Source organism: Schistocerca americana, chromosome 5, assembly GCF_021461395.2.
Source record: "Schistocerca americana isolate TAMUIC-IGC-003095 chromosome 5, iqSchAmer2.1, whole genome shotgun sequence".
Taxonomy (NCBI): Eukaryota; Metazoa; Arthropoda; class Insecta; order Orthoptera; family Acrididae; genus Schistocerca; species Schistocerca americana.
Window position 1 is genome coordinate 372,871,521 of NC_060123.1, and position 72,089 is coordinate 372,943,609.

A 72,089-nucleotide genomic window follows, 5' to 3' on the forward strand; every position below is an offset into this window, starting at 1 on the left:
TGTAAGCCTACGTGTTGGTCAGTTCTGTTTACTCAGTTATGTTCCCAACGGTTTCCCCTATGCCACTGGAACACTTGTGCTGCAACGTGTAGGGCTGCTTATCGTCAGTCGTTTCTACTTCGGGATTGCTATTGCCAGACGTACATTTGACTTTCTCCATCAGATGTGAAAGGCTGTACCATCATCGTCGTCGTCGTCGTCGTGGTCGTCGTCACTGGAACATCCTGTAGAATGAATCGATTGGTATACAAGGTTTGTGGATGTCTTCTCCTTTATCCCACATTTTGATAATTTTTCTGAGTAACATTTGTTATTATTATTATTGCTATTATTATTATTATTGCTATTCTTATTATTCAACACGAGTTTTATCAGTCCTGCTCGTAAATTGTAATTCAGATTACGGTTTTGATTTTTAGACAATCACCTTCAGGTCTACAAAGAAGGGTAAATTCCTATTTGTAATTTGTCCTGAATACACATATTATACAAAATATAATACTATCAAAAAGTGATAATCCCATGAAAACTTGAGTGTAATAGCTAGGACATCTTAAGCGGCGTATAAACACGTTATGTTACTTGCTAACTGATGATACGTCAACATTATCTTTGAAAGAATGTAGTCAATCACACACCAGCCGGTGCAGTTACTTGATTAGTCATATAGTAAAGTTATGCGTCTGGCAGAAGAACGAACGGTGAAAAGCTAACTTAAGGTTAAGAAACAAATCAAGATTTGTATAACTGAAAAGTAAGAGAAGGGTGTCAGGGAAAGTGGATGGGATATAAGATCATTCAAATGATCAGGCTCACAAATATGATAATTAAAACAGCATACAATTGAAAGCATAAATCTGTAAAAATACAAACAATAGTGAAATACAGAACCTACAAAAATATGAAATGTAAAAAGAGAGAAAAGCAAGAAAAGCGAACGTCTTCCGGACTTCAGAGAACACAGCGTCAACGTGGGCTGTGGTATCTACTTCTTTCTGGCTCTCTTGGTCGAACTGAGCGACCTGGGTTTCAGATGACTGTGTATTGCGGAATACATGTTGATTACTGCAGAGGAGATTTTCGGACTCAGCTGCACTTATAATACTTTAGTGGCAGAGGAAATACGTAATCGACCGTGCTCGTGTTGGATAACAAAAGTGAAGTAGGCGGCGAGATGATTTTGGAGCATGCAAGAATCTAATTATAGGGATTGTGCTGGAAAATTTAAAACAATATCGAAATTTTATGAGAGTGACAGTGATGGAGATGGAAGAAATACTCTATGCAATTGGCACCAAAATTGCCATTCTACATATTATTGTGCGTAAATCGATTAGTGTTAAAGACAGACTGCGACACTAATATTTCTAGTTTCAGCTACGTCTTTTCTCTGTGATATTTGATAAAACAACGATTAAGATGAAATAAAGTTACACCAATTTCATCTCGATACCAATAGACGTACAAAAGCTAAATAGGGTGGATATCTGATAATCGAAGCGTTTCCTGACATACGTTTTACTTGTACTGACTTAAAGAACCGTTCGTAAATTCCTGAAGGTTGTTCTTGAGCACCCATTATAATAATATAATCCATAAATAACACGTCAAAAATTATAGGTGTAACTGTATTACTTGAAGTTAAATGGCAGTTTTCCGAGCTCCAAAATTGTGACTTTTAAAGATAACTTCACGTGTTACTCTATGTTGGTCAACCTATGTAATAAAACTATTTGAATTGTGAGTATTCTGGTACGTAAATTTCTTCTGTGGACGTGTTAAAAACTGTAGCCATTTCAGCCAACAAACTTACTTCGTGTCTCTGTTACATGACGTAATGCTGGCCTTCGGTCTTACAAACTAATTAAATACACAACTTCGTCCTGAGTCCAGTTCCTTGCAGCATTCCTCCTCACATTTTTCGCCGACACGTCGCTGACATTCATTCACAGTGCGTGTCGATCGCAACAGTAGTCTCAACTGTCCTGACAATGTCGCTACAAGTTTATAGAGCAGCTTGTTGCAGCGTTGATGCGGCGTAGTGGGTAGTCCGCTACTGTTTCGTTCGTATTTTCATATGAACGTGGGATCGGGTCTCTTCACTGAAATTTCTTTTACTTTCGTTTGTTAATTCTATATAATATGTCTATGATGTTTTGTATGTTATTTTCTGCGTAGCACTGTTTAAGTTTAGAACTTTCGATGGAAGCTGTATGCTCGCGTTGTTCGTTTAGGAAGTAAAACAGGCGATTTATTCATTCACAAACATGCCATGACAGTGTATTCTGGCTCAAAACACGCAGTTTCGTAGGTAGTTTTATTTCATGTTTGCGTGAGTACAGAAAAATATGTTACGGAGATGTGATAGTGTACAAACTGTGAATTTAGGTACAAATATGGGATGCAATATGACCGCTCAGTATTCTCCGATTACGCTCAGCTCTCCCTACAATGCTGGTATAGTTTTTCTTGTCTGAGAGCAATGGCGAGCAGCACTCGAGAGATGTAGGTTGCCATCTACACGAGAGGTCGGACACAGCCGTCGAGGTGAATGTCGGCGCGATTTACACGAGGCGTATTACTCTCAAAATCTCTCTGTGAGTGAAAAAGTTTCACATGCATAATTAGCCTAAAACGCGTTCCGAAATGACACAACGTACTGACGTCAGCTATATAGGCCTATAGCTTTGTGGATTGATTCGACGACGCTGTAAACAGAGCTCTTCAGGATAGTGAAATCTTACAAGAGTAACGCCGATGCTCTTCACAGTGACTGTTGCTACGGCTGTCTGAGGTTGGTGATCCAGCCCGTACTTCACCTTACCTGCTCTTTTACTCCTCTTCCCTCCTCTCGCATCGTCTTTTGTCCCTCCGTCCTTCTGTTGCCCTGTCCTTGCTGCCGGTCTTGGGTGGAGTACCTCTGGTAAGTGGCGGGGACTGGGGGATGTATATCCACGCATTGCACTCTGCTTTCGGTGGCTTCTGGCTGCTTCCTAGATGGGGTACCTTGCCTCCGTTTCCTCCTCAGTCTCCCTTTCTTCTTTTTGTCTCTTATCTCAGCTTTGTTGACCTTTGGTAGACCTTGAGATTTTCTTCACCTGGGTTTTGCGCGATAAGCTATCTCTGATCTACAGTGATGCAGACCTGTCTGTTCGAGAAAAAAGGGACTGATGACATAGTAGTTTTGTCCCTTTAATCATTCAACCAACCAAACGTGACCGTTGTTTGCAGAGTTTACCGCATTGTGCTTTTCCGTCGTTGAATCGCTGCAATCACTAGCAGGCGAATGCGGCGTTTCGGTGGAGAAGGAGCGGTATGAACCTGTGTACGTAAGTGAGATGGGCGCCGCTCGCCGCGCTAAGTGAAGACAGCGACGTCAGGTGGCGGCCGCGATAACCGGCAGCACACTCTCACACACCGCAAACTGCGCCGCGTCACGCAGCCGAGTCCGGCGCCAGGCGGCAGGAGCGAGGCGCGGGGCGCCGGCCGCCCCCGCAATTAGCATGTGGGGGCTGCCGTACCACGGCGGGAGCTCGCCGCCGCCTTCCTCCTCTGAGCGCCAGTCTGAAGACTCGCCCTGACAGCCGCCGTATCGCCGGCAACTGCGGATTCCCATTCCGTAACGGGGCCAGATCACGATATTCTCGTTTTAACGTCCACTCGGCCTTCGATGAGATTATCATTCGCTTTTACAGCTGATACCTGCGTTTTATGCAAAGTGCTAAGCTCACGGGAGCATGAAGGAGAACAGCAGCTCTCGACTGCCGCTCCACCGAGTTGCGGTCTCAAGCTAGCCAACAGAACGCCTGCAGATAGCAACGAGGAAGCGACATAATGGAACGCAGCTCAGATGCTCCCTTTACATTTAGCTGCTCCATTTTATAGGATTTGTGTGTGTGTGTTAGCAATGCGCGGTACACGAAATCGCTGTTACATTCCAACCACGTCTCGCGCCAGTCGCAATTAAATGGCTGCACTTCGACTGGGCTTATACCGGGTCCTTGATTGGATTTCGTGTGTTTATTTTTTTTCTTGCTTTACAGTACATTTTTTTATTTTGAAAAATAGCTCTGATAAATTATCGAAATTTCGTAAAACTCTGAAACTACCATGGAGTTGTATGTGCTTTTGGTACTTAGGTCGTTAGACAAGCTGATGCGTCTCTAAATAATCACTTTGCTCCTTCACAAACCATCGCCCAAAGCAAATGATCAGGATTAGTAAAGAACGTCGGATGCTTCCTTGCCTGTGGTGGACCAAGCAGCAGAGCTCACCTTCTAATCCTGGAGAACCTTCTGGCAGGCACACCCAGTCCACAGAATCAGGCAACTTCTACTATGTAAATTGAAGATGTGGGGGGGGGGGGGGGGGGAGAAGAAAGGGGAGCAAAGGGATGGAACTACTGTATCGAGTCTTTATGCGGAATCAACGGCGATTAGTGAAAATGTGTGACGAAACGGAATTCAAATGGGGGCACTCCTGCTTATGAGACAGTTGCATTAACCACTGCGCCACCCGGACACACTGTTTATCGCACTTGCGCAGACTCTCTCCGCACGCCTCCCGGCCGATCAACATTTCCACCTAGTACCACCTATCCGCAACTCCCGTCCATTTCCCCAATGCTCGCTCCTTTGAGATTCCTGCAGGAGATCGAATATAATTGTGCATCGTCACTTAAGGTGATGGATCTATTGCCCATGGAGGCGAATCAATTATATGAATGTCTTGCATCTTTTCTTTCGGACATCAAGTATATGAATGGGTGGCGTCTGTTCTTTCTGACATCAATTATATGAATGTGTGGTGTCTGTTCTTATGAACGTGTAGAGACAAGACATGACAAGAGCGATGTTACTTACTCCAGGTCGGTGGAGACAATCGTCCCAGTTGCTAATATTTTATCCAGTTTCTGCGAAACCTGATTACCAGACCTTTAAGTCAATTCCAGTTTAGATTTTTCCGTTTTTGAAAATGGTTTCAAGCGACTTAATGGTTCGTCCCTAACGATGATGATGTTCGTAAGGAAAATGGTTCAAATGGCTCTGAGCACTGTGGGACTTAAACATCTGAGGTCATCAGTCCCCTAGAACTTAGAACTACTTAACCTAACTAACCTAAGGACACCACACACATCCATGCCCGAGGCAGGATTCGAACCTGCGGTCGTAGCGGTCGCGCGGTTCCAGACTGAAGCGCCCAGAACCGCTCGGCCACAGCGGCCGGTGATGTTCGCAAGTTTTTAAACTTGGTTTCCCGACAGGGTATTCAGAGCTGCCAACACTTCTATACTTACAGCACATAATGTCAGCAATGCACAGTAATACGGCGCAGAAATGTGGTGATGTTTGTATTGTCTTGTATAATGCCATGAAAGACGACTTCTTCCACGAAGCATGTCGGAGAAGATTACTGTTCCAAAGTTATTGCCAGTATTACAACCAATGAAGGAGGTAGATTACACAAAAGCTTGTACGAGAAGCAAAGAAACAGAAATGGCTATAAAAGGAAATGCTTATAGAATAACAATATGTTTCAATGTTGACGTCATATTTGTTGAAGGTTCGTACATCGAGCTGTTTTCCTGTCTGTAACATTTTGAATGCCCACCGCTTTGCCACTGAAAGTGGATGGTTTTCGCCCAGTGTGATATGTCGAAATGAAGTCTTTATTATAGTTTAGTAAGATATTGTTACAAGAAAAATACAAGGTTAAGTTCCTTCCCTTCCTTTCAGAGAAGTACCTCGCTGCTGCAGAACAAGAAACTAAACTAAATTACAATCGACAAATGTTTAAAACTGGGGGCTTAGTAGAATCGCACATAAAATAATAGGTAAACCACACACAAATTGACTTCAGTGGTAGAAAATGGAAAAATAATTATTTAAATTAGGAAAAAGTTGTGTTGATTATAGGCTAATATGTCTTTATTTTATTGCTGTGATGGGTTTACATCCAGGATCTTGCTTCCGAAGCTGGACCGTAGATTGACGCGTTCGGTTGCAATGTCAACTCATAATCGATGACTTATAATTGGCTTTGATTTTGTGTGTTGTGTGACTTCATGACCATTGTTAAATTAAGCATCAAAAATTTGTAATAACTAACATACAGAGAAATTTAGATAACTACTGACTGGAGAGAAAGGAGAAAAGACACGTTCAGAATAAAATATAAGCAATCCTTTCGTTGCTGAGAAGGAAGTGTTCCTCCGTCAGTTATCATATTTGCTATATGCCGAAGTTTAAAACAATTACCACCATTAACCGTCAGACGATGATTACCATCAGGTGAGAATCCATTATGTAGTTGTGCCTTTGGAAACTAAGCGATAAATTTGTCAGTAAACATTTAGTGTCATAATAATAATAGTAATAATAATAATAATAATAATACGAGGCAGCACGGAACTATCTCGAGTACGACTGATGTATTGTGAGCATCTTTGCGCGTTATCGCCGGCCAACAGGCGTTGCAGCGTCCGCTAGGCAGCGTGGCGGTGGCGCTACGAAGATTTTATGATTTCGTTCCCCGGTGGGAGGGATTTCTTGGAGTTTCGGCCGGAAGCGAGACACCTGCCTACGCCCCAGTGACCTCAGTCAGTTATTCAATGGTCAACATGTGTTAGACGGTGCCCTAGTAACACTGTATGTCTACAAGTTGCGTGGCTGGAGTTACCACAGATATGTCAGATCTGATAAAAGTTCTGTTGACTACTACCTTCAGAAGGTTAATCGTTTCTAACTACTCATACAATATAGATCCGTGTCTCCCCAATCATTGACGGCTTATGAGGTGCTGCTGTGGCCTATTGTAGCAAATAAAGTTTCGTTCGGCCCAATGCGTATCCCACTCTGTGTACCGCGATCTGTCGCGACTTACAGTCTGCTGTATGTTGGCCTTTGAAGTTGGCCACAGGTTGCAAGTTAATCAAAGTTGTTCCGACCTATTTTGTATGTGTATCGATATTTATATGTCAGTTTGTAGTGTTGCTTATGTAGAGTGTTGTATCTGTCATGGAAATTCTTTCACTATTTATATATATTTGAGTTATGTGGATTTAAATAAATACCGGAACGATTGTTATATAATGTACTGTAAATGACTCGATCCATAGTTAGGGAACGTAGGGTGGAAAGTAAAAGATGTGGGGAAGCCCTGCAGCTACGGAAGTAGCCTGGCGGAGTGGAAAAGGTGTGGCTGGCGCGCAAGTGGAAACTCGTCCTATGCGACGGGTAAGGAGTCCGGGCTGAGCAGTGCTGTGCTTACCATCTCGATAGCGGTAGCGGATCGTTATGGCTCATATTCTTGGAGTTTTGAGGCCAGGGGAGCTCAAGAGCAGTATTTATGGGCCTCGGATGTTGTATTTGGTGATACTATTATCATGGCATGGTTTTTGGCCCTGTAAAAACATAATTCCGACGCCAAGAAGATCTGTAGTAGAGTGAAGCCAAGAGTACTGCCATGGCTGCATCGCCGCCCATATTAACAGCCATAGCAAATTACGCCACCAGTGCCACCAGCCTTCCACTAAATTGTTTATATTCGACACTCTATAAACGGACCAGGTACTTGTGAAATTTGGTTGATTTTAATAATAATCGTGGTGTTGCTACAAACTCTATCTTACATCCGTGATTTTACCAAATCACGAACATGGACATGAATCCTTTCCTAGTGAATTTAAATCCGAGTGTCCTAAGTTATTATGGAAAGACTTATCCGGCAGTTGTAAAAATAGTTGTGATTGCTTTCTAATGTTTGGAGTTATAGTGTTTGAAGTTCAGTTCATAGTTTGAGAAATACTTCACTTCCAGTGCATTTTTAAATCAATCTGCGGTCATTTTATTAAATAATTTGTCTTACTTGAAATGCTGTCTGGAAACAGTAAAGTTGTTAGTTTAAAGAACAATAATATTGATTTGAAGTGAAGAAGATTATTAATTGTTGCATTTATGCACTTTGATTAGAATTGCAAGATTTTATTGGTGTTCAGTAGAAATTGCTTGAACTTGAATTTAATGTTGTGCTGGCATTTGCACAGCCAACTATATTTTGAGTAGGTTAAAATATTGCTTATCAAAGCACATTCGTTATTTAAGGAGTTATAATTTGTTGAGCTTATTAATTAATAATTATTGATGAGAATAGTTACCATTTCTCATACATACTTGTGTAGTTTTGTTAATGAGCATGGTTCTTTAAAACATGAAACTTTAAGGGCCCTCATGTGTTAAGCTAGTTATTTAATGAAGCAAAGCAAAGGCTCCTTGAGAGTCAGTGTAGTTAGATTTGCATTCTGTTTAGCTGCTTCAAATTGAGCTTAAGAAACAAATTTTATTGTGTTAGTTATTCTATTGCAAGTTGGTCAATGCACAGGCATAGGGACCCTGTACTGAGCAATGAAGTTATAGAGTATGGTCATTAATAGACCCCTGATTTAAGTCACAATCATTTCATGCTCTTCTCTGTTTTGTATTGTCATTAGTTTCATGTGTGCCAGTGATTGGTTCTATAAACTGCTGCACGTAGTCCATTTAAGGTGCGTGTTGTTGAGAGGTATATGTTACTGTTCGCTATCTCATTGGCCCTCTGTTTGTCTGATTTCCAATTTAGTAGAACATTTGTCAGCGAGGTTAGGTTACTGTGTTGTAGTGTGAACAGATGTAAAGAAAGAGTTTTGTGTGTGTGTGTCAAGGAAGGTTAGGTTAGCCTTAGCACTGCCCTCTGCTTTATGATATTGCTTGACACAAGAATGCCTAATTAGGCTGGCGACCGATATTAATACGGAATGTTACAACTTGATTCTGTGCTGGAGAACGTCTGACCGTGACCCACCTGTTTACTGTCAGTGATACTCTGCCGGAGTGTTTCGGAAACGAATCCCAGTCTGATTGTTCTGTTCACATTAGGTTATATCACGGTCACAACTTTCTCAAAAATTCCTCGCAGAGGTTGGTTAGCAACGATTGCAGTTTAAGGTGGTCGGTGTTACCGTTAAAAAGTCACTCGCCTGTATTCGTAAAGCTGAACGTCGCATACGTTGGATGCATTGGCGTGTGATGGTGTATTTAAAGGATGATACTTTGCCGACCCAGATTATACTACATAATTTGTTTTAAGTCCTTTGTTTTAAAAGAGAGGTGTTGTTTTTCTTTAGAATCAGCATACTGTCATAAGTTTTGTACAAATGGTTTATAGGAATTACAACTTGTAGTCATCAGCTTTTATACTATCTATTCTTCTACATCTACACCTACGTCATTATTCTGCAATTCACAGTTACGTGTCTGACAGAAGGTTCATCGAATCACCTTCAAGCTACTTCTACACCGTTCCACTCTCGAACAGTGCGGGGGATAAACGAACACTTAAATCCTACTTTCCGTTTTATTATGATGATCATTTCTCCCTATGTAGGTGGGTGCCAACAAAATATTTTCACATTCTGAGAAGAAAGTAGGTGATTGAAATTTCATGAGGAGGTCCTGCCGCGATATTACAAAACGAGCTGCCCTTCTTTGAACTTTTCGTTGTCCTCTGTCAATCCTATCAGTTGCGGACTCCAAACCGCACTGCAGTAATCCAAAAGAGGGCGGACAAGCGTAGTGTAAGCAGCCTCATTAGTGGGCGTGTTACATTTTTTAGGAGTTCTCCCAATAAATCAGTCAGTGTTTGCTTTCCCCACGACATTATCTATGTGATCATTCTCATCTATGTCATTCGTAATCTTAATGTCTAAGTGTTTAGCTGAGTTTACATCCTTGTGATTTATCGTGAAACCGAGATTTATCGCATTCCTTTCAGTGCTGGTGCAGATAACTTCACACTTTTCATTATTTAGACTGAATTCCCACCTCTTGCGTCATACAGGTATCTTGTCTAAATCATTTTGCAATGTTTTTGATCGTCTGATGACTTTACATGACGGGAAATGACAATGTCATCAGCATAGACTCTAAGAGGGCTGCTCGGATTGTCCCCTAAATCGTTTATACAGGTCAGGAAAACATAGGGGCTACAACACTTCCTTGGAGAACGCTAGATATTAAGGTTGTGCTTCATAAAACAGTATTCTGGGCTTAGCTAACATTTAATGTTTCTGATACTGAATTATTGTACGATCCCAGCCTTTTACGCTGCCTATTGTTCTTTATGAAATTGTTCTTTGTGCTCAGATGTCACTTAGTTTTTATTAGTTCTATTGTAAATGCCTCTACCGTTGTCGCTACTGAACTAGAATGTTTTTAATATCCTATTTTTCTGATAGTCAAATCTTGATCAGAGCAATTACATTCAATGAAATCATATTTATGTTTGGAAAATTACTGTTTTCTGCTGGTGGAGTGAGAGTGATGATACTTTTGATCCATGTTCGCTTCCTATAAGTAGGTTGTATTTGCGACACTTTTACTGTGGAATCTTTCCTCCATTTTAGTTCTATTATTTAACAGTTGTGCCCATGACAGGAGGTGAACACTTGGCTGGCTTGCGGGCGGCTATGATGAAATTAGTAAAACTAATATTACATCAGTATTGAACTTAACATCTTTCCTGTTATGTTTACTGTGTCAAGTTTTCAAGACAAATTTGCCAAGCTGGTTCAATATGTGTAAATGTTTAACTATTTTGGAGTTGTAAAGCTTTTTAATTAAAATTTGAAATAAAGATTTGACAAATTTCATTTAAATTAACATTTTCTTGGTGGGATATTACCTTCTGCTCACCCAAATTATCGCTAGCAGTTTCAATCGCACGTATAATATAGCTACTTATGCACTGTGACGTTCGGACACTGAGAGCCCCAAGCAAGTATTCGTGAGCACTTCAGACATTGACAATTTCCATGGATTACCTGAGCCCTTCAGATGAATTCCGGGGCGTCTGATTAAGCAGGGGCTCTTTTGTTCCTCTTTCCGACGACATCCTACGGAGCTAACGCTCTGTTTCTAGCTTTCCGCCTGTCGACGGACAGTTATAAAAACAGAAAAAGGAACTAACAAGGCGAGCGTTGTGCGATATAATCTCTGCCACTTGCAAGGCTTCCTTCACAGCAGTCTGTGGTTCCACGTTCCGTAAAGTGCCCCTGCTACTTACAAAGCGAGATAACGCTTGCGGATTGCAGGCGCAACAATCGGAGTGAGACGGTGCAGCCGTAAGATTGGCGAGGCGCCTGGCACCTACTTAATATCAGAACATCCTGGTTCCTGTGGGGTCAGTTCGTTGATGGCTAGTTCGCTGTCACAGTTTAGATAAGCACAGTCGACATAAAATTAGTCACCCTCAGGAGACGTCACGTAACGCTACCTCTAAATTTGGACGTAGCCTCAGTTCGGCGAGGAAGAACATCCACTAGTTTCTTCAGGTGTACCGTATCCGGCTCGATCCGGTCATTGATGATGAGATTCCGTAGAGTTACCGGCGCTAAGTTGGGGAGCTGTTGATTCCTGCATTTCAACTGCTGTTCCAAGGAGTCCCAGACATTTTCTATGGAATTAAGACTGCTGATGTAGTGGGGTACTGGAGGTGCGCTAGGGTGCCGTAGTATCATCAAGCCACAAAAATACAGTGTAGCCGTGTTAACATTGTTTTGTTAAATGACATAGTCATCGCGAATTATTTATTTATTTGCTACAATTAGCCCACTATCTATATAACAGTTTATGAGTGGTATTATTACTAATACAGTTCTACTAATACAATTACTACCGCGACAGCGTGTTAACAATTGGTTTAGTTCTTTGTTAATATAAACACAAGTCATAAAATAAAATAAAAAGATTGGAAAATAAATGTTATGTAAAAGAAAGGACACCGTTTGGATTCGAGAATATTGAAACAAACATTGTGGCTCCTTTTCACGGTAACCTTAATGACTTGACCCAAGTCATGGTATGAAAAAAACATCCACCACATCACTGAACCACCTCCGCCTGAACTGCAACTACCACACAGTGAGGGTTAAACGCCTCATAGAGCTGTCGGCATACTTAACATCTTGCGTCGTTGGAAAACACATAACACTCCTTCAGTGTGCCACCATCCAGACTCTGTGTTTGGCTGCTGAATACGCTCAGTTTTGCGTGCCGCTGTGAGCAATGGACGTCTGCTAGGCTCACGACTCCAGATATTCAGTGCATGAAGTTCCCTTAGCAGTCTTCGCTCGCGAACTGGTTGAGATCGATCTGCATTCACCGACAGCGGCAGTTCCTGTCGGCTATGAAACCAACTGCCATTGACGATGCGTGATACTCATCTGCAGTAGCAATCGGTTATGTTCTCCTTACGAACACTGCTTTCACACCGTTTTACGTGGCAGCGAGTGATGTACCGTTCGTTGTAGACATGTCGGACAGTCCACAGTGACACCAGCAAATCGGGCAACTTCTTTCACTGTGTGGTCATAGCCACGTCCTAACACTACAGCTCCTGTACAGGTGCTGTGGCATTCTGTCATCTGTCCACGTCTAACTAATTTACAGCGTTGACTCCATACAACCGTCTGGCATATCCACACCGCTCGACTGCTATGATTTAAAAAGTTTTCGATGGTGCTGAGCCACAGTCATTCAGTACAATGTTCTCAGGCCATTGACGTCATTTTGCTGTGTACTGTGCCAAGTGATAAACACAATTCAACAAATTTGCTTAACATTGATATAAATGGTTCAAAATTAACGGTTAGTAGGAATGCAGCACATTATTCTACAAGCACGTCATATCTGGTAAAGTTAGCCCAAAGCAGGTAGACACAATAATCGTCTTTAGCAGTTACGACATGCTTGTACAATAATGTGCTGCACTGCTATAAGACTTTAATGTTGTACCATTTATAATCAGTGTCAAACAAATGTATTGAACTGACTATTTGTCATTCTGAATAGCACGCAGCAACACTGTGCTCGACAACGCCGCGAAAGTCGAAATCTAGATTGTGCAGAAGAAAAATACAGTAATATACAGTCAAATATCGGTGTATGCTTTCAAAAAATGCTTTGACTTGGCCTGTGCAGGAGGGTGGCATGACCGCGTGCTACCAGTTTCTGTTACAGTTCCAAAGTAACAGTAGTTCTCGTTTAAGTGGCTGACTAATATTTCGCGTGGTGACTTATTTGGTTACGTTTTGTTGTCCTTACTGAAATAATAGTTCGGAGGTGCGTCATTGCTTCCTGTTAATTGTTGATTAATTGATGTGCAATTGTGAGAATGTAGAGGTAAGATCGTGTGCCAGGCTGTTCCATTTCCTTCCGGAGGCTTTTGAAGGGAGTGACCCAACAGAAAACCTGATCCATTACAGCGTCGTAAGTTCTCTCTTGGTGACAGGGAGAAGAATTTTAGCTAGTAAAATGACGCACAAAGTTGATATATATGTGTGCTATTCTTGCCCTATTTTTCTGCTCTGAGATTCTGGTGAATAAAATTTCCACATCGATGAGTGTTTTAGCAGACTACCTCCGCCTTGTCTGTCATAGTGTAGTCGCTAGTTTGTCACTTTTGTTACCATACCGAAAGCTTGGAATATAAAACGGGACACATCAGAAGTCCCGAAGGATCGTCGTATATTTTACATCGTATCTTTGACGGCCATAATGTTCCTGTTTGGAGACTACTCTGGTTGTCTTCGTCGTGGGGTACAGCATTCTTGTTGACTGAACTATTTCTTTTAGTTACATGATTTAGCGCTATGATGGTTTTCCTACATATTCAACATTGTTACCCATACTTACTTCAGTGGTTTACCTGTTTTGGGTTTTTACCTTTCTAAAGTTGGAGGAAGCAACAGTGTGGTTAACTGTAGAGAGGTTCATAGCCCTGTCTGGCGAACTTGGTATCGCTGTTTCGTATTTTCTCTCAATAACTTCAGTCTGGATGGCATCTCCTCGTCGTCACTGACGACGGGGCATTAATTTTTCTACTTGGTCGGGGCACACAAGAAATATGGGACCCAGAAAGAACTTGTGGCTTCACACTTGCCCGCCGTGCATCGAATGTTCTGGTCCTTGCAGGGCCCACGGGAAATCAGTATGTTAGTGGAAATGTACTCACTAAAGGATTTAACTTTGTCGTATTAAGAATTACTAAACTCATCTTAACTAGTTACTCCTCCCCCCCGCTGGAGATGGCCGCGAACGTAACGCTTTTTTGACGATTCTGACGCTCTCTTTAAAGAGGAGCATACTGATGATAGCCACTAAGCACAATATTCTATATTCTCCTCGACGACAGATACCACCCGCAGTGGTGGTTCGCATGTTTCATCGGACAATATAACACGAGCTGGTTCGCGGTAAGCAGTGCGGCCTTTGCGAGAAACCAGACACGGCCGTTATCTGGAGTGGCGCTGATAAGCATCGTCGACTGTTGTAATTGCATCGCAGCCACTCGAAAGCTGTATGCCGTCCAATTAGCGGCGAGCTGCTTCTGGCTTCTTGAATTGTTCGTATCGCTACAGCCGCTGCTGCTACTTCCTCCGCTTCGATCCTTGCCTGCCCGCTCAAGCCGATTAAAAAAATGGTTCAAATGGCTCTGAGCACTATGGGACTCAACTGCTGAGGTCATAAGTCCCCTAGAACTTAGAACTACTTAAACCTAACTAACCTAAGGACATCACACACATCCATGCCCGAGGCAGGATTCGAACCTGCGACCGAAGCGGTCGCGCGGTTCCGGACTGTACCGCCTAGAACCGCTTGGCCACTCCGGCAGGCTCAAAATGGTTCAAATGGCTCTGAGCACTATGGGACTCAACTGCTGAGGTCATTAGTCCCTTAGAACTTAGAACTAGTTAAACCTAACTAACCTAAGGACATCACAAACATCGATGCCCGAGGCAGGATTCGGACCTGCGACCGTAGCGGACTTGCGGTTCCAGACTGCAGCGCCTTTAACCGCACGGCCACTTCGGCCGGCCCCGGGCCGGCTCAAGCCGATTATTCCTGCAAAATAATGTCCTGTTCTAGAGACAGAGTATAGCATGCGAAATTAATTTTAGAATGATCGTCAGTTGTCGATATATTAGCGACATTTATTCCTGAGTCGTGGTCCGGATAGGCTGCCAATGCCAAAGTCATCGCCTACACGGCACCACAAGTTACAAATTTTTTCGTTATTTTACTGTCGATCGTTTTCTGTACAGAGCCATTTCTGGAAAACGAAGACATTATTCGTCAGCGTATTTTTTTATGTCTGCAATGGAATCCGTTGTTATTTAAAAAAAGCCTGTGAACTTGATAGTACGTCGCCGCCAGTACTACATGGTTTAAATCTATTTGTGACTGGTTTCTTACGTTCAATATTTTCTTTGCTTGAAAACGAAGCGAAAAACTCGATGAACATCTAGCTGTTACGGAATACTACATTCTTTTTCGAGAAGAGGAAAGTTCAAAGGTTAATGTGCAGCTAACGTTGTATCAGCAGCGACGGAGTATTATTCCGAATTATTCAAGGAAGAATAGCGGCCATATTTAATTAACATTCCCCTGCATTTTCGCGAAGACACTAATGCAATACACATGAGACACAACTTAGAATACCCGACGGGCATTTAAAGACCAGTTCTCACAAATACCAATCCAATGTGTCAACCACAGAACCGTATCGCAAGCATTACTTCCAAAAATGCGATAGTTGGTTCTTCTTCGAATACCTGTGACTTTGTAACTGCACACAATTTTAATTTTAGAGTCAAGTTTACCGCTTGTGCCCCACACCGTTACAGACCTTCCACCAGCTCTAACAGTCTCCTGGTGACATGCAGGGTCCATGGATTTATGAAGTTGTCTCCATACCTGTTCACGTCCATCCACTCGATACAATTTGAAAGGAGACTCGTCCGACCAGGTAACATGTTTCCGGTCTTCGACAGTCCAATGTCGGTGTTGACGCACCTGGGCGAGGCGTAAAGCTTTGTGTCGTGCACTCAACAAGGGTTCACGAGTAGACCTTCGGCTCCGAAACCCATATCGATGACGCTTCGTTGAAAGCTTCGCACGCAGACACTTGCTGATGGCCCAGCACTGAAATCTGCAGCGATTTGTGGAAGGGTTGCACTTCTGTCACGTTGAATGATTCTCTTCAGTCGTAGTTGGTCCCGCTCTTGCAGGCTCTTTTTCCGGCCGCAGCGACGTCGGAGATTTGATGTTTTACCGGGTTCCTGATATTCACGGTCCACTCGTGAAATGGTCGTACGCGAAAATCCCCACTTCATCACTACCTTGGAGATGCTGCGTCCCATCGCTCGTGAGCCGACTACAACACCACCTTTAAAAGTCACTTAAATCTTGATAACCTGCCATTGTAGCAACAGTAACCGATCTAACAACCGCTCCAGACACTTGCTGTTTTATATAGACGCTACCGACGGCAGCGCCGTATTCTGCCTTTTGCATATCGCTGTATTTGAATATGCCGGCCGCGGTGGTCTAGCGGTTCTAGGCGCTCAGTCCGGAACCGCGCGACTGCTACGGTCGCAGGTTCGAATCCTGCCTCGGGCATGGATGTGTGTGATGTCCTTAGGTTAGTTAGGTTTAAGTAGTTCTTAGTTCTAGGGGACTGAAGACCACAGATGTTAAGTCCCATAGTGCTCAGAGCCATTTTTTGTATTTCAATATCCAGTTTCTTTGGCGCTTTAACGTAGTTTGCGTATAGCGAGCGAGAGAATATGAAAATCTTGAGCGTGTATTTGAAAGTGTTGCATGTTGCGTAAAACCCATTGGTAGGGGCAGCTGAATCATCCCACATAAAGCTGAACTGTTAAGGCATATAGTGATGCAAGAGTCAGTTGAGATTAACTCTGATTAAATTTTTTAAATTTTACCAGTACATTGATGGATGCAGCAATAATTCTTTCATAGTTTGAGAAAATAGTTCGGATCATTCGCATTTAGAGTGTTGGTCAGATTAAAACTGATGTGTATAGAAAGTACAACCTTCCATCTTCAGACCCAAGCCATCCCCTGCTTTACGTCTCAACATCATAAATGTGTTCAGCCGATTATTCTGCCGAGTGCATCTGTTCATGACTGCGTCACAGTCTTACATGTCTGGTTTGATGATGTCGTAATGTCTGAAGAAACTGAAAAATAATCATTCATTTCTATTTTTCTCCTCAATAAACAAGCATAAACTTTTAGACGAAGAATGGAGTGGTATTCAAATACACGTGAACTCGTCGTCATTTCTGTGGACTTTCCCACTTGAAATTTAGATACGCTTTAATGTCATGAAAGTTTCAGTGAAATTCTCTACCTTCAGCTTTGCGATTTGAAGCGTGAAAATAATTACGCGTGAAGTAAAATATGTCTGTGAATGATTAACAAACTCGGATTGCAAATGTGCTCCACCTGCACACAGCCAAACTTCATCATATCACACCGTCGAGCCCCAAACGCCGAAACGCGCTACCAGACGCCAAAACAAGATTTCACGCGAGGCTCGCCAAAACTGTTGTGTCTCTTCAAATACGCTACGCAGGCTACGCTGTATGGCTGGTCGGGACCTGATTGGCACACTAAATCGGAATTCTGAGAGTTTTTGTTAAACACCTTACAGACTGTACCGAAGACAGACTGTTGGTAGCAATCGATAAGTAGATACAGAAACGTTTCTTTGCAGAAAATCTGCGGTGAATAACAGGCGAAATAACTGAATAGTGAAATTTGTAAACGTAGTCAGCAAATTTGAACCTTCCGGTTGTTCTTCACGCGCAGACTGCACGCGGACTAGCTCATTATCAGCGGGCGCCGGCTCCCATGGCTGGGCTGTCGGAGCGCCCGCAGGTAGAGGCGACACGAGCCGGTTGACCGGCCGCATCTCGCGTCCCACCCCCGCACCGCGCTCCGCCCAGGACCGCTGTTGAAATTATCGGCTGTGCCCGGCTGGGCGCGAGCAGAAGAGGGGGACACGCCCCTCCCGACGAGATCGGAACCCCCGATGCGGGCCCGGCCACACGGAATTACTTTTTTTTACGCTTTCGCCTCGCCGACCGGCGCTATCTTAGGTCCATAAAAAAAGGAAAGTTTCTAGCGCCCCCTGCCCCACTCTGTGGGCGCGCTATCAGATGGAGCTCGGCCATTTGTAAGGCGCGCGTTATAATATAGAAAGTGTGTCATTAAGTGAGTGCGAGTCGGGGGTAATTAGCGAGATAAGGGCGCTGTCCACCCCGCTAATGCGCGGTCGTCCCGCCAGATAGTGCAGCATCCCACACGACGGAGGGTTGGAGGGGGGTAGGGGCGGGCGCTCGCTTGTCGGCGGCGCGCCTGGGCCGCGGGTCGCCGGCTGTCGTCTCGTCAGTCACGGGCGTGCAGAGCGACGCGTCGCCACTCCTCTAAACGGCGCCGTGGCAAGGAAATTTAGTATTTGTCCTCCCGTCGAAATCGACTTCATTAGAGACTGGGTTAGTATGGTGGGAGGAAATGATTGCGACCCGTTGTCGGAAGAAGCATTCTGACTGCCGCATGAAGTAGTTTATGGTAAATTGTGGAAAACGTAAATTTGAACCCTGTACCGCCTTCCCCCTCTCTCTCCCTCTTTCCTCTTTCCCCCTCGACTATGTCGTAACAGCCTCTGCCAGTATGCTGCGGTAAACTTGACTGTAATAATTAAAATTGTGTGTTTGCGTGGGACTCGATCCTGGGACCTTCGCCTTTCGCGGGTAGGTGGTTTACTAGCTAAGCTATGTAAGCACGCACTTGTCCCATTTTGTATCCCCAAAGAGAAAAAGAAAAAAGATACAAAGGGATAAACAGGAAAAGGTACTCGAAAGCGCTGCTGGAAAGTAAAAGAATTGTACTGCAAGAGAGACTGACATACTATGAAGTAACCCCTATTTAAAGGGGAGGACGGGAGTAGTAAAGAAAATCGTGATTACAGTCGCTGTAAGAAAATACTCATAAAGTGGTGAAACACAATAATTTTTAAGCAGTTGCACTATCTGTTGCATGATCTTGTCCAGACCCACAGAAACTTAGAATGCTCCTCTTCTTTACCATCGGCAATGGCACTGCTTCAATGCATTATATTTATTGATGTGATCTAACTGGCGTCTAGCAATAACCGTATCACGATATCCTGCACGTTACCGTCGTAGAAAGAGAAGAATGAAATGTTAATGTGTACAAAAATCATTTTTCAGATCCAAAAGCATCCCGGATAATGAAGTTACATTGTTCTATAGTCTGTATTTTCTCAGGAAGGAAGCAAGTTTAAAGTTTAACGCCCCATCGACAGCGCGGTCTTCCGAGAAGGAGCACAAGCTTGAATTACGAAAGGATGGAGGAAGGAAATGAGTTGGAATCTTTTCAAAGGAACCATCCCGGCTTTTGCATGGAGAAATTTAGGGCAATCATGGAATTATGATAACCGGGCGGTAATCTGAACGGTCGTCCTACCTAATGCTGGTCCAGTGTACTAACCACTGCGCTACAGCTTCGTTACATACAAGGTTTCTCTAAGGTGTCGTCAGATGCATTTTCTCTGGTGTTTCGGCAACCTCGAGCGCGTAAAATACCGGTTTATAAATCGTCTTGTTTATAATGGGGAACAAATGGACCCTTTCCGCCGACACAGTGGGTCGTATGAAAAACGTCATGAGCAGTATTTGTTTCGGCTGATTCTAGCTACACGTTGCGAAAACTAAATTGCAAATATCTGCAGAAACACATTGGGTCCAACGACCCATACGAGAGACAGCAGGTAAACCTTCTGAGCTATTATCTATGAAATTTGTTTCGAGCGAGAGAAGACTATACGACATGATACATTGGACTGTACGACGAAGTGTGAAAATACTTGCTAAATAACGTAGTTAAAGCGGACAGGTCCTAAATGGACGTTGCCGCGCAACAAGAGTTTCCCGCTTCGCAGCCGGGGTTTCAGACAGCGGCGCCTGCCGTAGCGCAGTAGACCACCCGGCAGACGCCGTCACTCCGGGAGAAGACGGATGGCTGCGACTCCTAACTGCGAGCATCGCCGAATATTTTGTAAACAAATCATGAAAAAATTAAATCACGGAAGGACAAAGTTAGGCATGGGTAAGTAGGGCGTACCGTACTAGAGTATTAAATGACAGATGATAGGTGCACGCCAACAATATTCTTTTTGGCAATTTCCAAGAATGATTGCATATCGAAGTCGCTGGGTCCAAACGATACATATGGAAAGTGCGTTCGGAAAGCGAGCATGCGACCCTAGTGGCGGGCTTTATGAGTATGTTTACGTTGGTCACTACAGCAACGACAAAAGAAAAGCGTTACAAAAATACTTGTAATTGCAAAGGAGACGACTTACCTTACTCATCGTCGGTGTTGTCGTCATGTGAAAGTCCATTACGGTGGTCTGGACGGATAATTTGGAAGAGTCGAACCATGTATTCTTCCTGGTACTCCTTCCTTTTCCGCACTGTCCGCAACGAAATTGTAACGGTATTTCAGCATCGAAATTGTTCTTACCAAGTTTTACACACTTTGCACCACCAAAGTCTACATAGTCCTTTCTTTCCTCTTCCGGTAGTACTCTATATTTGCGATTAAAAGTCGAACAATTTTCTACGATGGATAAAACTGGAATTAGATTCTTCCATGTGAGAGAATCCCCCGAAGAAACGTCAAGAACACGAGACATCCCACTCACTAACGACATAAATCGTCTATGTTTCCTTAGCATGTCACAAATAATTCACGGAGGTATGTAATTTAGAGCAAGTAAGGGGACGACGGAAAACACACAAAAATGTCGATCACAAATAATTGATCACAACGCCCGCCAGCTGAGTCACATGATCGATTTTCGAACACACTTTCGATATGTATCGTCTGAAGCCAGCGAGTCCCATAGGCAATCATTCTTGGAAATTGCCTCCTTTTTTACGAAATTGAGGTAATTTTCTGCTAAATTTGAGCACAACTCTACGATGAGATAAACACTATTTGTTTACTTTTTTCTAGAATTTTACGTTCTTACGTATCACTATAATTTCCAGCAAGAATAAGGAAATCTACAGCAGAATATAATTTTTCACTGCTTATTTGACTGGTTAACTCGGGATATCAGCCAACAGGCAGCGTCGTCCTCAAAGAACGACTCAGCAAATTTCGTACTCATCGCCTTACGTCTCCCACTTGTCATCCGAGCCTTAAGATGTTGATTAAGGAACTTTTTGAAACGTTGGTGAAATATGTCGCCGCTACTCGGCTGATAACAAGAAATGCATTCATCAGTAAATTAAATTTGGTGTCAGTCGCAAATATTCCGGTTCCATAAAAGTACTGAGACACTTTTTTATCTTATTCTTCACAATAAGAAAGACTGACATCGTTGCCGATACTATGTACTTGTTAAGATACACACTACGATAGTATTCGCGTTAAAACCCGCTTGTCTTGTTGATTGTGCGATTTGACTCATATTTCGTTTATCAATGACCTGTCCTAAATTTGAAAAAAAATAGCTTGAGTTGATTTAAAGATATTCCAGGTACTGTATTCCACACTGATAGCGTTCTATTCAGGCCGATAGTTCAAGATGCTAGATACAAATGGCTTATGTGAGTCTGAAACCTCTTTTGATGATCATAATAGTTACAAGTACTTGCCTGTCTAAATTAAAATAGTGATCACAAAATTAAAACTGTACACTCCACATAATGACTAATTTCTACGTTACAGACTGGGTGACCAGAGTAATTCCTGACAATATGGCTCTGAGCACTATACGACTTAACTTCTGAGGTCATCAGTCGTCTAGAACTTAGAAATAATTAAAGCTAACTAACCTAAGGACATCACACACATTCATGCCCGAGGCAGGATTCGAACCTGCGACCGTAGCGATCTCTCGGCTCCAGACTGTGGCGCCTAGAAACGCACGGCCACTCCGGCCGGCAATTCCTGACAATAGTTATAATACTTTTTTCAAACATAAAATCTTAGTAGTTGAGAATGAAACTTAACAGAAATCATGAATTTTTCATTTCTTGTGAGACACAGATGGTATACTAAAAAAAATTTAAGGGTGTTACTGCTCTTGAAAGAACCTTAACACTTCTAAGGCACATCCGTGCGTATCACGAAGAATTAGATACCTGCAGAACAGGATTTGCCTTAAGAAAGAGACTTCACTCTTTTCAGCGCGCAGTCCGCTGAAATGCTGCTTCCTCGCGCGTTAAAGCCGCGTGTTAAGCAAAAAGTTTAGAAACTGAACCACCCCAATTTGCCTTGCGGATCGACTCAAATCCTTAATCTCGCATTACGTCTTTTCTAGTTTTCCAAAACCACCAGAGGCTGCTCTGAAAAGTTCGCAGTGGGAAAAAACCCTTGCATATAGTTATGCGTTTGAGAACAAATTATTTCTCCTAGGACAAGAGCAGATACTTAAAACTTCCCTCTAATCGTTACTACAGTTAGAAATATCCCAGTAAGACTGTTTATTAAGAATTTAAGACTGTTTATTAAGAAATTTTAAGTTCACGCAAAGCAGGACAATGAGGGGCAAGACACTTTTCTCCCACGGCCTCTGTTGGCGCCAGAGACAGCTTAGTATTTGTTACGTACCGAAGGGCACTTTGTTTACCTGCCGCACCTGATGTGGCAGCCTCGTCTCATTGTATTGGCTTGCCCTCATTTGCCGATAATCCAGCATCAGTTCAAATAAAAACCAGTATCAGTAACGGACATCAGCCTCCCGACTGCTGACTTTCAGTCGAAATACAGTTGACTGGAGTTCTTAATAAACTGATTCTACGAGCTCGATGAAATTACACTGTGTAAGGACTGACTGCGACATTAGCCCAATAGTAAGTGGAGCACACTGATGTAGGCCCTTGCAAAAGTGGCCGAAACGTACGTCTACAAAAAGAAGTTACGAGGTGGTAACACATCGGGAAAAGTTTTGTTGAAGGTGAAAACCGTTGCGAAAGCCTCTATCGAACACAGTCTGAAAATGTTTTGAGTATTATTAAGACTTCAGGCAACATGCCTCATAAAACTAATCGCGAAGAATGCAGTAGCCAGACTGATATTCGTTCAAATAATCCTCGGGAAGTGCAGCCCACCCACGAAGGAAGTAGCTTAAAGACTCGTTCGAGTGATACATGTCTATTCCTAGTCAGTGTGGGAACCGTTCCAGATAGGGTTGGTAGAGAGAGCCCAAAGAAGGCCAGCGCATTTCGACACAGTGAGCGTGAAAGCGTCACGGAAATGCTCGAAGAACTCCAGTGGAAAAGGGTACAGGGGAGGCGTTATGCATCAAGGTGTGATGTACTGTTAATCCTGAGAGCATAGGTTCCTAGGAGATTCAATCCATATATTGCTTTCTCCTAAGTATAACTCGCAAAAAAGGCAGTTTAGTCTGGCCTGCGGAGTACTCATGTAGCTGTACAACTCTAAAACTTTTAACATTTATTTCTTAAGACGAGGAACATTTTTATTATTGATGTGTTAAAATTAAGTCTTTATGACGAAAAGTACAAGACGCAACATATGGATAAAATAATCAAACGTAATCCTGAAACTGTACTTAGTTTTCGTCCTCGTGTGAGAACACAGAGTGACAATTATTGAACTATATGACATAAAATCGTCATATATTCTGATTGGTTTTCGTTAGGACATTCAAACTGTACGATTGGCCGCGGGTCACGATGGAAATTAGTTTGAAATGACTATGGTTTGGTTAACCAACGAAACCCACTTTTATTTGGATAGGTTCGTCAATAAGCAAAAATTGGCGTGTCTGGGGGACTGAGAATCTGCAGTTCGCGATCGAGAAGTCTCTTCACCGTCAACAGGTGACAGTGAGGTGTGCGATGTCCAGTCACGGAGTAATCGGTGCGATATTCCTTGATGAGACGGTAACTACCGAACGGTACCTGAAGGTTTTGGAAGATGATTTCATCCCCATTGTCCAAAGTCCCTGATTTCGACAAGATGTGGTTCATGAAAGACGGCGCTCGACCCCATCGAAGCAGTAGACTGATGTCCTGGTGGAGTACTTTGTGGACCACACTGTGGTTCTGGGATACCCGAAGGCCATTGGTATGGGCCTCGATTGGCCGCCCTATTCTCCGGATCTGACAATAGGCGACTCCTTTCTGTGGGTCTGTGTTAAAGACAAGGTATACAGCAATAACCCCAAAACGATTGCTGAACTGAAAACAGCCATTTAGCGCATCGATGTTCCGAAACTTCAGTGGGTCATGCAGAATTTCGATATTCGTCTGCGCCACATTATCGAGGATGATAGCAGGCATATCGAACATGTCATAACCCAAATCCGAATATCTGCAGTGACGCTTACATGTTGACTGAAGCGCGTGTGTACGCCGCCGTTTGTATCTAATTTACGTTTTTTCATATTGTTGAATAATTCTCACTCTATATTTACATGACTTTGTGGAACCAATTAAAACGTAAGTATGTGATCCACATGGCCGTCTAATAACTGAAAGCGATTCTGTGACAGTTCGGAACTCACGGGTGTCTTTAAAGAAAAGCCTCGGAAGTGGGCGCCTTATTTGCGGGCAGTGGTGTCGACGCGTTTGCGACCCATTGCGCGATTTTGTTTCCGGCGTGCAGAAGTGCGATAGCGCACATCAGCCCGCCGCATTACCTGCCAGCGCGGGCGGCTCACGCATTTGCTCCCCTTGAAGCAGAGCGCTCCGCCCTCCACTAGCCGAGATTTAGTGGAGCGCCGGCGGCGAGAACGAGAAAATAAGCAGGCCTCTTGATAAAGTGCACATTAAAAATGAATCTCTTCTCTTTCTGGCCTGTTCCGTATCTCGGTTTCTTTTCTCAATTTCGCGCCGCGCGATAAGGCGGCGAGAAAGAGGAGGAGGAGGAGAAAGAAATGCGGCCAGCGGAGCGAGACAAATGGCGCGGAACGAATAAGAAGGGAAGTGCCCGGTGTAATGAATATTTATGGAGAAAGGCCGGCGCAGTTAATTAATGAAAATAGCGGCCGGGACAGCGAGATAACATGTAAACATTGAAACATCATTCCCGGATCATTATACGCGTCCCGCGCGCCCGCGGTATCTCGGCGGGGCCGAGTAATTAGAGCGGGGGAGGCAGGCAGGACCTTAAGTGGCCGGCGCTGCCCTGCCTCCGCCGGCCAGGCGACAGACACACGCGTGCGGCCGGAGGCGCCGGCCGCCATTCTGCAACTGCTCCCGTAAATACGAATGGTGCTAAGCCCCCACCGAGAACACGGTCTACAGTTCGCATAACGTCGGTTAAACTAAATGTGTGCAGATTCCATATTGCTAAACGGTTAATCCGGGCACGATCCGGCCCGCAGGATGGCTAGCTGATGGTTTCCAGTCTCAACAAAAATTTTATTATCACTATTTCATTTAATATTATTGATGAAATTTAAAAATTCAAAAGGCTGCCATAATCTACTCGTTAACATTTTAATCTTATTTAAAAGGTACACCACAGTAAGATAATTATTACAATTAGAAAATGTCCTTGTCTTGAGACAGTGTAACTCAAGGCACGGAAATTACTCATACTATATTCATCCAGAATTTGAGAACGAGACCATTTAGCGACTTCCAAGAAACTACACATAATTTCAGCCGTGTTCGAAACTTTTTCTGGCTGACACTTCCCACAAAATAATCGAAGGAAAATAGATTATTGCTTACTATATTTTCGGTGTTCATGCATATAGTATGGCTTTTTAATTTATTACTTTTGTACCAGTAACTTAATTCGCAATAAATTTTGCAGACAGTACCTTCATATTCCACTGAATGCACGAAACATTATGTCATTACAGGACGCATAGTTCAAGAAATACCACATCATAAACGCTGAGATGCGTGAGACGGGTATTTTACGCATGGCAATTTTGTTCTTTAAGGGATCACACGTGGGGAGTCACTGGGATGATCTCATAATAACAGGTTTTTAGATGATGTAGTCCTCCTTACTATCCTTGTTTGCTAAGAAGAAATTACGCAGGACACCGTCTGATTAACTTGTTTTATCCACGCATGTTTGAGCACTTTATGTGCTATCTTCAGTGGATTTTATTTAGTTACTGTCTGAAAATTATTATTACAGGTTAACAATTTGTGGAGGTTGTGTGAATCTGGGCTTAAAGTTATTTACATGTACAAAGGAGCAATAATCAGCCATCAAATTTTACGCTAATTTACAAACGCACCTAAAGACGCATGTCACAGAGCTAAGCCAGCAAATGTTCTACACTTACGCTCTACTGAAAGTTAGGATGAGGACACCAACTGGGAAATAAGATAGTTATACAGTTCTTCACACCTTGTACATGACGCCATCAGTCATGTATATTTATGTCTGCCACGCGTACTACAGCATTACCTTTGTAAACAACAAAAAGTTTCCTATGTTTCTGCTTAACGTGCTGTAGGATGTGTGGTAGATATGAAACTACCATCATCCAGGGTGAGTCAGCAGGAAAGGTACATGCTTTGAGGGATGATAGTGTTAATGATTCTGAAGAAAAAAGTCTCATGTGCAGATATGTCCTATTCTGATTGGTTTCCAACATAGAACACGTTTACTGTATATTGCTTTATATTTTCTGTATTATTCAAACAGTTGGGAATCTACCTCAAATTGGCCCACAAAAGCTACTTAAGCTGCACGCATGCGCGGCGTGCGAGATTTTCAGTATTCTCGCGGTCTCTTCTCGCAAACTATTACTCTTTGCGATAAAATGAACAGGTCCTTTGTTGTAAGAAATCAAATGTAGTTTAATTTTTTACTGCGACTCGCTTCGGTCGGAGTGTGCGGTTTTCGAGCATTAAAAAATAAGGAAAACAAAGAAAACACTACAAAAGATTAAATGTGTTCGAGCCCAAAAGGTGCGGAATATGGCATATGTCCACATCAAGGTTTTTGTTTAGAATCACTGTCACCCATCAAAGGATGTACCTCTCCTCCTGAATCGTCCTGTACAAGGGGGATTCAAATGAAAACTTCACAGATGGAAAGAAGTAAGTAAACTGTTTATTATTTCAAAAGTAATCGCCAGAACTGTGAATACATTTATCTCACGATGGTCAATGCGTCATGGAAAAACGTTTGCTGTTGCTTGCGGAACTATGTTGACCGCCCACATGTTACCAAGGTTGTTTCGAGTACGCTGCAGACTGTAGAAGTTCCGCTGAGAAGCCCTTACACATATTCTATGCAGACCCGATCACTCCGCATACGATTTCAATATTTTTGGAGCGCTGAAGAAAGATATTCTTTCCTTCGATCTGCTTCAGACCAAGATGTGCACGCCCGGGTACAGTCATGGTTCCCTGGGCAACCGCTAACAGTTTTCCAAGAAGGCACTGACCGTCTAGTCTCACAGTGGGATAAATGTATCAACAATTACGACAATGGCTTTCTAAATAATAAACAGTTTACTAACTTTTTCCAACTGCCTCGTTTTCATTTGACCGCCCCTAATGCATGAAGCATGGCGCCATCCAGGTATGTGAACACTGTATTGTTATCTTATTTCCGAGTTAGTAGCCTTTTCAGAACAGCATAAACGTACAACATTAATGCCTCAATTTCTGTGACATGTGTCTCTAGTTGTATACGTAAATTCATATAATTACTGACACCTACTTAACGCTCCTTTGAACACGTGATAGCTTTAAACCGAAATTGATAAAACCTCCACAATTTGTTAAAATGTAATAAAAAATTTCAAACAGAAAACCCTCTGAAGATATCACAGAAAGTACTGATTCATATTTGAGTAAAACGAAATTTATCAAACATTGTCCTCCACAAGGCGTAATTGCCTTGTAACGATCTTAAAATTTCGTTGGATAAAAGTTAATGTCCAATATAATAGAAAATATTAATCACCAACGAAGCGTGATTTTAAATATGTGGGATGCGACATGAATTTATCGTTATGATGATGTGACACATGAGAAGTTGCAAAAATTTGAAGCAATATGTGGAGCATTTAACAGAATACTTACTGTAACTGTAAAACCTGAAAACATACAAAACTTAAATTTTATACAAATATCCCTGTGGTGTCACCGCCAGACACCACACTTGCTAGGTGGTAGCTTTTAAATCGGCCGCGGTCCGTTAGTATACGTCGGACCCGCGTGTCGCCACTGTCAGTGATTGCAGACCGAGCGCCGCCACACGGCAGGTCTAGAGACTTCCTAGCACTCGCCCCAGTTGTACAGCCAACTTTGCTAGCGATGGTTCACTGACAAATTACGCTCTCATTTGCCGAGACGATAGTTAGCATAGCCTTCAGCTACGTCATTTGCTACGACCTAGCAAGGCGCCATTATCATTTGCTATTTATCTTGTGATGCATGTACCGTCCGACCGATGTTCACCAATTATGGATTGAAGTTAAGTATTCCAGCAGTTTCGTACTTTATTTGCTAGTCTCAATTACTTTACCTGTTCCAGACCTCACGGCAGCCTGCGTGAGCTTAAACGCGTGCCTTTCGGCTTCCTCTCATATGACTTGGCTGTCTTGCCAAGTCACAACAATCCTGATACCCTTCAGTTTGTGTAATGAAAGGGATAGATGACAGCAAAATATAAGCAGCACAGATGATGTTCTTGGGGAGAGTGGAGGTCAGCACGAGAAGGCTCAGAATGGTTCAAATGGCTCTGAGCACTATGGGACTTAACATCTGTGGTCATCAGTCCCCTAGAACTGAGCACTAATTAAACCTAACTAACCTAAGGACATCACACACATCCATGCCCGAGGCAGGATTCGAACCTGCGACCGTAGCAGTCGCGCGGTTCCGGACTGAGCGCCTAGAACCGCTAGACCACCGCGGCCGGCCAGCACGAGAAGGGATTTAGTAAGAAATGAAGGTGATTGGAATGTGTTGATTGTACCTGCCATTAATGAGGAAATAAAGGAATGCAGAGCGGTAGAAACAACAAATGAGATGTGGAAAATTACCCAAGGAATGAAGGAAGGACGTTTTTCGGCCAAGGAAACGATGGACGTAAACTGTGTGAAGATGAAACAAGCATGTATGTGAGACGACGAGGAAGATAACGACGAAGACGAAGACAATGTCGACGAAGACTACGACGAAAGCTCTCACAGAAATCCTGACCGAGTGATGATTGCTCTACACGGTCATACGTTGCTTACCCGCGTGCAATAGCCTGCACTACAGGATGTAATCTCTCAGGAAAGTCATCCCGTGACAAAATTCTCTTACAGATGATACACTGATAGCGAAATACACTCCTGGAAATTGAAATAAGAACACCGTGAATTCATTGTCCCAGGAACGGGAAACTTTATTGACACATTCCTGGGGTCAGATACATCACATGATCACACTGACAGAACCACAGGCACATAGACACAGGCAACACACCATGCACAATGTCGGCACTAGTACAGTGTATATCCACCTTTCGCAGCAATGCAGGCTGCTATTCTCCCATGGAGACGATCGTAGAGATGCTGGATGTAGTCCTGTGGAACGGCTTGCCATGTCATTTCCACCTGGCGCCTCAGTTGGACCAGCGTTCGTGCTGGACGTGCAGACCGCGTGAGACGACGCTTCATCCAGTCCCAAACATGCTCAATGGGGGACAGATCCGGAGATCTTGCTGGCCAGGGTAGTTGACTTACACCTTCTAGAGCACGTTGGGTGGCACGGGATACATGCGGACGTGCATTGTCCTATTGGAACAGCAAGTTCCCTTGCCGGTCTAGGAATGGTAGAACGATGGGTTCGATGGCGGTTTGGATGTACCGTGCACTATTCAGTGTCCCCTCGACGATCACCAGTGGTGTACGACTGGTGTAGGAGATCGCTCCCCACACCATGATGCCGGGTGTTGGCCCTGTGTGCCTCGGTCGTATGCAGTCCTGATTGTGGCGCTCACCTGCACGGCGCCAAACACGCATACGACCATCATTGGCACCAAGGCAGAAGCGACTCTCATCGCTGAAGACGACACGTCTCCATTCGTCCCTCCATTCACGCCTGTCGCGACACCACTGGAGGCGGGCTGCACGATGTTGGGGCGTGAGCGGAAGACGGCCTAACGGTGTGCGGCACCGTAGCCCAGCTTCATGGAGACGGTTGCGAATGGTCCTCGCCGATACCCCAGGAGCAACAGTGTCCCTAATTTGCTGGGAAGTGGCGGTGCGGTCCCCTACGGCACTGCGTAGGATCCTACGGTCTTGGCGTGCATCCGTGCGTCGCTGCGGTCCGGTCCCAGGTCGACGGGCACGTGCACCTTCCGCCGACCACTGGCGACAACATCGATGTACTGTGGAGACCTCACGCCCCACGTGTTGAGCAATTCGGCGGTACGTCCACCCGGCCTCCCGCATGCCCACTATACGCCCTCGCTCAAAGTCCGTCAACTGCACATACGGTTCACGTCCACGCTGTCGCGGCATGCTACCAGTGTTAAAGACTGCGATGGAGCTCCGTATGCCACGGCAAACTGGCTGACACTGACGGCGGCGGTGCACAAATGCTGCGCAGCTAGCGCCATTCGACGGCCAACACCGAGGTTCCTGGTGTGTCCGCTGTGCCGTGCGTGTGATCATTGCTTGTACAGCCCTCTCGCAGTGTCCGGAGCAAGTATGGTGGGTCTGACACACCGGTGTCAATGTGTTCTTTTTTCCATTTCCAGGAGTGTATTATTAACTGTGAATACTAAAAGGGAGCAGAGTGCATCAAGTACAACAGCAGCGCGATAATGCACAACCACACAGCGCTAAGACGATGAAGCAAAGCACACTGCTAGCCACAACAACGAGAAATACAGTAAATAATGATATTTTACGTACTGTGCGTATACAGTGTAATAGGAGGAATGCATGGTTACATTTGTATTTGGTTTGAGAATACAAGATGCAGAATGTAGTACAAAGAACTGTCACCACTAGCTGCAACAACGACTCTTGGTACCGAGTCGAACTGACTTGGTTTGCAACGACGGGAACATCATTTCACACTGCATTAACTCTGTGGAAGAGTTCATCAGCGTAATGGCTGTCCAACTTAGGCGTGCAATTTTCTCTGCAACCCGCGACCAGGTGTTTGCAGTGGGTGAGAAAGCTGGAGACCCTGCTGGCCAGGGCAACAGTCGAACGCCGACAATATCGAATTATCATTACCTTGTTGCAAAATAATGGGGTGGAGACCTCGAAGTCTGGGTGTCTCCACCGGACTTTTCACGTCAGGGATGTAACTTTTGCTAGGTGAACCGGAGAGTCTCGCGTAGTGTACCCCGTGGCACCATCAGGCCATCTACTGCAGCTGTAAGACGATGAGGTTTTGAATCCAGTCTGCCAACGTTCGTTCATCTCAAAGCCTCCAGACACGGTTAAGTTCCTCGGAGACACGCCTGAAAAGGCGATGCGGTGCCACTGCGTTGTCCGGTGTTGTAGGTGTGAGCACCACAGTCAGCGCGCCTTACTCACCTGCCACGTTGAACGAAGCCGCCACAATGATTACTGTGCTGAATGCCAATGGTGCTTAAGACATCGCCGAACTATCCCTGTGAATGCTTGTCTGGCAGCAAACAAGCCCATTTCTCACTAAAGATCCGTGACGTGGATGTAAGATCCTTCACGGCCAAACGAAGACTGCCTGTCTTCTTAGGCACTATACTTACGGAGCCGTTGTGATCCTTCATAGCACAGAGTGTGGCTTTCTTCAACCTATCGACTCCATATTCGCATGACAATTGTGGCGTCGCGACCAACGCTAGCAGAGATATAGCTTAACGATAAACCGTAACCTCGATAGACCGCGACCCTGCAGGTATCGTGGAACGATAAACCTCAACACCGATAAGCCACGATCCTGAACCTGTCGAATCCGGCACGTTTTAGTTGACGCTTCTCCGTCTTTGACGAGGCATAACATGATCTTCTCAAACACAGTTTCCGAATTAACAACTCCTTGCATTATCTGTCCTTATATGTAGATTGCGTCATTCTTACCTAATTGTGCAGATGCGCAAGCCTTTAGAACACTTCACGCCTATCAGACGTCTGTTGCACGTCGCTTTCAGGGCGTTGTGATTTTATTGGCCACCGGTACATTTTACAGCGTTGTGGGAGATCACTCCACAACCTGCATACTCTCTGGAACTTCCACTATTTCCGTTGTCTATCCAACAATCTGCGAGGAAACTCCCTTGAGACGTAAAGTGTTTTAGATACCCCTTCGCTCGACGGTACTCACCGGCAGGTATCTGCAGATCAAGTTCTGTATGCTATACACCTGCCACCGTCGCCGAGGTTGCTATCGTATTTATGTGCGGTGACTCGATGGTAGCTAATTCGAAGAAATTTTCGATAGTGCTATTTAATCGGCAAGAGAAAGAGAGGTGGTGGCGTAAACTACCTAATTATCAGACTCCACGTCAATATCCTAAGTCCAGCTCCAAACCTCTCCACACTATCTGATGGAGTAGGATCATGTAACGCTGTTGATGGTCATATTAAACCTAGCGGTCTCCTTAAAGCAGTTCGAGAGGAGTAAGCTATATGTCTGCACCACGTTTCCCCATCATGCAACACAAACATGACACCACAAAATACACCCAACATTTACAGTCACCTACACGCAACACACCTACTTAAGACATAACTTTCATACAGCGCGTGGAAGGGACCATTGTGAGTTAACGAGAAAAAGCCTTTTTCTATTAAGCATCTGAACAACTCCTCGCGGTTCGAAGATCCAGAGAGTATGGAGGTTGAGGAATCATCTTCCACAAAGTTCTAAAATGCACTGGTGGCCGCGGAAATTGCAACAGCGTGCAACAAAGATGTAACTGGCATTAGATGTACTACCGTCTATTTTTCTATGTGTTATACACCTCAAATAAAAAGGTAAAGTTGAAAGGCGGTGCGAACATCTTCTTTAATCCGACTCCAGAAGGAAGAAAAGCAGTCTTATTCGTGTAGCTTCTCTTTTATTCACGTCCAAACAATGTAATAACTTTTATGGGCAGTCACGAAATATTTATTGAACTACTAATTATAAAAATGAAAAAATAGTATTTAAAATATGAAATTCGTAAACCCAGCTTTCTGTGATCGATTCGCTGTCGGCCCTAGGCGTTTACTTGATTCCTCTTAAGACCGAATACACGTAAAACGTAACTTACTCCAATTTTACGTTAAACTTTAGGCAACGCCATCGTAACAGGGAAAAAACGATCGTTCAGGGGTTTGTGGAAAGCGAAGAAATTCCATGACAATTCCTTATAAAACACTGTGCTCTAAATTTTACTGTTTCATGAACTGGATGTCCCACACGTACACAAAATGGTCCTGAGCTAAATTATATGTATAGGCTACAGTGTCACAGAAATTTCCCGAAGTATTCACTCGATGTGAACAGGCTTCATGTAGTATGTTGAATAAGGACAGAAATTTGTTTGGCTCGGTCTCAGCGCCCCGTCCCCACTTCCGGGTTGGCAAATGTCGAAGCTGTTATTCCTATCAACTTTGGTCAACCTATGGTATAGGTAGACAGTCCATTTATAAAAGAAGGTCCTTGGCAGTGCAGGACCACTTCAAAGAAACTGTAGAGGCAGTAGTCCACCAGCAACTCTAAGATTTAATTAGTCGTGTCTGCAACTTTCTAGGCGAATTTCCACGTCTGCTTCCTCCAATCCTTGGCCATTCCCTATTTGCACTTCAGACATGCAGTACAAACTTAAAAGTACGTAAATGTGTAGTACAATTCACATTAGTGAATTACGTAATCTGCTCGATTAACGTTATGCTTTAGAACTTACTTTCTAGACAGTGAGGTAAGTGCAGAAAGTATTTAATAAACTTTATGTGAACAAACTGAACACAGAAATTTCTGCTGTTTTGTGGGCCACTTGTCTATACAGACTATAGAGCAAGGACGGAATAAAGTGGTTCTCTGACGAATAGTTGTTTTAACACACTCACCTACATTCCATAGGCAGAGTCTTACAGTGATATGCCTTAGCTGACATGGTCAGCTCATCACATCAAACGCCTAGTTCTTTGACATGCTTACACATAAAAACCATCTCTCCTTTTCGTGCTTTAGGGTCACTGATTGAACATTAATATCTGAATGATCGTAAACACGCTGGTGAGCAAAACGTAAAGATGAAAGTAACATAACTCGATGAAACTTGGACCATACAAAAAATAACTGCTAAAGTACAGTACAGATGGTAATTGATGGAAATACGCAATGAGACGAATAGAAATGGCACTTTTATTCAAAGACAATTACATTGTATTATACTGTAGGAAATACTGCAACCAGCCACAATATTCCTTGCAATGAATTTATCATACCATTACCAGTTTCGAGACTGAGCCAACGGTAGTGTTGATTTCTTACATGTTTTATATTTGCGTCCTAAAATATAATAAAGTTTTTCTGATGTGTAGTTTACAAAAGATTTTTCATTTCACATTTGCGTCCTAAAATTTAACAAAGTTTTTGTAATTACATAGTATTACACTTATATATCCTCCACACATTCTACTTACTTTCTGAAAAGCCCTCCTTTACATATTACTAGACAGAGGTTTGGTTTCCTTTTACATTCCATACTGATCCATGAAATGAACTGAAAACAAGATCGAGGATACGTTTGTTTACTTCGGCTGCTGATATGAAGTGCCAAAGAACGTGATATGTGTACCGATATGTTACACTTCTGGAGCTACTTCAAAGATTACATATTACAGAAAATTTTAGCCAGTTAGACTTTTAATAGTTTGGGTTTGAAAGGTGCTGGTAATGGCCAATGTAGAAATCTCTCTCTGTCAGTTAACTGCTTGTTGCGTTTCAAATTGTAAGAGTTGTAACTTTGGATGTACATTTGGCTTTTTAATTCTAGCTGATTATTAAGTAAGCATTCAGCAGAAGTTACAGCTCAGGCCCGAAACTGGTAATGGTATAATTAAATCATTTCAAGAAAAGTTGCGGCTGGTTGCAGTATTTCCTACAGTGCAGTTTGCGAAAACAGCCGCGGTGTTCTCCAACCAAAATGGATAAAATAATGTGATTACACTGAAGTCACCGTGATTCTTGATCATCCGCTGGACATTACCAACGGAGGGACATCGTTCTTAACAGGGTCTGTTATCACCAAGGACGGCAATGCATGCTCTGTGACGTGCCTGTTACTGGGTGCATTACGTGTTCCCACGTCTTTGGTGGTCCAGGTATTATGATGCGTCTTTTCAGGGGTGCATTCAGGTCTTGCTTCAGTGCTATGGATGACAATGCGCGACCGCACCGAACCAGTGAGCTCGAGGAGCTGTTGGAACGAAAGGATATTCGGCGAAGTGCCTCGCCTGTCCGTTTTCCCAACGTAAATACGATCTATCACGTGTGGGATGCGTTGGGGAGCCATATGGTAACATGTCCAGGTGCATCAGCGACCACCCAGAAGTTGTCGGTCGCGCTGACGGAGGAATGGAACGCTTTACCGCAAGTACTCCTTACCAGTGCTGTGACCGGCATGGGAGTACGTTGCAGAGCATGAACTGTCGTCCGTGATGATCACACAACCTATTAAGAACCATGTCCTGCAGCTTGTAAGATCCGTGGGACCATCAAAAATCACAGTGACTCCAATGTAATCATTGTCTTTGATAATAAAAGTGCCACTTCTTTTCGTCCCACTGTGTATTTTTTTCACTACCCTTCTGTATTATATTTAGCAGTTCTTTCTATTTAGGCCCAACTTTTGTTCAGCTACGTTACTTGGTAGGGACACATCACGCGAAAGTTACGTTTTGCACACTGGTGCAGAAATTTGACAGGGTAACCATTAATAAAGCATAATACACTCCAGGAACGCTAATGAGACATTTGCCACTTTACTTGCCCAGTGTATTACATATAAAATGAAGTATTCCGGACGATCGTTTTTTCAGTGTCTAATTCAACTGTTCATTGATGACACTGATCAAAACTGGGTTACGCAATCCTGTAAATTCTCTGTCAGATCGAAGTAAATTAAAATAGAACCACGTTGTCTCGAAACGTTATTAGAATAATTAATCGCAACGTATTTGAATGGAAAGGTATTAACATGTTTGAGACGCTCCAATGGCCGGCTCGCTACTGCGCGTGGCCGTCACTAGACGACAATCACGCCACCCAGTTGCAAGGCAAGACGCGTTTCTCCTCGCATGCCGTATCACTGAGTACGGAGACGCATTACTATACGCTGTAGAGCATATGTTACCCCTGATCATGGATGCGTTCAATAGCTGCAGAATTGTTGGAGTGTTACGTACTACACATTCAATCACAAGCCGTCTCCACGCGCGCAAGTCCGCAGTGATATAGTTCTAGTGGATTTATGCCGCAGCAAAAGAAGTTATCACAAAGCTGAAAAAGGGAAAACGCTATCCGTCCTACGATATTGATGGAATGAATAACGACAACACCGAGCTTGAGAAGGTCACGTGTCTCACTGTTCAAATCAAATCGCTCTGATCACTGTGGGACTTAACATCTGAGGTCATCAGTCCCCTAGAACTTAGAACTACTTAAACCTAACTAACCTAAGGACATCACACACATCCATGCACGAGGCAGGATTCGTACCTGCGACCGTAGTGGTCGCGCGGTTCCAGACTGAAGCGCCCAGAACCGCTCGGCCACACCGGCCGGCGTCTCACTGTTCTACATTAAAGATTTCTACTCGTAGTAATCATTTTATGCTAGTATAAATAACTCGCAATAGCATGCTAATAAATAACAAAGTATGCATGCAACGAATTGCAGTGGACTCTTACTGCCCAGACATATGAAGATCCATTTTCTGTTTTCAATATGCAACTTACGTTAAAAATGTGAGCCTGGTTTTTAGAAAAATGGCAGAGTGTAAAAGGATGTTCAAAGTTTTAGGCTATTATGAAAGATTGCTCACTTATTCTGCGTATCAAAATGCCTTAATAATATGAGTACTGACTATATTTGTTTATTTCTCCTGTAAATATTGTTTAACTATCACGGCCCTAGGCGACAAACTTTTCAATTCCCGCCCTCCATCTTCTCCACCCCCACCCCTCCCACGCCACCTACAGTTTGTTTTGGTCTTTTAACGTTATTAGTTTCCTCATTTTTTTTTGTTGCCCTACAAAATTTAGATTCTCTCTTAAATAAAAGGAATTCAATAATGGAATTATCTAAAAGAAACGTAATATAGATAGACTGAAAAATGAGTAATGGGTCACACGTACTGTGACGACAACTAACAACGAAAGCAGTATCAGCCCGCAAATGAATCGATAAGAAATACAACTAAATAGCATTTACGACAAGCAACATCAACAACCGCCCTCCAACTGAACTCAACAATGGACCAAACGCTATGTAAGCGATAGTGCTGCTGGCTTCAATTTGCATGTAGCCTAATTCTCTCTCTCTGTGAGTGACGGATGCGGGGGGAGCAGGCGGAGGGGGGATTGAGAGACAGAGACAGAGAGTGAGAGAGATTCACCCAAAAATACAAGCGCCTAATCCAGATCTTTCAGTGCACCGCTTTGCTCTCGTGGCCCTAGGTGATTGCCTATCTAGGCTGTTTTGGCTATTTGTTCCCAGTAAGTAACGAAAGAAATGTGTAGTTGCTACAGAGCAATTACGGTGCTATAATCTGACAGTAGTGAGACTTCCTGAGACAAGAGACGGCGCTGTACCGTTCTGCGTTTTGAAAAGAGACGGGTGTTCATGTAATCAGGCAGAACCAAAAATGGAAAAGTACGCGTAATAGTGTTATTCTCGTCTCCGGAGAGGAACTACAAAGGAAACAGGAACAGAACAAGTATCAAAACACGCGCCGCTCGTTTTGGAGGCACGGTCTTGCTTCGGTCGCCCTGTGTATTAGGCCTGTAACAATGATAGGCCGCTGTGATGTCAACAAGCGGCGGGGTCAGCCCGTGGGCGGCGCACTTCCTCCGCTTATCACGGGTGGACGCTATCTGCGCTTATCGAGTGCGGCTGAAACAGCGTCCAGTGTTCCGGTCGAAGTCCTTCTGTTAATTTCGAGACGTTTTCCTTGTCGTCGGTTATCGAGGCTCATTAACCGCGTTTCCTGATAGCTTAACTTGTACGGCCACGATAGTGTTATCCACAAGATAGCGCACGAAATTACGGAGACAAGGCGCCTCTTGTCAGTCTCCCGCTGCCCGAGTGTAGCCTGCCACCGCCTCCGTCACCGCGACGTGAAGTTCCACGGCAGCAGCCATGAGGAACCCTGCGAAGACAACCATCGCACTGTTATCAGATAGGTAATGCTTCAATTCTCTTTTTGTTATTAGGTTTCTCTCATGTTGCTCCCTTTCCCAAAATGTAGTGATTGTATCACTGCTGGGAATCAGTGACGAGCTGGTTTGTGACTATCTCCTAATTATCTGGTCACTTCACCTATGTATAATTGTTACAAGCTATAACCACAAAGGGTTAAATGGATCATAGTGCCTTCGGTGGACTCGACGCCTTGTTTCATCAGAAGAGAGAGAAGGAATGTACTCTTTGGACCACACCATGCGCCGCCTGTCACCTACTGTCCAGTTTCTGTGTTGTTTGGCCAACTCAAGATGTGCTGCATTATATGCCACTGTGAGCGATGCCTCTTCGGGTATACACGGCCCAGTCACATTAATGTGGCCACCGGCTGTGTTCTATGTGAATGTGCAATAACCGCTCACAGACGGGAGGTGGCAGCACTAGCAGTGGACGGTATATAACGGGCGTATGGGGGACACGGAAAGCAATACGGAAACGGAGTGATTTATCTGACGTCCAAAAGGACATGATCATTGGCTTTCGGGACAAGAGCAGAAACATTTCCGAAATGGCTAAGTTTGTTAACTCTTCGCAGGCCGCTGTGGGTTACATACACCGTACATGGCGAAATGGCGCCATCTACAACGAGCGCCGTGGCAATTGTGGTGCACTACTGGGCATAAATGACAGGGGTGAACGATTACTATGGAAATGAGTACGGGCAAATTGACGTGCAACAGTTGTGCACCTGTCCGCCCACATGAACGAAAGGACAATCAACAGTGTTTGGTCAATGACTGTTTAGTGAAAGTTACTGGATATGGACGTATGCAGGAGGTTCAAAAACAGTTCAAATGGCTCTAAGCACTATGGTACTTAACATCTGAGGTCATCAGTCCCCTAGAATTAACACTCCGTCTTCAGGCCACATCGGGACCATCCGGCCGCCGTATCATCCTCACTTGAGGATGCGGATAGGAGGGGCGTGTGGTCAGCACACCGCTTTCCCGGTCGTTATGATGGTTTTCTGTGACCGGACCCGCTACTATTCTGTCGAGTAGCTCCTCAGTTGGCATCACGAGGCTGAGTGTACCCCGAAAAATGGCAACAGCGCACGGCGGCCCGGACGGTCACCCATCCTAGTGCCGGCCATGCCCAACAGCGCTTAACTTCGGTGATGTGACGGGAACCGGTGTATCCACTGCGGCAAGGCCGTTGCCCAGTCCCCTAGACTTAGAACTACTTAAACCTTACTAACCTAAGGACATCACACACATCCATGCGCGAGGCAGTATTCGAAGGTGCTACCGTAGCAGCAGCGCGCTTCCGGACTGAAGCGCCTAGAACCGCTCGTCCATAGCGGCCGGCTCTGCAGGAGGTGTCTGGTTCAAGCACGCATGCTGACTACTGTTCATCGGTGACGAAGACTAGAATCTGCACGCCAATACCACAACTTAACGCCGACTGAGTAAAAACGGGTGAGCTTTTCAGGTGAACCATGTTCTATGCGCCATCGGACAGATGGCCAGTGGCGTGTACGGCGCGAAACGTCTGCAACCAAACACTACATGTATTATTGACTGGAAAGCGTTTTCGTGGCGTTCCTTGGGTGCCCTCGCCATTCTGGAAAGCACAATGGATCACGACAAGTATCCATCTATCCTTGGCGATCATTTTCAACGTTACATTCAGTTTGTTTTTCCTCAGCACGATAGCATCTACCAGCAGGACGCTCCAACGTGTCACAGAGATCGCAGTTACGGGCGTGATTCAAAGAGCATCGGGATGAGTTTACCATAATATCCTGTCCACCAAACTCCCCAAATTTACACCAGATCGAGAAAATGTGGGACGTCCTCAATTGAGGAGTTCGCGCCATGGATCGTCAGCCGGGAAACCTGGCACAGCTGGCCATAGCCCTGGAGCCGGTACCTTCCAGAACCTGACTGGGAAAAGTGATTATTCAAGCTTCTGACAGATGGTCACATTAATGTGACTGGGCCATTTATCTAATTCCACTATGCGCTGCTTGCCGCTCCATTCGGAATGTTTCCTCGGGAACTGTTTGAGATGGAACCTGTCTTCAGAACCTGTCTCCACAGTCAGCAGCAAATCCTGTCGGGTTGATATCGGCTGCCATGGACAAGGCACTCGTGTCCGGTCCCTGCTGTTCGAGACCTTTTTACGATCACCATTCTCACGCTGTCGTGTTCCGTGGCTGCGAGAGTTTCACCACTTGTATAATGTACGTTCGATAGGTTGAGTTAACACATCAACAATTCGACAAATTGAGCAACTTTATTGACAGGGTTGCCATAGGCGCGTACAAACAGGGCACCACCCTATTGCCACATCTCTGGTCCCTGGCGGTTAGGATCTCCCTACGAGCATTTCATGTCCTGAAAGCACATTGGAGAGCCTACTTTGATCCGCCAATAACTCTGTACCGTTACTCACCGTATGGCGACAGGCGCTTCTAAACACGAAAGCTCCTTCGTGGCATTCTGCCACGTCTCCACGTCAACGCAACTTACTGTGCTGATTCCACACAGGTGACTGTTACCACTGCGATATACGTAGTGGTGGCGGTTACAGAACCGTCTGATACCAGATCTACACATTCAAAAGCACCCCGTCGCGTGCAGTGTCCTCTTTTAAGGGGCGGGGTTGGGGGGTAAGTGTATTTAAGCATTCCTGCTTACCCGATATTACGTTTTTTCCCAGGCTTCTTTCTTCAGTCATTACTTCCTTCTTTCATTCTTCTTTTGAACTGACAGGAAGATGCCCTTATGAAAATGTGCCAGTTGGCAAATTCTACATTTTAATGCATCCTTGTACGATATTGCGCCAAGAAAGCTGTGTAAGTTCATATGTTTTGATGTACACGTGCAGCAGGTTTTAGGAAATGTAGTAAGACGAATGCTTTGTCGTGCGCTCTGCACCGAGGGTGACGTCGCCGCCGTGCTGGAGTAGGCGGCACGGAAGCCAACTGAGCTGCGCAGAGTATCTCGCGGGGCCAGATAGCGCCCGCCGGAGAGCCGGCAGCCGGGCGGCCGCTGTGAAGAGGGAGAAAGAGGAGCGCAGAGCCGGCCCGCTGTATCAGGAGCGCGCCGCGCCGGCCGGCCGGCGAGGCCCTCGTCGTCGTCGGCTGCTATCGCGCATCCGAAATGAAGAGCCGGCGAGGCGTGGCGGGGCGGGCCGTTTTGAATTGGCGCCGTATCTCGAGTAGCCCCGGCTCATTGTTAGCGCGCTAATGAAAGGCGAGCCAGCTCGCCGGCCGACAGTCGACTGTCGACTCGGCGCCGCTCGACTCCTCGATGATCGATGGCCGCCCGCGCCGTGTGTGCCTTGTCGCGCCCGGCCATCTGCTGCTCCGCCGCCACTGCCGGCTCCCGTTACGCCCCGCGCCCGCTGCCCCCCGCCGGCCCTCAGCAAGCCGAAGATCGCCCTCCCGTCACCGTCACCGCCGGCCGCCGTGTGTGGTCTACGTACTCGAGACGTGCCACTTGTCTTCCCCTCGGCGGCACTGGGACGGTTCTGCCACTGAGCAACGCAGGGTAGGGGAAACTGGGTGAAAATAACAAAGGCAATTTGCAACTTTTCAAATGTCCCAGAGGTGGCAGTAGGCTTCAGTTGTCTTCCGTAAGGAAGAGAATAAAGCAGGTAGACGTTCGATTGTGTCTTGGTTATCCTAGAGAGCGGAACTTGTTTTTAGGGTGTTGAAGTCAAAACAATTTGTCGAAATCACCTGTATTCGGTATAGATCTACTACGGAATGGTGGCAGATGAAAATTCGTGCTGGTTAGGCTAAGTGGTTAAGCTGAACGCTCGCGGTACGCTGGAAATGAATTTTGATCTGCATCTACATACAGCTGACATTCCGAAATTCGCAGTCGGGGAATTAATTTCGATGTGCACCACTGGCCATTAAAAATGCTACACCACGAAGATGACGTGCTACAGACGTGAAATTTACCGACAGGAATAAGATGCTGTGATATGCAAATGATTAGTTTTCCAGAGCATTCACACAACGTTGGCGCCGATGGCGACACCTACAACGTGCTGACATAAGGAAAGTTTCCAACCGATTTCTCATACACAAACAGCAGTTGACCGGCGTTGCCTGGTGAAACGTTGTTGTGATGCCTCGTGTAAGGAAGAGAAATGCGTACCATCACATTTCCGACTTTGATAAGGGTCGGATTGTAGCCTATCGCGACTGCGGTTTATCGTATCGCGACATTGCTGCTCGCGTTGGTCGAGATCCAGTGACTGAATAGGTGGGTTCAGGGGGGTAATACGGAACGCCGTGCTGGATCCCAACGGCTTCGTATCACTAGCAGTCGAGATGACAGGCATCTTATCCGTATGGCTTTAACGGATCGTGCAGCCACGTCTCGATCCCTGAGTCAACAGATGGGGACGTTTGCAAGACAACAACCATGTGCACGAACAGTTCGACGACGTTTGTAGCAGCACGGACTATCAGCTCGGAGACCATGGCTGCGGTTAGCCTTGACGCTGCATCACAGACAGGAGCGCCTGCGATGGTGTACTCAACGACGAATCTCAGTTCACGAATGGCAAAACGTCGTTTGTTCGGATGAGTCCAGGTTCTGTTTACAGCATCATGATGGGCATATTTATGTGTGATGTCCTTAGGTTAGTTAGGTTTAAGTAGTTCTAAGTTCTACGGGACTGATGACCTCAGAAGTTAAGTCCCATAGTGCTCAGAGCCATTTGAACCAATATCCGTTTATCATCTGCATTTCTTCTTGGTGTAGCAATTTTAATGGCCAGCAGTGTATCGCGTACAGCTGTTGATCGTCAACAGACATGTTTGCAAGAAAAAATATTTTTTTTGCAATATATGTACAGGTTTGCAAATAAGAGGGTTTGTTTTAAATGATGTGTGATAATACACTGAAACGTCAAAGAAACTGGTAAAGGCCTATTCGTAAAGTAAGGTCCGATCTGTCGCAGAATGAAAATCAATGTATAGATCAAAAATGTTTTATTTGCAACAGCTACTTCTCTACATAGTCGCCGATCCGATGTAGACATTTGTCGTAGTGTTGTACCAACTTTCCAATACCCTAGCCATACAAGGCAGCCGCCTGTGCTTCCTGCCAATTCTCTACGCTTGTCTACAGCTCGTTGTCTGTGCCACAACATTATCTTCTTAGCCAGCGGTTCGTGTGACCAGAGATGAAACTCAGGGAGAGTCGATTACTGGCTCTATTGTGGGTGATCCAACACTTCCCATCGAAAACGCTGCAGGAGCATCTTCATTGCCTATACGGTCGGCAACCCCTATATAAGACAACAAGGGTCCGGCGCAGTGTTACATCTGTTACTGCTGCTTCAATGGCAGGTTATCAAGATTTAAGTGAGTTTGAATGTGGTATTATAGTTGCCGCACGAGTGATGGGACACAACATCTTAGAGGTAGCGATGAACTGAGTATTTTCCGTACGACCACTTCAAGAGTATTTGGTGAACATCAGGAATCCGGTAAAACATCAAATCTCTAACATCACTAAACCGGATAAAGAACCAACGACGACTGAAGAGAATCGTTCAACGTGACAGAAGCGCAACCCTTCCGCAAATTGCTGCAGATTGCGCAGTGAACAAGTGTCAGCGTGCGAACCATTCAACGAAACATCATCGATATGGGCTTTCGGAACAGAAGGCCCACTCGTGTACTTCGATGACTGCACGACACAAGGCTTTACGCCTCGCCTGGGTCCGTCAATACCGACATTGGACTGTTGATGACTGATCGCACGAGTCTCGTTTCAAGTTGTGTGGAGCGGATGGACGTGTACGTGTATGGAGACAACCTCATGAATCCATGGACCGCGCATGGCAGCAGGGGACTGTTCAAGCTGGTGGAGGCTCCGTAATGATGTGAGGCGTGTGCAGTTGGAGTGTTATGAGGTGCCTGATACGTCTGGATACGACTCTGACAGATGACACGTATGTAAGCATCCCATCTGATCACCTGCATCCATTCATGTTAATTGTGCATTCCGACGGACTTGGGTAGTTCTAGCAGGACTATGAGATACCCCACACGTCCAGAATTGCTGCAGAGTGACTCCGGGTATAGCCTACTCTTCCGAGTTTAAACACTTCCGCTGGCCACCAGACTCTCCAGACATGAATGTTATTGAACATATCTGGGATGCCTTGCAACGTGCTCTTCAGAAGAGATCTCCGCCCCTCGTACTCTTACGGATTTATGGGCTGTCCTGCGGGATTCATGGTGTCAGTTCCCTCCAGAACTACTTCAGACAGTAGTCGAGTACATGCCACATCGTGATGCGGCACTTCTGCGTGCTCGCGGGGGCTCTACACGATGTTAGGCAGGTGTACCAGTTTCTCTAACTCTTCAGTGTATATGTCAGGTATTGTAGTTTCATGTCCCGTAGGGAATAATTTATATTTTGTCGTGTAGCCGAAGCTACATGCAGTGATGCGCACAGTTGTAACATTGACCTAGAGGGCGTTTGTAACACGTTACAACTGACTCTCGACAAAAACGAATCGTTTTTGTGTCCGTCTCTGCACAGTTTAGCTTGCGTCAATAACATATATAAGACATATATTTAAAATGGTCTACATTAACTCCTTTTATAGTACGTCGAGGAATGTAAGTGAACATCAGAGATGACAGGCGGCTCGGGAAGCTATTAAAACTACTGTTGTAAAATTTTTAAATTGCAAAAAAAAGTAAGAAATATGGTCATAGAATATGGCATATGTAGCGACTCACTCCACAGATTTTTCCAGGAAAAAACGAAGAAATTTTCCCAAGAAATGCGGAAAGGGAATGGTCGGAGGGGACTGACTGAATACCTTCCTGAAAAGGATTAGTTCATTATTAGTTCGCCGTCCAGAAGCTCTCGAGCAATGACTTTCAGTAAAGAAACAGGGCCACGTTCCTTTGAGAATCATTCAAAGGTATTACGTGACCACATCTTTGAGTGCCAGAACAAGTGTTTCGTAGACGAAGCTGGTGTCCATGCCGCGCACGCGCCAACAAAAATGTTGGCAGAGAAGGGGAACAAACAATCTGGGGCAGCAACTTCTGCAGAAATCAGAAGTTTTGTGACAGTTCTCCTAGCAGTAAATGCTATAAGAAACTGGGTTCCTCCAATGTTTAGCCGGCCAAAGTGGCCGTGCGGTTTAAGGCGCTGCAGTCTGGAACCGCAAGACCGCTACGGTCGCAGGTTCGAATCCTGCCTCGGGCATGGATGTTTGTGATGTCCTTAGGTTAGTTAGGTTTAACTAGTTCTAAGTTCTAGGGGACTAACGACCTCAGAAGTTGAGTCCCATAGTGCTCAGAGCCATTTGAACCATTTTTCCTCCAATGTTTCTGTTCCCTTGTAAAATTTTCTGGGGCGATTTCCTGTGAGGTGGGCCTCTGGATTGTATTGCAGCTGCTGACGGTTGTAATGGATACAGGGACTTCGATTTGTGAAGCATTTTGCAAAACATATTAAACCTTCTCTAGAAGAGAATGTTTCATCTTCTGGACAGCCAACGATTGTTGAATTTTCTAGAGAGAATGGAATATTTCTTTTGTTACTCCTGCCTCGCTGCTCATATCGCCTTCATTCGCATGGTAATTTATGAACCCTTCAAGTGTTATGTGAATTCTGCAATGGATTCGTGGATGAAATGCCTCACAGGAAGTAGAATGATAATATATAATATTCCAGAAGTTGTTGCTATTTTCTTTCCTCAAATAGTAGCAAGCAATAATTTGGGTTCTCTGCTGTTGGCATTTGTCCATTGTCCATTTTCAAGAGTCGAATTTCGCCTCTTTCCAAATTACAGACAGAAAAAATTCCAGAAAACAAGCGTGGTGGTCTTAATGATATAATTAAGTCCATACTAGAATTCCCGAACTTGGACTTGAGAAAATTGCAAATAAAAGGAAAACAAGTATCGATAAAAAAAATTCCCAAAAGCCAAAGACAAATCACCCGTTCATAAGATTTCTGTTGCAGAACGACGAAACTGGGAACAATGCAGATGATATTGAATTTTATTATTATTATATAAAGAGGGTACCAGGAGAGGAAAGGGTGCAGCGCTCAACATGTTGAGAGTAGGCTCCTGATAGATGCGCAAAGGGAGAAGAACATTACGAGTACCCTAGCCGTTATTTTACGTCACAATTATGTTTACTACTTGCTTCTCTAACAAATGTGGGAAATATTTTTTATACCTTACTGTTGAGATATTTTATCTTGATAAATAAATATCAAATTGCAATTCTCTCTATATAAGACCTTAACAATTATAACAGGTAGTAAATAAATATTTATATAAATCTATGTAAATACTCTATGTAACGAAGTATTTTGAAGAAGATATTTCCAGATTATCTACACCAAATAAATATATTTCAGTTTGCTGATGCACACCTGCGAACAAACGTAACATACGGCAGATTTAAATATAAATTTAAATACTGAGAAAAATAAAATATAGTTATTACTAATGAAAACATATTCATAATTGCAAAAAATAAAGATTTAATTCAATGAAGTACGTATTTTCTCCTGATGGGTGGAATGTTAATTACAAAAAAAAAAGCAGATTTTTTTTACAATTGACCCCAGGCTGCCCGGCGTATAAGGCACCAGATTTACAGTAGGGAGAAGATACGTACAAAATCCAATTCTGCAAATCTTAAGTTTCGTTTTCTGTGGTTTCTCGAAATCAATTCAGATGAATTCAAAACGGTTTCTTTCAAAGGAACGCTAATAAATTTCCGTCTCTTTTTATCTAGCTGAGCTACTGATCCACCTTTAATAACCTTGCCGTTGGTGCGATGATAAAAATCGGCCGTCCTTCTTTCTTCCTTCCTTAGACCTTACCATTCCGGCTGTATTGATTTGTTCGGAATGGTGAGGATGGACGCAGCTGTGGAATAATCTCCTGCATCCAGCTATGAGTATTACGTTCCTCCGCTAATATTCTAATCATGACAACCTCATGTCGGGTTGTGCGATACTGTTGTCGTTCTGTGTTTTTGGGCTGCGTAGTCTATCCGTTGCCCACAGCTGACTCCTCAGACCTCACTTGCACTACCACTTTTCTGAAATGCTCTTCGTAGACAGGTTACGTGAAAAGTTTTTCTTACGACGGGAACTTATGCAGTGATTTGTGATCCAAAACAATCTTCCGTGCACCTTTGAAAAATAAAATGTCATAACTAACGTCGCAACTATATGTGATTCGAAACAACGAATACTGTAAACAAACTTCTTAACAATTCAGTTGACCTTTTTGCATCATCTCGCTCATCAGGTTCCTGAAATTAGATCTCAAAGAAAAATAATAACTGCCTCTTCAACGGGGCAACTTCAGATATACTATCACCTAACGGACACGAAATAAAGATTGTGCTCGGAGGTGTCTACATCTGTCCTCCCAAATATTGTAGAATATTAAAGATGAATCTATTTAAAATATCTAAAACAGGAAACTAGTAACATAAAAATTCAGATAAAATTTCACCCACTTTGTCGCTTCCCCCCCCCCCCCCCCCCCCCCCAACTGCGCCTAGCAACGTATAAAGTAAAATCGTCCATGTAGCTCATATAAAAAAAAACTGGTACACCCCTTATAAAATTACAGAATGAAAGTTGAAATTAGATCTCTGGAAAGTTTGGCTGGCTGATCACTCTATAAAAAAAGTATTAATAATAATCTAGTGATAGTTAAATATTGAGGTCGGCCACTTCCCAAAATGTTAAAATTCTGACTATATTCTTCTGATAAAGTAGAGCGTTACCACTGGTAAACAAGCCTTTGCGCTCTCTGTGGCACAATGTGTGTAGGACGCTTTCGACACCACGCTGACTGGAAATAATACGATTGCATTAGGTATTGATTGTGTGAATATTGTTCACAGCCAGAGAAGAGAGAGAGATATACTTAGAGTGTTGCAGGAAACCTCGCACTTACTCCGGCTTTATTCGGTAGCGACTATATGACCTCCAGACAAACAAAGATTCAAAGAAGTACTGTACAGTGCAGAATGCATTTGTTTGGGCAGTTTGAGAGAGTCATAGAAACGCTCATCAACGGCAGACTGCAAGATAGACGCTATACATAGAGAATTACACCCAAGCTTTCGAGACTCACTGGGGCTATTATAAGTCGATAAATAAACAATTCCTCCGAAATATGTTGTGCTTAATGATGAGTATGATTGGATTATTGAAATTTGAGCTATCGCAGAGCGATATCGACAGCTCTTTGCACATACCATCCCGGTATGGACGAGGAGGGTGCAGGGAGGCGGAGGGCAGTGGTATGGTATTCCGCTACAGAGCATACTTTGGCTTTCTCAGTGCAGAAGCTGGTATCAAGTGCAGCCTGCGTGTTGTTCTGCAACTAACTACGACTGGTGCCTACTGTTAGTCTCATTTTGTAGTTCATGGACACAAGCTCTTTAATATTCTATCGACTGTTTGTATGGTGGCGCCTGTAATTTCTGCCATTTGTTGACCGGTTCAGTTATTCACCGCTTTCTCCATAGCATGGGTTTTACAGTTACAGTTGTCTGTAATTTCCGTCATAGCGCTCCTTCAGTAACCATAAATTTTTTCTTTTTTTTGCGTATGCGCCAGCTTATGTGCCATTACTCGTGCCGTACATTAAAATTATGTGGTTTACTTATCCACCTCATTTATAAAATATTTGTGCAGGGTCTGTAGCCCCACAGTTCAGTTTCTCTAGATTGCTGCTTACTCGTTCCACTATTTGTGTCTGACTTTAAATGTATTTTTGCTCTTCAGGTGGGTGCACTCAACGACTGGGATATGACTTTCAAACGATAGAGCACAAAAAATGTACCTTACAGCGAAATGCAAACTGAAATCAAAATGATTTCCAGTTTGCTCAGCCGCACTGCCATCCTCATGTTTGGAATTCTCTCTGTTGTGATTTAAGGCAACACTTGCAGCTAATATCTTCAGTTGATTTACAATGGGTCCTCCTCCTTGCAAACTCGTATTCTGCATTTGACGAGAAAACAATCCCATCATCAAATGGCAAGAAGCAAATGCCTTTTATTCTCAGACTGATGGAAACGTTTATATCGAATACCACTCTGGCGACTAAAATGTGCGTTATATTGCTACGTTATTCAGTTCAGATGATTCAAATGGCTCTGAGCACTATGGGACTTAATTGCTCCGGTCATCAGTCCCCTAGAACTTAGGACTACTTAAACCTAATTAACCTAAGGACATCACACACATCCATGCCCGAGGGAGGATTCAAACCTGCGTCCGTAGCGGTGGCTCGGTTCAAGACTGTAGGGCCTAGAACCGCTCGGTCGCTCCGGCCGGCCGTTATTCAGTTATTGTCGCTTTACCTAATATGGGAGGAATCGTGTGTGAACAACATGGTAGAGCACTTGCCCGCGAAAGGCAAAGGTCCCGAGTTCGAGTCTCGGTCGGGCACACAGTTTTAATCTGCCAGGAAGTTTCATATCAGCGCACACTCCGCTGCAGAGTGAAAATCTCATTCTGGAAACATACAAATTGTTTTTACGTTTTAACGGATTGTATGTTGTGTTCCTGAGATGAAAATGGGAAACATTCTGTAATGTGCCTAGACAGATGTCGAAAAACTGCTCGAAAGATACGCTTCACTCAAGCCGGGTAGCAGGGTCGTTAGTCAGGTGCGTAAATTTAACTCCTGCCTGATTCACACCCCAGTCTCTTAGCTGTAGACGTATGCATTACGCTACACGATGTCGTCTTAACTATTCTAATTAGTACGGGAATCAGTTATAAGCATCACGTAATACTGTGGCAGCGGTGCTATATGCGTCAGAAAGGAATTTCGGCTGACGGTTGTTCAGCTAATTTCTTACAGGTAATGACTAGTCTCAGAAAATTCCTCTTTTTTAAAAAAATTATGTTGCGTTGTTCTTGGAAGAATTATATGCAGTTTCGTCGAATATCACAAATATGTACTGCTACTACCGACGTGTGAAGTGATATCTAAAAGTTCCCGAAATTTGAATTTTACGCGCAAATGATTACGAATACACTGAATTACCGCTAGGTGTCTTCTCGAATCGGTGTGGCAAGTGCTTGCGAACTGACTGGTTTGGTCATTTGCTGACGAGCGTTTTTCAGTTGTCGTGTTTCCGTGTGTTTGAGGTTTTTCAATGGCTGCCCTGAAAGAGCAGCGTTTCTGTGTGAAATTTGTTTTAATTTTGGAAAACCGCTTCAGAAACCTACCAGATATTGAAGCAGTCTCTTGGTGATAACACTGTCAGACTGAAACTGGCTATTGGTGTAAACATTTGAAAGATGACCGACCATCGACTGATGACGACAACCGTTCCAGTTGGCCTCGGCTGGCGTCATACCAGAAAATGCTTACAGGGAGAGGGATCTGATTCCGCAAGACTGTAGGCAGATCGTCCAAGACATCTGCAACACGTTGCGAATAAGTTATGGTGCATGTGACATTAATCTGTGCGACGAATTGCATGTGTGAAGGACTGCCACGAAGTTTGTGCCGTTACTGCTGCAAGACGATGAGAAGCAACATAGCATGGAAATCTGCTGGAACTTAAGAAACTGCTTCAGGACGCTCCTAACTTTCTTTCAAATATGGTCACTGAAATTAGGTTTAAGGTTATGACACTGAAACTAAGCAGCAAACGTCGCGGTGGAAGAGTCCGTTTTCACTTCGGCTAAGAGAAGCTCGACAACTGAAGAGTAACATCAAGAAGTGTTAACTTCTTGTCGTAGTACTGACTGGGTTGTTCATAAAAAGTTTGTCCTTTCTGGTGAGCCGATAAGTAACGAGCATTATTTCTATCACCTAGCACATCATATATAACGACTTTTCTTAGGTTACCGTAGTTAGCTTTTTATATATTTTTTTAATTTTTTTGCTAGAAGAATCTAGTTTACACTATATCAACGTACTGGCCATTGAGGTGTACACCTGCATTCTCTGTAATTTTTTGCGTATTTTATGTTACATTCTTGCCGGCCGAAGTGGCCGTGCGGTTAAAGGCGCTGCAGTCTGGAACCGCAAGACCGCTACGGTCGCACGTTCGAATCCTGCCTCGGGCATGGATGTTTGTGATGTCCTTAGGTTAGTCAGGTTTAACTAGTTCTAAGTTCTAGGGGACTAATGACCTCAGCAGTTGAGTCCCATAGTGCTCAGAGCCATTTGAACCATTTTTTGTTACATTCTTCTTAATACTGATAAATTGCACCTTGCAGCACTAGGTTTAGGCTCATTACGTTTTAATGTTATTTACAGAGCCATTGTTTGTATTATTACGCTGTCACACTCAACCAGTTTTCATATTGTCACGTCTCCTCCTTTCTTTGCCTTAACTTAAATCTGAAGATCAGTGGATTTGATCTGACTGGCAGATCACCATTAATAAAAGAAAAAAGATCCAGGCGATGTCTTTCATTCATTAAAGAGTTCTATAGCGTTATTCTAAAACGTTCGAGGGAAGATTTGAGGAGAAAACGGTGGCTGGATACTCCACCATGATAATGCACGACCTCACAAGGCTTACATTATTCCGAATTTCTTCGCTAAAGCCTTCCGCATCAGCTGTACTCACCAAACTTGTTCCATGTAACTTCTTCTTTTTCGCCTAGAAGAAATCAAGTCATGGGGGTGAATATTTGGTATAGTGGAGGAGATTCAGGCGGAGTCGCAGAGGTTACTAAACACCCTAACAAAAAGAGACCTCCAGGATACATTTCGGAAGTGGCTGAAACTTTGGAATCGGCGTATTATCCTAAGGGACTGTTTTGACGATAATGGTGCAGAACATTCATCTACGTAAGACGTAATTATTTTAATTAACATTTTCGGGAACGTTTGGATACTACTTTGGACATAAATTGAGGGTGATTGACAACTGCAGTGCTGGAGATTGGTTTTGACGCTTCTTATTGACAAGAGAAGCTTTTCACATGGCCCAACGAGTCTGAGTGGACTCCAGTCCAGACCTTTTAATTCCAGTGAAAGTCACCTTCCTTGCAACTGTATCTTTTATTTAATTTTGATATCTGTCTCATATATGCACTATCGATTTCAAGACAATGTTGTCTCATCTTCAGATACCTGTGCAACAGAAAGCACATGTTCAGTAATCTACATTAAATTCATCATGTAACTACAGATGCTGGTCAGTTATACGTCTGTTACCATACATACATGCATAGACGACATAGTACTCAAAGCCGGCCGAAGTGGACGTGCGGTTAAAGGCGCTGCAGTCTGGAACCGCAAGACCGCTACGGTCGCAGGTTCGAATCCTGCCTCGGGCATGGATGTTTGTGATGTCCTTAGGTTAGTTAGGTTTAACTATTTCTAAGTTCTAGGGGTCTAATGACCTCAGAAGTTGAGTCCCATAGTGCTCAGAGCCATTTGAACCATAGTACTCAAATAAAGTAATTATGTATAACAACAAATAGAGAATCCATACGAAATACTGCTTGGGGTAAATCCATGCGTCAAGACGTCTGTATCAGTGATATCTAAGAGTACGTAGAGGGATTCTGACTGGGATTGCCAGTCAAAATGCTACATTTCGTTCATATGTATTGTATTTTATCAAAGAGAGAGGGGGCGGAGGCAAAATATTTTATTGCCAGTGTTTAAAACGGTGGAAATGTGTGCGTACTTGTCTTCTACATTGTACAACCTGTTATGATTGATGTTGTGACAACCGGTGACATCTAGCGGTCGCGTCTGTGATAAAAGCTGTTGGTGGCAGTATTGAATTTTTTGTTCAAATCTCAAAGCTATTGTTATCGGTAATTATTTTATTTGACTACAGTTTCTTGTTTACCTGTGTGTATGTTGGGTGACGTATACTTGACCAATATCTGTAGTTACGCAATCAATGTAAAGTTGACGTTCGCAAGTATGCTTCGTGTTGTTTAGGTAACTGAAGATGAGATAATATTGTGATTTTTTTAATATTATTGTTTCTATTCTCCACAAACGGGTGAGCTGACAGTGGTTAAATCCGCTCTTCAACCAAAGTTTGTACAAATTAAATAGGTGGTTTAAAATACATAAAAACAGATCACAATAAATGATTTTTTTAAAACAAATGTTGGTGGACAGCATTTGTAATATTTATACATAAACACATTGCAATAGTCGATAAAAACATTTTGGTCGTAAGTCTTTATGATTTTTAAAAACTTTTTAGATTTTATATTGCATTTAAAATATAATCACTGATGGTAATGTAAATGATGCGTGGTGTAATGGTGATACTTGCCGTGAACGCAAATGATCATGCTCATGAAGGTGAAATGATGAGTATGGGCAAAGGGACCTGTGGAAGCGCGGTTAGATACTAAACGTTAGTGAGGTGAAGGAAAGGCATAGGAGGAAAATTGAAGGATGATGTCAGGTGGACAATCGTGCTGGTGTCGGAAAGAGGGCTGTACCTCCGGACGGATTTCGTCGATGACAGTGGGGGTTGGTTGAAGTTCTGGCCTAAGAAGATTGAAGGTACATGAATGTAGGATAAGGATGTAGTGGGGCAGCTGGGTACTTGGACTGATGACTAGTGGGTGGGATACTGAATGCTGGAGACTGAGTTTTGCAATTAATGCGCTACATCCGAATGTGTTCTAGCAAGAGAGGTTGTGCGAAGTGGATGAGTTGGTACAGGAAGTGAGTTGGGAAAACTACAGTATTTTCATGAATCGATAGTACATATATGAGTATAAAGTCGGAACTATAGCTGCAAGAACATTGATTTTCGTCGGAATAAATAACAGATAGGCGTACGAATACATTGTTCGTAGCCGACTCCACAGAGTTAAAAAAAATTCGGACTACCCCACTCCGGAACGATATATTGCCCAGTGATGGAGGAAGCCGCGCGTGTAGCCGGCAGCGACGCTAACTGCGGCGCTAGTGGGGCGCCGCCGAAGCCTGATCCGGCCTGCGCTGCGCGGCGCGGCTCGCCGCTCCCTGGGGCAGATAGGCGTGCTATCTCGGCTGTCCCGCCGTCCGAGCGGCTGCGCATCTTGCCGGCGCGGTGGCGCCCACCCCCTCACTGCTGGCTGCTGGCGACTGCGTCTGGCTGGCTGCAGCTGCTATCATTTTTCCACACGGCTGGCCGCCGGGACGCGCGGCGACGCCTGCCGACGCCCGATAGGACGCCGGCCGCCGCTGGCGACGCCGCCCCCTCCCACTCCCTCCTCCGCACCTCCCCCCCCCCTCCTCCTTCCTCCCGGCGCCGCCGACCTCCGGCGGAGCGGCAGAGCCGGCCGGCGGCCGATAACATGGAAATGCGCGCCCCCGGCCATCACAAAGATATGTCAATCACGTGTGACGCCCGACTTTATAGAATATATACGGCGGCGGCGGCGGTGGCGCCCGCGGGCTAAGAGAAATGGCAGCCGATGGGGGCAGCAGATAGCGGCGTGATTGACTCCGGCCGGGCCGCTCAATCATTCCTCTTCAAATTGGATGTGCGAAGACGGCCCGCCCCCGCACTTTTTCATCGCACCCCTTCCCTGCCCTGCCCCGCCAGAGGCGGCGTTTTGGATTACATTTCGGCGGTGTCCCCGCACATACTTAAACGGGCGTGCGCGGCGGCCTGTGAGGCCGCGATAAGGCGGTCCGGCCCGCCCCGGCACTGCCTTGCCTCGCCTCGCCTCGCCTCGGCTCGCCTCTGCCGCCGATTCGGACGGCCGCCTAGGGGGGCGTGGGCGGGCCACTGTGTCGCGCTGCGCTCACGCGTACTCGTAACCACACGCGGCTGCACACCGGTTTCCTGATCGGCGTGCTAGCAACGGCAAAAGCTCACTTACGGTGTCCACGACTTTTCCACAGCGTACCGAAGCTGGTCTCCGTTCAAGTGATGAAAGGTGGAAGTGAGCGCGACGAACCGAGAGTCGGGTCTGGGTAACAAGTCACATTGTTCGTTGTAATTCCCTACGCTTTGTGTGTGATGTTAGCTGGTATTTTCTTTCACTAGCAGCAATTAAAACTGAGCTGTTAGGTCGCACCCTAAGCGCGACCACTGAAATCGCGACGTTTTCCGAAAAATCTACCATATACTTGCGACAACTAGAATTATCATTGAGCGATTCTCTTTGGCTACCATACACTGTCTCCTGTTTGGCTACGACCAACGACAAAGAACAACAGCAGCACACTCGGAAAAGCCACGACTTCGTAAGTGTAATTCATCCTAACAAACCGCCGGCCGGAGTGTCCGTGCGGTTCTAGGCGCTACAGTCTGGAACCGAGCGATCGCTACGGTCGCAGGTTCGAATCCTGCCTCGGGCTTGGATGTGTGTGATGTCCTTAGGTTAGTTAGGTTTAATTAGTCCTAAGTTCTAGGCGACTGATGACCTCAGAAGTTAAGTCCCATAGTGCTCAGAGCCATTTGAACCTAACAAACGACACAAAAACTGGCACTAAACACAATGCCCGAAAAAAAAATGCAATCCCCTCAAAGACAAAGGTCATTTTATTGGCAAGTGAGGTGGGAGGTACTTCATAAGTGTAGGAGTATATGATTACAAATTCGGACCAAACGAAACACACGTGTCGTAGCAAAGTATGCCCAAACAGTTGCATCAGTACACAATGTACCTCTCTCTGGGTACAACGCATGCAAACGACCATAAAGCTACCAATCACATCCTGACATAGACTGTCCCAAATATCTTGCGCCTTTTGTTGAAGCTCGGCAACGGTGCTTACAGGCTGTGGAGAACGAGTAAATTTCTGCTTCAATGTGTTAAATACGTGTTCTGTTGGCGAGAGAGCTGGTGATCTTGTTGGCCAGGGCAGTCGTCCTGCACCACGAAAAGCAAGTTGCGTGGCAGCAGCCGTATGTGGACGTGCATTGTCCTGCTGAAAAAGCACATCACCTTCCTGTCGAAGAAACGGTAGTAGCACGGGGATAACAGCCTGTTCGGTATGCCGGGTACTGGTTACCTTATACTGCAGAAACATCGAATGTGATCTCGAGTAGTAACTGGTAACCCATCCCGCACACCATGAAGCTTTGATAGTGATCTGTGTGTCTTGCGCGAATGGTCTCTGAAACAGAGAGCTGCCCAGGTCTACACCGTACACCTGAAGGTCCATCATTCGCATACAGACACGACGTATTCTCATCAGTGAAGACGACACAGCACAGTTCCACTTTCCAGTGAACCTTTCTCACGACACCAGAGTACCCATGCTTGGCTGTGTCATGGTTTCAGTGGTAGCCTAGACAGACGTACGTGCGATCTCAATTCTGCAGCAAGCAGGCGCTTCAAAATGGTCTCTGATGGGACAACACGTGCAACATTTGCCCGGATTTCGTCCCTGAACGATGTCCGGTCGGTCACCGCTGGTGGCATTGTGGATCGATTTTGTCACGCGCCTGGACTACGGTCTACAAGTCTAGGGCTGTTCCACAGAGCTGACAACAATAAGTGGATGTCATCAACATCGAATAATCGTCCTGCACATCCGAAACATAGGTCGAAAAACAGCCTCATTAAATCATTATTATACGTAGAAGATTCCATTTTAAGTGGTAATGATGATGATGATGATCATCATCATCATCATGATAATGATGATTCCCCCGGAGACGACCGTTGGCACTCGTAAGACCCGTAGTATCACGTGCTGTGACGTACGCCGCTGAACCCCTATATCTCGTTGGCCTCGCTCCATATCATCGTCACGCCCATTGAGGACATCAGAGGTATTGTTTAAATGAATGTAACTTGAAAAATGAGCATAGCCCCGTAACATTCCAGTGTTTTGTGTATGACAAGTCGCTGCAGTATCCTACATATGTGGCTAAAGTGTGTTTATCTCACTTGCTCACCTACTCTGTGAGTCGCTCGCAACATCCGCTGTTAGGTGTGACTTCTAGATGGCGGAATTCGTGGCGTATGTCAGGTGCTGTGAACTGTCGAACAGACTTACAGGCTGCCGAACTTCGCAGACTGTGCTAAAGAAAATAATTTCTCTACGTTCCCGGTAGGATCAATAATCGGGCTGGTAAAATTTCGGAAGCGGCGATGTTCGTGAACTCTCCGCCTGTCTCTATGGTGAAAACGTATCGCTGGCTAATTGCACCACCATAAAAAGTCAACATGTAAGTATCGATATTCTGAAGGAACATCGATTCTGACTGTGCTTGAGAAAAACAGATACGCTGCAGTTGAACTCTACCCATGTGTATGATGATTCAACTAACGAGATTTGACTTTATTGGACAGTATTGAAATTAAACGGCTGGTGATTTCAAATGAAAGTTTTTCTGACGAGGCCGATATTATATTTTAAAGGCGGGAGTATGACAAGTCATGCTGCGAGATACTCCAGAGAACAAAAACAGCACCTCACTACCGTCGCTGAAAAGAAAAAAACGCAAGGTAGTGAGAACAACGTTATAGTTGGCGAATTGTTATTACGAGTTTATGCAATTTTTTCTTTCCTGAAGACAATTATCTTTTAGCAAGGTTTTGCTACTAGAATTGTGCTTCAATTACTGGAAGACCGCCATTGAGAGGTTATGTTACTTCCCTGCCTCCCTAAGTTACTTCCCTGGCTTACCAAGTGCGTCATCTTTGAGATCATCTCACTTATTTGCTTTGTGACCATTCAGCGGGTTCAGACCATTCTACGGCTATAAGAATCAAAGCAAACAACAGGGTTCCAGATATTTAGTCTGTAACGTCCCCTTAGAAAAATTAATGAACTACTGTGCTGATAAACCTCTTACATTATTTGATTTTCAAACAGCTGAGCAGAACTGAACGTACTCAGACATTTCGCTCTTTACCTATTCTGATCAACACTAAACTGACACACAATATTTTTAGCGCAACGCAATCTGACTTTCAATAATCCCTACAAAAGAATGGCCCTGACTAACATTAACCTAAACCTTTCACAAATCACTTACCTCACAAAAATCTTCGTTACTCGAACTACTACAATACAGCGAGCGCCACTACTGCCAGCTAAATAAAAGATTCTAACTACTGAAGGGACTAACTACTGATAGGCATAGTTAGCAAATGAAAGATTTTGATAGAGAACAAAATATATATTTACCTTAATAGTGTTCAAAGGTCATAATACATGTAGCAGTTCATGACATCCAGTCTTACAAATTTACTGTCTCTGATGGACACACGTCCAGATCGTCCGCTCTCAAAATTCTGCCATCTCTCTCCCCACGTCCACCACTGGTGGCGGCTCACCTCCAACTGCGCAACGCTACGCGCTGTTAACAGCCAACTGCCCAACACTACAATAGCAAATTCCAACAATGCCACCGAGCCACAAATTGCACACAGCACAGCCAGCGATTTTCATACAGAGTGCTACGTGACGGTGGCGCCACCAATATAAGAAATTAAACAGCCTACTTACAAATCATATGCTGAGAGCTATCCATGAGTCAGTTTATTCTACGGTTCGCTGCAGTGGGTGTGACAAAGTGACGGACCACAAAGGGATTATCCTTATGGAACGGCAATCGATAGATGTGATGTACATGTACTGACAAACAAAGGATTACAATTTCAGAAAAACAGGTTGATTAATTCAAGGGAAAGAGCTTCTCAGATTGAGCAAGTCAATACCAGTAACGCCTTGGTCCACCTCTGGCAACTACTCGGCTTAGCATTGATAGAAAGAGTTGTCAGATGTCCTCCTGTGGGATATCGAGCCAAATTCTGTCCAATTGGTGCGTTAAATATTCAAAATACCGAACTGGTTGTAAGTCCCTGCCCATACTACTCCAAACATTCTGAACTGGGGGAGATCCGGCGACCTTTCCGACCAAGGTTGGGGTTGGCAAGCACGAAGACAAGCATTAGAAACACTCGCCGTGTGCGGGCGGGCATTATCTTGCTGAAATGTAAGCCTGGGATGGCATGCCTTGAAGAGTAACAAAACGGGGCGTAGAAAATCGTCGACGTGCTGCTGTACTGTAAGGGTGCTGCGGATGGCAACCTGAGGGGCACTCGTACGGAAAGAAATGGCATCCGAGACCATCACTCCCGGTTGTAGGGTCTTATGGCGGGCGAGAGGCAGGCTGGATCCCACTGCTGTCTGGGACCTCTCCAGACAAACCTTCGTTGGTCACCGGGGCTCACTCTGAAGCGGAACTCGTGACTGGAGACAGTTCTACTGCAGTCACTGAAATTCTAGGCTGAAGACAGCGGTACACCTGCGCGTTACTGACTTGCTCAATTTGTGAAGATCTTTCTCTTAAAAAAATCATCCAGTTTTTTTGAAATTGTAACTATTTGTTTGTCTGTACATGTACGTCACACTTCATGATTTCCGTCCCATTAGGATACATTTCTTCGTGGTGCGCCGTTAGTATTTTTTTCTTCTGTACATCATGTGTGTGTCCATGGGCTGAAACTTTGTTGTACTATATGCACAGAAAGGAGGTTAAGTGTTTAGCTTGTCTGTAAGGCGTATGCAGCTTCTCTGCACGTTAGGTGCCTTACAGGAGGTAAATGCCAAATGCCGGTTCATGAAGCGTAGTACTTCATTTAAGACATAACGTAAAATTGACGACCTACAATTGAAGAACTTAAGTCATTTTGCGACGAAGTTGCTGACACAGTAACGTTAAGAGTGGAGCTGACACGCTGGGGACAGCGTGGAGGAGGCCGACACGGAAACGCGCAGTGGAGCAGAGAGCGAGTCGTCGCGGCGCAGTGTCGGCTGGTAAGCCGAGCGCAGGTCGTCCGAATCTGGGCTTATCGGCGGCGCTCCGATGCTCGTAAAGATAAGCGCGCCACAAACTGCGGCCACAGACAATGCGGCGGCGAGGCGAACGCCTGAGCAGCAGCCAGCGGCAGGCGGCCGCGTCCCTAGTCCAGCGCTAGCCGCCTAGGCTGGCCACCAGTCGAAAGAGGACTCCACCTTTCTACTCGCTGTGCCTCTCTGTCTGTCGCACATGAGACTCTTGTTTTTCCAGTCTATTACTGGCGGTACGTATGCGCCTCTCTTGGTCATCGCATCTACACTATGCAAATTACCTTGTGGGACGTCGCGGAGGGTACTTTATATACCGCTGACACTTTCCCCTTTTCTTGCTCCAGGCGCGAATGGTTTGCGACAAGAAGTATTGCTGGTAAGCCTACTTGTCAGCTCGAATCGCTCTAATTTTACTTTCGTGGTCTTTTCGCGGAGATACATACAGGATATTGGTTGAATTTCCTAGGAACTCACTCGGAGTTTTAACAAACCACACAATGGTGTAGAATACCCCTCTTTCCCTCTTACAACGTCTGACAATGCGGTTGCCTGAGTATCTACGTAACGCTATCGCACTTACTCATTGAGCCTGTAACGAAACGCACTGCTCTTCTTCGGATCTTCTCTAATTCCTCAGTCAATCCTATCTGCTACTGACCCCAGAATGACGAGCAATGTTCAAGTACTGGTCGAACGAGTGTTTTGTAAACTAGTTCCTTTGTTGATGGACTACATCTCCTAAAGATCTTCCAATGAATCTCAGTCTGGCATTCACCTTACTCGCGGTTAATTTTATACGGTCGCTCCATTTAATATCGCTCCGTATGCATACTCATAGATTCCAGTAATCATTGTGTAGTCGTGTAAGCAAACACATCTGCGTCTTTCTGCCTATTTATGTGCAGCAGGCAATAATTTTTTATGTTGTGCGTCTATTGCCACTTACTGCACCAGTCGTTGATCTTCTATAACTTTTCCTGGATTTCCTTACAATTTTCTAGTGTTGTGACTTCTGTGCGCCATTCGGCGGAAAGACTTATGGTACATTGCCCAATAGGTCATATATATTGTGAAAAATAATGGTCCATGACATTACCTTGCGGGACGCCCGAAATTGCTTTTACGTCTTTCCTCCGTTGCGAATGATGTGCTGTGTTCTGTTTACTGGTCACACCAAGTCACACGACCGGTCTTATATTCCGCTAATAGTATTTTCTTCATTAGGATGGAGTAGGATATTATTCTAACGTCTCCCAGAGTTAAGGAATGAAGCGTCAACCTGATCACTGATATCTTCTGCTGTCTGGGTTTCTTGAACGAATGGAATGAACAGAGTTTCACACGAGTGTTCTTTTCGGAACCCATATTGATTGCTATGGAGGAGATTTTCGGTCTACAGAAATTCCACAACAGATCGACATCAGGGATACAGGCCTGTAGTTTTGTGGGTCTGTGCGACGACGCTTCCTGAAAACCAGAAGAGCTGTGCTTTCTGTAACAATTAAGGACGTTTCGCTCGTCCAGGATCTACTGTACACAGTTCCTACAAGAGGAGCAAGTTCTCTCGCACATTCTATGTTGAATCGCATTGTTATCTCGTCAGGTCCAGTAGCCTTTCCTCTGTTGAAGCGAATTCAGTCGCTTTTCTATCTTATTGAGACTTATTTTCGATATCTGCCATTTTGACAATTTGTGGGACGATGAAATGGAGGAACTACAGTGCGATCCTCCTCTGTGAAACTCTTTTGCAAAAAAAAAAAAAAAAAAAAAAAATACGTTTAGTATATTAGCGTCCTCCGCGTCATACTATGTTTCGATGCCATTTTTGTCACAGAGTGTTTGGACACATAGCTTCGATCCGTCTACTGATTGAACATAAGACTAAAACGTTTGAGAATTTTTTGTCAAGTTTCAGATTTACTTTAGCATTTTTCTTCCTCCCTGTCCGTCCATTTCTGCCTCCTCAATATTTCTCTCTCTCTCTCTCTCTCTCTCTCTCTCTCTCTCTCTCTTTCTCTCTCTCCCTCCCCTTATATTTCTACCCATGGTGAATAGTAATAAAACCGACAAACTGAAGGGACGGACTCCTGACTGGAAATGGAAGAAAGAAGGTCCTATGAACATATGTCCGCAAAAGCATCGTTGCCACGGTAGATGGCGCTGATCGTTCCTCTGACCACATGCCGTGTGTTCCTTGCGTGTTGCAATTGATAGTGATAGTAGTGGTTGTCATGCAGGATACACATAATCGTACACTGGCTTACACCATGTTGGCGGTCCTCTTGCCTGGAGCTTGTACTAGGGTTCATCTCAATATCCTGTAGAGCCCAGTCCTCCAAATCTGGTGTACGCACAGTCCGCCGCCTCCCTGGACGTTCGTCCGTCTGCAAGGACCCATGGTCACACAAACGCAAGAAAAGGGCTTGGAATGTGTGACGTGGTTGGTGACTGTGAGGGTACTCTTTTTGGTATAGCCTTGCTGCCTCTCGACTGTTTCCATCTGCTTGCTGTACACGAACAACATCTCGGCTTCTTCCCGACGTGAACACTGCGCCATTCCGTTGCATACAGTACGCTGCGCTTATCAAACAGCCTTTATCACACACAAAAACGCAAGGCACGTGGTCAGAAGAACTTTCAGCGTCGTGGCAACGATGCATTTCCCGACACAAGTTCCTGCACTGAAAAGGTGAGTTCCGGATCCATCTCTGAAAAGATGGACATACAGAGGCCATCTTTTCAGTGATGGATGCAGAACTCACCTTTTCAGTGCAGGATGTTAAATCAAACACCTTTCAGCCGCCTAATTTCCGAACTGTTATTTTATTTGGCTGCCAATTTCGGCGATTTACTACGCCATCTTCAGGCCCCCTGACCGACGTGTAGGAAGATTCCAACTTCGGTTCCGGTTAAAATAGGGGCCAGAATGCACATACTAGTCTCTGTAGACTTCTGCTTGATACAGCGATCACTTCAACTATCATCATAGGACCTTCTCTCCTCCATTTCCATTCAGGGGTCCATCCCTGCAGTTTGTCCGTTTCATTAATGTACACCCTGTATTTTTGTCTTTTCCCAACTTCCTCTTCATTTTACACTCCCTCTCTGCATTTATGCCTCGACTTTTATCGTATCTCTATGGTTCTGGCAAATCTCTCTCTGAATACCCTGTAAAAAAACACACTTTTGTACTTCACTGCTCTTCTTTAGCGACCCCTTGTTGCGGAAAATTCGCATCCCTACGAGACACCGCAGAACTAGGGTAAGTTCGCGAGACGCCAGTAGCGGGGAGCAGCAGGCGCTCGAGAAGCTAATGAAACGGGCAGGAAGTGGTGGGGGCAGTGAAAGACGAGCGCCCGTGGAGCGGCGCCCTCGACCGCCCGCGGCGGCTGCGATAGCGCGCCGCGGCCCCTCTCGGCTTTCGACTCCGCGGTCAGGAGCTCGCGTGCAGGGCCCACCCACGGCCCCGGCAGCCCGCCTACTGACGCTCATAATCCGTCGCTCCTCGGCCACTTTATCCTGCTCTCAGCACTCTCCACCTCAGTCTCCCTCGTGATTTCCACCGAGCAACGAGGCGTAGTAGTTGGCATACTGGACTACCAGTCGAAAGGATGGCGGTTAAATCCACGTCTGATTATCCTGAATTTGGCTTTCTGTGATATCACTAAATCTATCAGGGCAAATTCCGGGATGATTCGTTTGTAAGGACACTGACGATTTCATTCTTCATCCTTGAAACAATACGAGCTTATGCTGCGTCACTCCACTGATCTTGCTGGCGACAGGACGTCAAACCCTGTCTTCCTTCCTTCCTCCTTCGTAATTTCCGGCAGCCTTCCACTTTACCAGGGCCTGGCTCGTCCTAAGAAGAAAAGAAAGGAAGATTAGTGTTTAAAGCCCCGTCGACAAAGAGGTCATTAGAGAGAGAGAGAGAGAGAGAGAGAGAGAGAGAGCACAAGCTCGGGATAGGGCAGGATAGTAAAGGAAATCGTCCGTGCCCTTTCAAACGAACCATTCCAGGATTTGCCTTAAGCGATGTGAGAAAATTAGGCAGAACCTAATTCTGGGTTGCTGAACGGAGAACTGAACCGTAGTCCTTCCGAACGCGAGTTCAGTATGCTAGCCACTGCACCACTTCACTCAGTCTTCGTCCTAGACATGCCCCGAGGGAAAATCAATCTCACGTTGGCGTCTCGACTTCCGTTCAGTAGAATTACAAAATCGCTTATGGTAGCGTTTTCCGCTGGCTGCAGTTGCATTACTCGTAAAAGTTTGTCCTTCCCACTTTAACTTCGATACAAGCCTCCACTACTACCCACGTTACGCTACTTGACGTGAAACTTATCATTGCGTTAACTGGGACAAACATCCAAAGTGATGTAAACTTGATCGGTAGCTGCCTCTCTCCAAATAATGATGTTATCTATATAAATAAAGATTCGTTTGTTCAAAATCTTTAATCTCCGAACGTTCTTCATACAATAGTGAAATATTTTTAGCGAACAGGAAAGATGTATTTATTGCTTATCGGTTTATGATTGGAGTACTACTTACAGAATCTGAATTGCTGTAACGATAAGCGAGGGTCAAGGTAAGAGACAGGGGGGGGGGGGGGGGGGAAGAGGAGATAAATGGTGGGAGGAAATGTACACAGAAGATGGGAATCAGGGGATGGACAGAGAGAGGTGGTAGGAGGAGATGGGGAGAGAGGGGGTAGGAAAAAATGGATAGACAAAGGGGGAGAAGGTGATGGAGAGGGGAAGATAGGGGCAAGAAGAGGTGGAGGAGAGGGAGGAGGAGAATAAGATGGACAGAGAGAGAGAGAGGAGTCGATGGACAGGGAGGTGGGGAAGGAGGGGGACATGGACAAAGAAAAGGGGGAGGGAGATGGGCAGAGACAGGGAAGAGAAGGAGATTAGGACGTATATTCAGTTGCCGAACTATTAGAAACGTGTTTTTTCTCTTCTCTTTCTTTTCCGTTTAAGCAGACTGAGCTACAGCAAAGCATGGATGGGTACAGCTAGTCTTAAATAAAATCTTTATTTCTTTTTCCAGACTTGACAGTCGATATAGTTCGTCAACAATCGTGTGTTTTGTAACATGTCCAGCTAGCTAGCCCCTCAAGTTTGATATATTCAAAAAGCCAAACCGTGTTTTGTGTAAAAAAGTCGTCCAAAGAACTGTCTACTAAGCTGTGCTAAATACGTACAACTTTTTCGCAAATCAGTCAAGGATATTTCGATACAATGAGCTAAAGACGATGGATGAGTCCACGTGTGTGTGTGTGTGTGTGTGTGTGTGTGTGTGTGTGTGTGTGTGTGTGTATGAGAGAGGAGAGAGAGAGAGAGGAGGAGGGGGAGGTGAGCGAGAGTGAGAGAGAGAGAGAGAGAGAGAGAGAGAGAGAGAGAGAGAGGAGGATGAGTTCAATAGGCAGTTGGGCTAACAGTATTTCAACGGTAGCATTTTGGGAAGACGTTCTGGATGATTCATCAGGAAGTGACATGTTTGATATCCATTTTCGTCGATGGCTAAGCTCACTGTGACTTGCAGCTTTTCCCATAAAGTTGCAAGTCATAGGAGCTCTACATTGCATGCAGTAGGTTACATCACAGTTGCGAACCATTCCTTTGTGATTGTCTTTCAGTCTCAGTATAATCTGGTGTATTAAAGTCGCAATTTTTGGGGACAATTAGTTTTGTTATCCTCAATAGCACAGTCTCAGTTGATTTCACTGTTTCAGAAGTAAGTCTGACAAACTATGTAGTGGTGAACGGTAACCAACCGTCCTTGTAGTCGCACATACTCACAGCTCCAGCAAGCCACAACTACGGCGCTTATATGCAGTCTTTTCTTACGGTTTCATGTTGCAATACAGTTCCACAACAAAACTCCACATTAGTTGCAGTAATTATTAGAGCTATCGTCCGCCCCCGGTAGCTGAGTGGTCAGCGTGACAGACTGTCAATCCTAAGGGCCCGGGTTCGATTCACGGCTGGGTCGGAGATTTTCTCCGCTCAGGGACTGGGTGTTGTGTTGTCCTAATCATCATCATTTCATCCCCATCGACGCGCAGGTCGCCGAAGTGGCGTCAAATCGAAAGACCTGCACCAGGCGAATGGTCTACCCGACGGGAGGCCCTAGCCACACGACATTTCATTTCATTAGAGCTATCGGAAATATACCACTTCTCAAAGTCATTCCGACGTGTAGATTTTCATGGAGTAATAACTAAGCTGTGAACGGCTGTAGTTTGGATTACGTCAACAGCAGTGCACACAATCTGTTGAAAACAAAGATACCTAGTTCGCAGACGTATGGCGTACACACTTCCGTCTCAGAATAAGGTAATTACGATGAGAATACATGGATGACAAACAGTCACAGAAATGAAATCATTGCCAAATCCAGGGCTGACGGACACCGAAAACAGTATTCAAGTTACAGGATGAGCAGAAAGGTTTTCTCCGGGTTTTCACTTGAATTACGATACTTAGAGGTGCCACATTTAGGGAACGTTGTTTCTGGTTTAATCGGATTCTGCATTTAAGTTTCGAAAAAGAAGCCTTACGTTTGTAACCGTAAATGAAATTTTTGTTACGTTACGTGTGGAATGCCGTACTGGGCAAGGAAGCGGACAGGAATAGAGCGTGGCCTTGGGTCAGTAGTGATCTCGTACTTGCCTGAAACGATTTGGAGCGATCACGGAAAACTGCAGTCAAGCCGACTGGGAGAGCATGTGCACCCTGGTTCTCTCGCACACGCATACAGTGTCCTTCTTTCTTTTCTATGAGGGGACCAGTCTGACTACTCATTTTTTTATGTTAGTTGTTACGTACGAACAGAAGTGAAAGTCACGTTTCTTTTGATACACAGGGTCAACTGAAAGCTGTGGATGATACTCGTGGATCTGATTCCTCCTGTAAAAATAGAAAAAAGCGACTTAGACGACATAGGCTCGAAAAGCGTAGATAACGTTTTTTATATTCCGCCTCATTTGGTTGTTTGTTTCAATTGTTTGCTGAAGCACTCTGCTTGATTACTTGTGGGATGTACCACCAGCAGTTCGTCGCCGAATACACATAATGATGGATGGTATTCGTTTAGTTTTTCATGTGCTTGGTCTAGCGCATTTTAATTCATTTGGTAGACAGAACAGGACCAGTTATTTGGGTTGTACTCTAACCTGACTTAAACTCCGTGGACTTCTTTTGTAGGATTACGTCATCTAACAGTTTATGCAACATTTGTCAATGACAAACGAGTAGGGGAAGCATGTGAGAAAATACCCAGTATGCTCGTGTATTTGTGCGCTTTCTGAACTCATTGTAGCGGCAAACGGAAGTCTGCATTTGGACAGAAAGTGGTATTGCCAACATTTTCGTAACGTCTTATGAACCATCCGTGAAATGCACCAGGCGACACGTTTAACGAATTGTTGCTTCATTTGTCATACGATGCATGACCGTGTCGATGCCGTAACTAGCCATTTCCAAAGATACGTTGAAACAGACTTTCCTTTTCATTGTTACGCGAGGAACCTGATCGTCGAGTATTGCCTGCTATTTTCGATGCAATGCGTACAGTATGAGAGCTGGTGTCTTTAGATCAACAGGATAATTTCAGTAGCTGTGCGACTGTAGTTACTGGCAGTATGTGAGCCTGACACTCAAGCCGCGCGGAGTAGCCGCACGGCCTTGAGCGCGGCTGCCCCCGTTGGAGGTTCGAGTCCTCCCTCGGGCATGTGTGTGTGTGTGTGTGTGTGTGTGTGTGTGTGTGTGTTGTCCTTAGCGTAAGTTAAAGTTAGATTAAGTAGTGTGTAAGCCAAGCGACCGATGACCTCAGCAGTTTGGTCCCATAGGAACTTACCACTACCACCTGATAGCCAAGTTAAAATACGACTGTGTTTGTGGGCAACAGCCAGCGCTAGATAAGAAACGAATTTTTCTAGAGTTGTTTAGGGTGCGGAAGAGAGATTTTGGAAGTGTTACGGAAGCTGCACATTTTAAGAAAAATGAAGGATATAGTCTGTGATAGAGCAAGAAGACAGGAAGACCACCCAGTCAAATCTAGTAACTAATATAGCAACCCTGTGTAGGTACGGGACAAGAAAAACAAGATTTAAAATTTCCTGACACTGTCAGTATTGTAGGAGACGATCTTTAAATACAGTGTTGTAGTCTTATTTAGGAAAACTTTTTATCTGCCAAAATCGCAAGGGTGGGTACATCGACTACTAGTTTCGACCACTTAAATAGCCATCTTCTGAGCTGAAAGCATACAGACGGTACCGGCCAATATTCATGATACAACGAATAGACGTAATTAATGATTTCGTAACATTTGGAAGATTACATACCACATAGTCTACTGAAGTTAGAGGCTTTGTCAGAATAATGTTTACAGTTCTGGACTGTAAGATGCAGTTACGGAAATAATCCACAGCCATCGGTAAAAAATTATGTACAAGAAGAGATTTTTAATGACAGATATCCCAGACATTGTGATTACAATATATACGTACTACGTCTATTATCTGCCCGGCTGGCCGCGCGGTCTAACGTGCTGCTTCCAGCCAGAGCGGGAAGGCGTGCCGACCCCCGGCATGAATCCGCCCGGAGGATTAGTGTCGAGTTCCGGTGTTCCGGCCAGCCTGTGGATGGTTTTTAAGGCGGTTTTCCATCTACCTCCGTGAATGCGGGCTGGTTCCCCTTATTCCGCCTCAGTTACTGTGTCGGCGATTGCTGCGCAAACGCTGTTTCCACGTACGAGTACACCATAATTATTCATTATTCTACCACGCAAAAATTTGGGGTTTCATTTGTCTGGTATGAGACATTCCCGGTGGCGAGGGGAGGGGGGGGGGGGGCACTCGGGGCCGAACCGCACAATAACCCTGGGTTCGGTGTGGGGCGGCGGTGGGGTGAGTGGACTGCTGTGGCCTGTGTGGGGTTGTGAACCATTGATGGCTACGGCGGGACGAAGCCTCTCCGTCGTTTCTAGGTCCCCGGTTTAATACATACATACAATTCTATTATGGATCATTTCATTGTACGGTATAAGAGATAGACCATATGGATATAATGACACAGTATAAGCTTGTTGACAGTATCTGATGAAGCTGTCCAGCTGTCAGTGGTAGACAGACTGACAGATATTGTGTATACCGGCATTTTAGTCATTGAAGGTAGTAGTTCATTAAGCATACAATACTTTTACAGAATAATATAGAATAATGTCACCTGGTTACAGCTTCAGTGAGTAAAATGTCGGTGTACACAATATCGGTCAGTCCGCGTACCACTGATAGCTGGATAGCTACATCCAATATTGTCAACAGGCTTATAGTATCTCACTATATCACTATGGTTTATCTGTTATACCTTACAATGAAATGGCCCACTTGGATCTAATAGGTACATATTGTAATCACAAAGTTTGAGATATGTGCTGTTCAGAAAATCGTTTTGTACATAATTTATTACCGATGGATGTGGATTATTTCCATAAGTTTTATTCACCTTTATCTTACAGTCTGGAATTGTAAACACTTGTGACAGAGCCTCTAGCATCAAGAGTCGACGTGGTAAGTAATCATACAACTATTACGAAATCATTAATTTCTTATATTCTATGTATTATGAATATTGGCCTGTAACCGTCTGTATGCTTTCAGATCTGAGGATGGCCATTTGACTGGTCGAAATTATTAACTGCAGTATCCATCCTCGCGATTTTGGCAAATAATTTTTCTTAAGAAGACTGGAACACTAGAAGAATATTTATTTTCAGTCATCTGATATGCGGTCTTTTGTAACGATCAATGTTACTACACTTCGTGAAAGTAGGTTTAGATCATGTGAAAGTAAGCTTAGTTTTTATAGATTGTTGAACAAAATATGTTTTTGAAGCCTGCGAAAGCATCGAGAGAAGAGAAATGGGCGCGGCGCATGTGAGGAGGCTAGATGAAGAGGCGGCGGGAGCGAGTTGCAGGCGGCCGGTGGCGTCAGGCCGGGCGAGTTGCGCGCGGGGATTTGCGTGGGGTACACAAGACCGGCTGTCGGCCGCTCGATTGGCAGGCCTGCGAGGGGTGAGGCGCCGTTATCTTGCCGCGGCACGCGCCGCCCCACCACCCAGCACTGCCGCCACCTGCCCGGCCCCTGCCGGGCGCGCCAAGAGTTGAGCAAGTCACTGCCGAGCAGCCGTCTCGTCCAGTCTAGAGACACATACTCCCTTTGCTAACTGTGGTGTCTTGGTAAATTGGTGACTCGTTGCAATGCAGCTTACACTCGTGTAGAGCTCGGTCTTGATGAATACTAGAGCTGTAGGCAGGATCACTGCACTTAGCAATATTTACACCCGTGGGACAAATTTCTGGTCATTACGCCAGTTCTTCACATCAGCAGTGAGCTAGCTCGTTCTCATTCCGAAAGTTTCACTCGAAGATGAATGCGAACAGAAATAGGGTGGCGCTATATAGTGTCAGCGCAATTCATTCCAGCTGGTCAATTTTCTGAGCTGCCATATGTGCAATGAGCCATAATCGATTATCGTGAAGCATCTAACACCAGTAGCATGTGGGTCTGGCCTCTTGGATCGTAAGATGATTGTCCAAGGACAAATCGTTGTATTGTGGTGATTCTACTTCTCAGAAAGTTTATGGAAATCAGCCCCTGTGAGCCCAAAAGAATGTCGCAATCAGTTTGTTGCATCATCTAACAAGCTGCTGTCTCCTTCGACGCAAATTCTCCGAATGCTTCCACTCCAACTACGGTTTTTGTTCTCAAGATAAAGAGTCAACCGGGCTCTGTAACACCTGAGGACCTCATGAAAACATTACAGAAAATCTCCATAACATTATGGAAATCATCGCGTACATCTTCTTCGTGATACATCATCTCCCTTGTTAAGAGTCATGGAATTCTGAGTTATTTATTCCTCTCGTTCAATAAGCGCTAATATTGATTTTTTCCGTGCGTCGACGTGATCCACCTGTCATTCTGCATAAACTTTTCCATTTGTGCATTTTCATAGACCGATATTGTTTATTTATTTGTTGTACGGTTTTACAAGTACACAGAAGTATCTAGAATCATATAGCAATGTCCAAATGTGACAACCAGTCGAGAGGCACTTTGCGTCACTTGATGTGAGGTTCTCAGATCACCGCCAAATGCTCGAAGTGAGCACTCTTTTATAATATTCTCAAACGTTTGCTCCTCCACTCCGCAGTCAGCAGATGCTCGGAAACCCCACTTCTCCATGATGTAACCACATTTAGCCTCGACCAGATTTGACGTGGTACTTCGAATCCATCGACCTTCTTTGTTTGATCTTGAACTACGGGAGAGTTGTTGGGTCGATTTTCGTTCCAGCGTTGTCACCATTTAGAGGTCACGTCAAAAGAACTGATGACTTATAAAGCAATTCAGCGTAATTTTGGAACGAGTTGTCGGTGGATCTTGTAGGGCATACAAGGGAGATTTCTTACGACAAATAATATTTTTGAACAAGTTTATCTGAGCTGCTTTCCTCCTTGGATCTTGCGGAGCAGTATTAGCTAGGACAGCCACCCAGTGACTGAAAGTAGATCTGATAGTACCAGCTCTCATGGCCTCATTAAGCTGCGCATCAATCTTTATTGTGTGGGCACTGTTTTCCCACACAGGAGGGCAATATTCTCCAGCAGAACACACAAGAGCAAGTACATCAGAGCGTAGAATTTGGCATCCGCAACCCAGCTGCTTCCAGCAAAATTTGCAGAGTAGATTTATTCTTGAGCCATGTTTCTTAGATAACTTGATGCACTGTTGTTTGAATACCAATATGTTGAATTCTATTTGTGTGGTACTTCGATTCCATCGAAAGTCACTTATAGCTTTCTTTCGGTTCCTTTGTTACTTATGTGGAATGCAGTAACCTTAGTTTTATTTGAATTAGGCTGAAGTCTCCATTTATAGAAACAAGCGTTCAGTTTCATCAGATCACTTATGAGCACGCTCTCACA

The 72,089-nt window shown here is 44.6% G+C and overlaps 1 pseudogene; it reads right to left on the reverse strand.

Moving 5' to 3' along the window:
* Nucleotides 1-39,377: 39,377 nt before the first annotated feature.
* On the reverse strand, nucleotides 39,378-39,495 carry LOC124617094 (annotated as a pseudogene).
* Between the last annotated feature and the right edge of the window lie 32,594 nt (nucleotides 39,496-72,089).